Raw genomic sequence first — 57,000 nt, forward strand, 5'->3', positions numbered from 1 at the left:
TCTGGAAGACTGCTGGCTACTGGAGCAGTGCAGGGGTGTGTCCTCAGTCCCTTCCTCGTTAAGTTGCAGACGACACCACCATTGTAGGACTGTTTAAGAACAACAGTGAGTCAGCCTACAGGGAGGAGGTCAAACACCTGACTGACTGGTGCTCTTAGAACAACCTGGACCTCAACGCAACCAAAACCAAGGAACTAATAGTGGATTTTAGGAAATCTAAAAGGACTGTGCCTCCAACCCTCTCTATTGAAGGAGAGGAGGTGGAGAGGGTGGAGAGCTTCAAGTTCCTTGGGGTACACATTTCAGCCGACTTCACCTGGTCCATCCACACCTCGAATCAGGTGAAGAAGGCCCATCAGAGACTTTACTTCCTCAGGAAGTTGAAGCAGACCCATCTCCCCCGCCCCCTGCTGGTTAACTTCTACAGAGCATCCATCGAGTCCATCCTGACCTACTGCTGCACTGTGTGGTTCACCAGCTGCACTGCCAAGGACAGGAAAGACCTACAGCGGGTGGTGAGGACGGCAGAGAGGATCATTGGGACCACTCTGCCCCCCCCCCCCCTCAGAGATATCTACTCTGGCCAACTGCACAAGAAGGCTGGAAACATCAGTACTGATCTCACACACCCCGGACATGCCCTGTTCTCCCCACTCCCCTACCGCTCTCAAATCCAGAACCGCAAGATTGAGTAACAACTTTTTCCACCAGGCTGCCAGAACCATCACCCCACCCTGTTGGAATTATGTGTGAATAAATATATTATCAGTTTTTGATTAGCTAAATCTTATGCTATTCTGTCATGCTGAAATCTGTGGAGAGCTTGACCACAGGACATTTACATATCTGCCACTTTCACCTCTAGCAACAAGTTACTCAACAAGTTGTTCTCTGTGCTCTGTGTTACACCAATGATATACGATCACGCCCAGTTGTCTGTGAATAAAAGTTATGCATGGGGGAGAGCTCGTTGGAAGACTGCTGATCAGACTCACAGTGCTGACACCTGTACTTCCCCTTTGCAAAGAAAGACAAACTCTGAGTCCGTGTCTGTTTGTGTGTATTTTGTTAGTGTTAAACCTAACACACCCCTATCCAGCTCACGCAAGGACTGACATTGAATACATACATACACACACTGCCAAGTGCAATACATCCTCCTTCCTCCTCCATTGCACTATGAGCCCACTATTGTTTGCACTTTTGCACCACCTTGCACTTTAATGCACACGTCCATATTTATGGGGACTTGTTTTTATACTGTTTATCTGTGTATCTTTTATATATACTGTTTTTATTTTTCTACTGTCCTACTGCCATGTGGAGCTGCTAAACGTATTTTCACAGTAAATGTTAGTGACAATGTTGACAGTGACAATAAAGGATTCTATTCTATTCTATTTTCTCACCAGTCAAAGACATGCATAATTTGTCCAGCTGATGCCACAATAGATGTACAAATACAAAGCCAAATTTCAGGAAGAAAATTTCTCATTTGTAATGGTTAATGGTTATTAGGGGCCAGGCAGCATACACATTAGGGGTCCCGGCCTTATTGTTATCACCAGTCTTTTTCTTCTTCTTCTTCTTCTGCGGAAAATCCTACTTCCCATGCATGAAAAATCACCAAACTAATTGGGTTCTTGATCTTTGTTGTCATAGGAAATTGATTTTTATTCAGTGATTACGATTAGATGCAGATAGTAATTGTCTTTATTGAAGTTAAATTTAACATTTTGTTTTTACTCTTTTGAAATGACAGAATCATATCGTTGAAAGGATGTGGCCAGACGTTAATAACAGGGTAACCTACCCACTGAAAAGGGCTCTCATCCACCTTGTAGACCAGGAGGAACTCAACATGGAGGACAACTTGACACAGTATTGTGTGTCCACACTTACCTGTCAGGTGGCTCAGATTGGACTTGAGCGAATGGTGCAGTCCTGGAATGCACACAGGATCCAAGGTTAGCATACCACTTTTTAAATTTCCCTTTAACCCCGTTATGTACCTTTATAGGCATTGTATGTTTGTCATTGTGAATAGGCTATATTCTGAACAGCTGCAACACACTACCGGCCGATGAGAGTCTAATTGTAGTTATATATTATTAGATGTAGCCTAATTGGGAAAACACGGGCAGAAACTTAGTGACCTTGATACTGTTTTTCTTTTTGTTAGTTGTGCACGTTCCCATGACGGGCATGCAGTTCTTAGCAGGCAGGCACTTCTCGGCATAACAAGTCTGAAGCCTAATTTTGTATTTACTTCAATATCAGACATTTTTAAAGAAAATATTTGAGTGAATAAATTATGGTAAAGCTCACTAGGCAAGACACGTTTATTTGTATAGTACATTTCAACAACAAGGCATCATAAAAAAGATATTAATCACATTAATGTAAGTACAATTAAGTATATGGGATAGCAGACAGATATAAAAACTAAACAAGGCAGATAACACTAGAAGGGCCATAAGCGTCATTTTGACCGCTACATTTTAAACTCTACAATCTCTCATGTAAATACCCAATTGAGTGATGAATGCATTCATTGTGCCATGATGTTTTTTAAAAAAACAAAATAACACCGAAATGTACATTTTAACAAACTTAATTTCCCTGGTACAAAGTCAGAGTCACATCACCACACTTCAGCACCTTCGTGTTGAACAGCTCCGCTTGCTGTTTCACGGTGGGCGGCAACTCCCGTTTTTGTTTGCCCATGGTGCCAACCAGGCTGGTCTTCTTTGCCTGTAAGGCGGTGGCCAGTTTTAGGGACGTGAAGAAATTGTCTGTGGTAATGTTTCTTCCCTTCCCCAGGAATGGCTCCGCCAGTCTCAGCCCCACACTCTCTCCCACGAGCCGACCTGCGCTCCGTGTCTCCTCCTTCCCCAGACACGGAGACCCGTTCAACATGTATTTAGAGTTGACATCTACAGCCAACCAAAATTTGACCCCGAATTAATCGGGCTTATTCCTCATATATTGGGTGAACTTGCAGGGGGCCTTTGTGGGGAACAGCTGCTCATCAATCGTGATGTTAGCGTCGGATTTGTAGCAGGCTACACTAGTCTGGATGAACCGGTCCCAAGTGGCCCGCACCAGGGCAAACTTGTCGTCCTGCAGACGCACATGTCGGGTCTCCTTCCTGTCAAAGCGCAGGAACCTCATTATGTCCCTGAAGCGATTTATTGCCATCGTTTGTCTGAAAAATGGTAAGCCCCCATTCCTCCATATGAGCAGCAGAATAAGTGAATAGTCCAGGCTGTAACTTAGCGCAGGGCAGCGGAGCTCACCTTGAGTGTTGTATGCCGTAGCCGCCGGGGAAAGCCGTCTCATTTTCCTCGGTACAGACTCTGAGTCACTCTCTGAGGAGGTGTTTTCGTGTACCCAGGAAAGATCGCTTTCATTTCTGAGCCCCTCCATCAGAATCACGACTGTCCAAGTTATGAAACATCTTGCTTCGGCAGTATTCAAATTACTCTTCATCCTTTCCTTTTTAGACATGTTGTGAAGGCTCGACTCCATCGCAGACATAGCCCAGCAAACATTTTGACATCTATTTGACGTCTAATCAACGTCGGTCAGGCAGGTCAATTCGACGTCTAGCAGAGGTGCTGAAATGAAAGTTTTTCTGACGTCGGTCTTATGACCGACCACATTTCGACCGTTATTAGACCGCATCAATTCACGTCGTTTCAACGACATATCAACGGCTCACAGAGCAGGCTACTTCAATCAATGTCATTATTACGTCGTATAGACGACTTTTCAACGTCTCTACGTGGCGTCTTTTTGACGTCTAATCAACGTCGGTCAGGCAGGTCGATTCGACGTCTACCAGAGGTGCTGAAATGAAAGTTTTTCTGACGTCGTTTTCATGACCGACGTCATTTCGACGGCTCTTAGACGGCATCAATTCACGTCGTTTCAACGTCGTTTTGACGCCATATCAACCTTTGTCAAAATACACATGTAATGTATTGCATTTAAAAATATGTTTACCTAAATCGAGTTTCAACTAGTGCCTACATAACTGGCATTACCACATCCATACATTCTATTACAAGCACAGCTCTTGTGCTGTAGCCTATAGTCTACATGTGCAATTCTCAATGCTCTAATCTGCAACTATTTAAATTAACTTATCAATTTCAGCAAAAAAATCCTTAAAATGCAAAGAGGTCAAAAAGTCCAATAGACAACACCAGCAAATTTCACATTTGCCAACTTAAAATATCACAGGAATGGTGAACCTGGTTAAAACTTTCATAGTAAATAAACTCAGCTGTGATAAAGTTAAAAATACTCGAATAATGTTCACCCATACTGTAAAATACAAGTAGTACATGGACAAATCTCAGGTAAAAAAAAAAAGAAAGAAGAAAAAGACAGCATTCAGGACCAGATATATGAAATGAGTTATCTATATATTGAATAATTGAATAAAAAACGAACATGTTTATGGGAACAAATGTTTTATTGACTTTCTTTTTATTGCAGTCCTTTGGGGGTCTGCCCCTTGCCCCCGCTTCTTGGTGGGGCATGTTTAAGTTGGTTCTGAATCACACTCTCTATTTCTGCATCTGTGGCCTTTGGATTCCATCTCTTCACAGCAGCTGGAGAGAGGGCATAAGAAAAAAATAAACATTTTTACAAGAGCGCCTATTCAGATGTTAAATGCACTTTATAGATGGCAAGAACAAATTGTTTTGGGAGTTGAAAGAGTAATGAAAGAACCACTTCTTAGAGCCACTCAGTAGCCTGAATCTGATGGTTCCTAATAAAGCCAGTAGGCATTAACAGTCTGTGCTATGGTAGCCCAGCTTAGCCCAGGATAGCCACATGCACATGAAGCCCATTCAGTAATTTCAATTATATCAATCTTAGTTTCTTACACTTGATGACATGGAACATCTTTGTGGCTTTAAAAGGCACAACACAGAGATGCAACACTAAGCATAACTTCTCTTTCATGCAGGTGCCTGGCTGTACACACAGGGAGCACAATAGCACATTAGAGGTTTTCTTTTAAAGGACAATTCCATTTCATTTCAAACATGTGCTACAGTTTCGGAATACATTTACTCTAAAAGAATGAATTTGAAGATATTCCTCACTGTTGCTGCTGTTATGCATTAGCACCTCTGTCCAAGCATCATCACAACAGCATAAAACAGTGGCGGATGGCTCTGAGGCTGTATCCAAATATTCATATTCATTCAAGCCCCCCCATTCAAGTGTGTGTGTGTGTGTGTGTGTGTGTGTGTGTGTGTGTGTGTGTGTGTGTGTGTGTGTGTGTGTATCTCACCTGGTGTGCGTCTCACAATAAACCTGTGAAGTGAGGTAAATTGGACAAATAGTTATCAAAACAGGCCTATGCGAGGGACAGAGACACACAAATAGATTACTTTTATATGTAGAGAGATAGTGACATTGATTAACCTCTGAAGTCAATAAAAATGTAAAAATTTTAGTACGCCTAAAATAAAAAAAAACTGTAAGGATGAATAACTGCTTGTGGCTTCATCTGAGCATGTCAATGGCATTATGGGGCTGTAGCCACACTATCAGTGAACACTTGTTTCAAATTTGAAGAAGATGGCACAAAGTATGACCATTCTACACCTAAGCTGTGATTGACAGATAACCAGCCACACTGTCAGTCACGTCTCTACAATAAGCTGGCGCCCTCTGCCGTTGCGGTCGTGTAGCGACACCAGACAACTATCAGAGTGTGTCAACGGTTAGACCCCGGTTATAAGACGATTTCTGGCCACATATCAATGTCCGTGGACCAGATAGTTTTCGGGAGCTGGTATGGACCGTATGGTCCGTCCCGTTTTTGGTGTATGTCAAGCGACACCTATAGGCCTGGCATATGAACTACAACGTTTTCGGTTGATCCGTCTAGATGCAAATATTCTTGAAACAATGCCGAGGAAGACGGAGAAAAAATAACGTTTTCGCCCGTCTGGACGGCCCCTTAAAGTGTTTTGGTTCTGTAACGATGCTAAACCGATAGTTGCACAGATGTTCGGCTCACATTCGTGCGTTGATAGGTCGTTGAAACAACGTCTAAATGACGTTGGTCATTTCAGCCCCTCAGATAGACGTCAAATCAACCTGCCTGCCCGACGTTAATCAGACGTCCCGACATGATTGGATATCTGCATCTCGACACAGCAGTAGATAGAGGAAATCATTCTTGACAGTGTTTTTTCAGTTAAATATGTTTTCTTTGAGATCGTATTCCCCCTAATGTTCACATGTCGAAAAAAAGTCGAATTAAAGTCACGTCGTGACGCGACGTCGATTGGACGTCTTCATCTAGACGCAGGTCGAGAAAGCGTTTTCTGGCAATGTTTATTCAGTTAAACCGCTCTAAAATGCATATTTAATTAGGTCATATTTGCCATGATATTATTTTATGATGTTGAAAAACAGTCGAATTAAAGTCACGACGTGACGCGACGTTGACTGGACGTCTTCATCTAGACGCAGGTCGAGAAAATGTTTGCTGGGTAGCCCTGAGTTAGCTCACAGGCTACGTGAGGTGCTCGATGCTATACCGAGCCGAACATCTGTGCAACTATCGGTTTAGCATCGTTACAGAACCAAAACACTTTAAGGGGCCGTCCAGACGGGCGAAAACGTTATTTTTTCTCCTCGGCATTGTTTCAAGAATATTTGCATCTAGACGGATCAACCGAAAACGCTGTAGTTCATATGCCAGGCCTATAGGTGTCGCTTGACATATACCAAAAACGGGACGGACCATACGGTCCATACCAGCTCCCGAAAACTATCTGGTCCACGGACATTGATATGTGGCCAGAAATCGTCTTATAACCGGGGTCTAACCGTTGACACATGCTGATAGTTGTCTGGTGTCGCTACACGACCGCAACGGCAGAGGGCGCCAGCTTATTGTAGAGACGTGACTGACAGTGTGGCTGGTTATCTGTCAATCACAGCGTAGGTGTAGAATGGTCATACTTTGTGCCATCTTCTTCAAATTTGAAACAAGTGTTCACTGATAGTGTGGCTACAGCCCCATAATGCCATTGACATGCTCAGATGAAGCCACAAGCAGTTATTCATCCTTACAGTTTTTTTTTATTTTAGGCGTACTAAAATTTTTACATTTTTATTGACTTCAGAGGTTAATCAATGTCACTATCTCTCTACATATAAAAGTAATCTATTTGTGTGTCTCTGTCCCTCGCATAGGCCTGTTTTGATAACTATTTGTCCAATTTACCTCACTTCACAGGTTTATTGTGAGACGCACACCAGGTGAGATACACACACACACACACACACACACACACACACACACTTGAATGGGGGGGCTTGAATGAATATGAATCTTTGGATACAGCCTCAGAGCCGTCCGCCACTGTTTTATGCTGTTGTGATGATGCTTGGACAGAGGTGCTAATGCATAACAGCAGCAACAGTGAGGAATATCTTCAAATTCATTCTTTTAGAGTAAATGTATTCCGAAACTGTAGCACATGTTTGAAATGAAATGGAATTGTCCTTTAAAAGAAAACCTCTAATGCTCTATTGTGCTCCCTGTGTGAACAGCCAGGCACCTGCATGAAAGAGAAGTTATGCTTAGTGTTGCATCTCTGTATTGTGCCTTTTAAAGCCACAAAGATGTTCCATGTCATCAAGTGTAAGAAACTAAGATTGATATAATTGAAATTACTGAATGGGCTTCATGTGCATGTGGCTATCCTGGGCTAAGCTGGGCTACCATAGCACAGACTGTTAATGCCTACTGGCTTTATTAGGAACCATCAGATTCAGGCTACTGAGTGGCTCTAAGAAGTGGTTCTTTCATTACTCTTTCAACTCCCAAAACAATTTGTTCTTGCCATCTATAAAGTGCATTTAACTTCTGAATAGGCGCTCTGTAAAAATGTTTATTTTTTTCTTATGCCCTCTCTCCAGCTGCTGTGAAGAGATGGAGTCCAAAGGCCACAGATGCAGAAATAGAGAGTGTGATTCAGAACCAACTTAAACATGCCCCACCAAGAAGCGGGGACAAGGGGCAGACCCCCACAGGACTGCAATACAAAGAAAGTCAATAAAACATTTGTTCCAATAAACATGTTCGTTTTTTATTCAATTATTCAATATATAGATAACTCGTTACATATATCTGGTCCTGAATGCTGTCTTTTTTTTCTTTCTTTTTTTTTTTACCTGAGATTTGTCCATGTACTACTTGTATTTTACAGTATGGGTGAACATTATTCGAGTATTTTTAACTTTATCACAGCTGAGTTTATTTACTATGAAAGTTTTAACCAGGTTCACCATTCCTGTGATATTTTAAGTTGGCAAATGTGAAATTTGCTGGTGTTGTCTATTGGACTTTTTGACCTCTTTGCATTTTAAGGAATTTTTTTGCTGAAATTGATAAGTTAATTTAAATAGTTGCAGATTAGAGCATTGAGAATTGCACATGTAGACTATAGGCTACAGCACAAGAGCTGTGCTTGTAATAGAATGTATGGATGTGGTAATGCCAGTTATGTAGGCACTAGTTGAAACTCGATTTAGGTAAACATATTTTTAAATGCAATACATTACATGTGTATTTTGACAAAGGTTGATATGCCGTCGAAACGACGTTGAAACGACGTGAATTGATGCCGTCGAAATGACGTCGGTCATGAAAACGACGTCAGAAAAACTTTCATTTCAGCACCTCTGCTAGACGTCGAATCGACCTGCTTGACCGACGTTGATTAGACGTCAAATAGACGCCACGTAGAGACGTTGAAAAGTCGTCTATACGACGTAATAATTGAAGTAGCCTGCTCTGTGAGCCGTTTTTATGTCGTCGAAACGACGTGAATTGATTGATCGACCTGCCTGACCGACGTTGATTAGACGTCAAATAGACGTCAAAATGTTTGCTGGGTAGTGTCTATAATACAGCAATATTTTTGTGGACATTATCAAACGGAAGAACTTTTATTTTGAAAAGCACAGGGCAAGGAAGCACATTAGCCAGTCAGAGGACCCGCCCACCAACGGAAACAAAATATTGAGTGGTAAATTCGTTTTGTAAGTGAGAACCAAAAAACAAGAAAACGAGCTGAACTTTTGATTTTCGTTTTTTGCCCCAAAACGAAAAAACGGCTCGTTTAATGGGTTCTGCTTGTGTCAATTATTTCCAGAAAACAGACTGATAAAACGTACCTTGGTCGTAGAGACCTACATGCAGAACACGGCAGTCTACAGGGCCAAGTGCATTAGGGACAACAATTGGAGCATCGATCAGATCCTCGAAGAGTTCCCTCGCCTAATGACAAAAGGCATGGTAAGTTTAGGGAAATATGATCTTACATGTGATGAGGATGCATTGTTTATAACGTTTTATTAGTGTGCCACATTGAATTTGTTTTAATGTGTTTTCCATTTTATAGATTGCACAGGACTTTATTGTCCTGCATGGGGACGCTGCATCAAAGTTATTTGAAACTTGGCTACCCTTTTATGCTGAGAAGATCCTGCACCTGGCAAGAGTGGAGGGGAAGCTGACAGAGCATTACGCTCCCAGAACGCAGGATTACTTGTAGTTCCTAAAATCTCCAAAAGTAGAATGGGAGCCAGAGCCTTCAGCTATCAAGCTCCTCTTCTGTGGAACCATCTTCCTGTTTTGGTCCGGGAGGCGGACACCCTCTCTACCTTTAAGAGTAGACTTAAGACCTTCCTTTTCGATAGAGCTTATAGTTAGAGCTGGTCCTATGCTGCTATAGGCCTAGTCCGGGGACAATGACACACTGAGCTTCTCTCTCCTCCCCTCTCCTCTCCTCTCCATCTGTATACATTATGCCTGTATACATGCCCCATCTCTGCATGTCACTGACTTACTTCTTCCCCGGAGTCCTTGTGCTTTCTAGTCCTACAGGCTCCCATGGATCCTGGCCGCGCCCGGGTCGTGGATCGTGGATGCGCCCACTGCTATGGCCCTGCCTGATCGTGGATGCGCCTACTGCTATGGCCCTGCCTGATCGTGGATGCGACTACTGCTATGGCCCTGCCTGATCGTGGATGCGCCTACTGCCATGACCCTGCCTGACACCCACCACTACTGTCGCTAATATTAGTCACATCTGTTACATACGTTCCACTACTATTATTGTAATGCATTACTACATACTATCCTTACCATTAATCACTACTACTGTTATCACTAGTAATCACATTTCCATGTGCATTTCATTATTATTGCTGTAATACATCTTTATGTACTTTCACTCCTGTCAACCATCGCTTATAATTGAATACATTGTGATCTCGTTGATCTGCTCTGTACATGCGACATCTATTGCACGTCTGTCCGTCCTGGGAGAGGGATCCCTCCTCTGTGGCTCTCCCTGAGGTTTCTTCCGCATTTTTTTCCCTGTTAAAAGGGCCTTTTTTTTGGGGCAAGTTTTTCCTCACTCGAATCGAGGGTCGAAGGACAGAGGGTGTCGTCTCTGTACAGATTGTAAAGCCCTCTGAGGCAAACTGTGATTTGTGAATTTGGGCTATACAAATAAAATTTGATTTGATTTGATTTGATTTGACATTGCCCCTGGATGGATTAACACCAGGTAATATATTCTTGTTTGCAGACCTTGCAAATGTCAATGTTGGTTTGTGTCAATGTAAGGTTTCCCCAGCGAGGCCGGTCTCACTCCCTAGGCTACATTTGTCCAACCAGGGTAGAAAGCTTGCAACAGGACTGCTAGCCACACGGTGGAACATGTTACTTTGCCCTAAACTATTAACCGGAGCCAGCATAAACCTCAAACAACTGGGCTAGGAGAGATTGGGTTACCTCACCTGGTTTCCACCGTTTGTAGCAGCCTTCCCTGTCACTTCTCCTACTCTGTTCAGGTTTGAGGTTAAAATAGTTCTTTTTCAAAGGCTGTCAGCCGACAGTCCCACTCACGGCAAGAGCCCACACCACGGTGACAGTCTCACCGTGGGCAGGAATTGGCTGCATGTAACTGTTAGCATAGGTTCTATTTTAGTTGGATACTGAATGACAAAATCACAGGTATGCCATTCCACATCGTATTGATGCCTATAATGTCTTTCTACAGATGGCGTTGGGGAACTCGCCTTGAGGCAGCTGCCAGCCTTGCTTCCACCAACGGCTTACAAAGTTGGCCGTGGCCGTGGTGTAAAAGTGGTTCGCCACAGCATTGAGGAATGCAGCTTGGCCTTCATCAACCATAAGCCTGTAAGTCCTCCAGCACATCTAAAGGGAAACTTTATTCATTTCATTAACATATCTGGGCTCAAGAATGTGTGCACGCACACATGCATATCCAGGTTTGTTTTACTATACTTGTGGGGACAGGCAAATGGTAAATGGTCTGCATTTCTATAGCCAGGGTTCCCACGGTCATGGAAAACCTGGAAAAGTCATGGAATTTTAAAAAACTAATTTTCCAGGCCTGGAAAAGTCATGGAATTAGTAAAATTCCTTGAAGTTTTGGAAAAGTTATGGAATTTTGTTGTGTGAAATTAAATTAATTGTTACAGTGGATAACTTCCCATGTAATGTAACATTACGGCAGGAACGGTAGGATTTGCCATTAGCGGTTTGTAACAATAGTATATCTCTGCAGACCCAGAGGCTGCAGATTCCCACAAGAGAGTTAAATGTGGCATATATGTTGATCTAGCCAATTCTGTCTACGTAGCATGTAACATCGGTAGGCCAATCTATATCAGTGTAGCAACATATCGATGCAATACGTCTGCCATCAACGTTACATTAATTCTGTCAATAGGGCATAACTCCGTCCATGTAGCTTAGCGCCGTCAGTTCATAGAAAAACATTAAGCTTGTTGATTGGACAGTTGAAGCCTGAAGCCTAAAGCCTCTCTTCCTGTCTTTATCAAAAAATACACTTTTCCATGGATTAAAGTTCTCCGTCGCTATGACGGATTTCCATCATTCAGACTTCACAGAGGCGACTTGTGAGATCAATGTAGATCGGAGGAACTGTTGGCTGATGTTTATTGACAGGTTGTCACACTCTACAGCCAATTGTATCGTTAACGGCGTGTGCGCGCCTGACCAATGACAGTGCAGTGACCCACACAGGGCGGGATCTGAACACGGAGCGGCGCTAAAGTTTAGCTGCTTAGCTAGCAAGGACTCGTCGCGCTGCTACGTTATCAGCTGAGTTTAAGTCAGCACGTGAGAACTCGTCTGACACGGAGAGTCTCCTGTTGTGTGCTACATGTGTGAAATAACAACTATAGTCTGGACTTTGTCTGCAGTGTATCTGTGTAAATGGCTTCATTCAGCGTCTCTCCCTCCCCTCTGGCACCGTGAGTTACCATGGTTACAGGAACACCCTGAAACTTTATAATGATGATCAATAAGAAGTTTTTGGTTAGTTTGACTGTACAGAATCATGAATGTTGCCTGATTGTAGCTCAATGCTTAAATCTTGTATTATAACATATAGAACAAAGCCTCAGAGCTTCTTTGATTATTAACAGTATGTTAGTGATGACAGAAAGATAACTCACCATCAGACTGACAAGGCTGCAAAAGTTGCTGCTTGTATGATGTATTTAAACGATAAGAGGCTCACTTTAAACAATATTATTAATAATAATTAATGATGATGATGAGAAGAAGAAGTAGAAAAATAGCGTACTGAAAAGTTCTGTAGATGGTTGATTATTTGAAAGAGTAAAACTTGAGAGAAGCTTGGCAAAACAAAGGGCACAGATTGATTTCATAGATTGAAAATTACATTGAAAAGACAAAAAACATTTTAAGTGTGAATAGAACAGCTGTTCAGATCATCCTCCTGTAAAACACTGTTGGTCAAATATTTAAACTTGATGTCTGCATTAGAGAATATGGTGTGGGGTGAGGCTGTAAATCTTATCTTATTTTTTTAGCACGTGTCAAGTAACGTGCCCTGTTACATGTTTCACAAATTACAAATTGGGAATATGACTTGGCTGCAGCTCGAAAAAAAACATTTCAGTCAAAAGATTTTTTCTTTGCTTTAATCCATGCTTTTCATACTTAATTGACCTTTGAATAGTGTAACAGTAGTTCAGTACAAACATCTGAATTTAATATGGAAAATGTATTTCATGACACAAGAAGCTTATGTGTCTGATTTTACTGTAAACCTGAAGATCTTTTGAAGAGATGAGGCTATGTGTTTTAACTATACAAGCAATCTCAGCGCACATGTGGAGGGCAGGAGTAGTTACTTGAAACCATATCAACATAATTAGCCTCTGCTTTTTATATTTTATGTACAATATTTATCATGTTAAATGTCAAAAAGTATTTTAAGTGAATACGAACATAACCAACTATTAGAGATTGAAAAAGGTTTACTGTTTAGTTTTCATACAATAATTAACAGTTGGAGTAAAGTATACTATACAGTTCTGTTCGTGTACTTATATAGGTTGTGAATGGTCATGGAAATGTTATTATGGGTCCTTGAAAAGTCATGGAAAAGTTTTGAAATTTTGTCCATGAAAATGTGTGGGAACCCTGTATAGCGCTTTTCCAGTCCTCTTGGACAGCTCAAAGTGCTTTACAACACATGCCACATTCACACACACATTCATACAATGATGCCGGAGGCTGCTATGCAAGGCACCAGCTGCTCATCAGGAGCAATTTGGGGTTTAGTATCTTGCTCAAGGATACTTCGACATGTAACTCGGGGGAGCCGGGATTCGAACCAGTGACCTTCCGATCACTAGACGACTCGCTCTACCTCCTGAGTTACAGCCGCCCCTACAGGCATCAAAAATAGCTTGACAATAGTCGGAAAATAGCCGATCTACAAGTTTACAACGCGTTGGTCACTATCAAAGCATAATGGGCTTCTAGAACACCTCAGCAGTACCACAGGCTGATCAGTTCCGTACCACACCGCACTGATGCAGTAATTTTTTCTAAAACAGGCCTCAACAAAGTATTGAGTGCAAAAATGAACATATTTATTATTTATCATTTGGACCTGATTCTATGAGGTTGACTCTAAAGAAGTCTTCTAAATCTACAAAGCATTTGCGGCCCACCTATCTGACCACCTAACCTGGCCTGACCTAACCTGGCTGCCTATCGGCCAGATAGGATGGTCAGATAGGTGGGCCGCACGCATTTTCAGAGCATGTTTATTATAATGATAAATCATCAATCGATTTGTGGCTTCTTAGGTCAGTTCAGGTCTGAATCCTTTTTTAAATTGTTTTCTGTAATGTGAGCTATATGCCATAACCATCCAGACTTAAACAAAAAAGGTTTGGAATATTTCGTGATGTGCAATGAAAGGTAGACTATTAAAGTTCAACTTTTTGAATTAGAGATGCACTGAATCTTTTCCAAATTGTAAACCTAACTAGACTTTATCATAAAACAATCATTTCTCTAGTGAGGACCAGGAAAAAGGTCCTCACAATGCCTATTTTTTAATTCTACTATACAAGTTGGTAGACATTTGTTCCTTACTCACTCACACTCTCTCACTTGCTCTCTTGCATTCTTTCTTTGTTTCTTTTTTAGCCTGGAACAAACATGGTGGAGTACCTCCATGAGGCCAAGGCATCCAGACCATACCCCTACATCCTAACACTGGGAAATGACAATCATAATACATCTCAGGCCTTTGTCATTGTTGCTGGACAGGCTTTGGAATACGACGCACTGCTTCAGGCCATCGATGTCAGCTTCAAGGCATTCTTTATCTTCGATATTAAATACCCGAAGCAGTGTGAACATGTGTGGGAATTCATACAGAACGTAGTCTATGAAATGCCAGGAGGGGAGTCCAAACTAGTAAAGTTTCTTGAAACTAGAATACTTGCTTGCAAGTAGAGCTAATGGCGTCAAGGACAGCTTTTTTCTAGCTTTTATTTGAAGAATGTACTATAGGCCTGTTGACTGTTAGTCAATGTGAGAACAATTTAACTATTGTGGATATTTTCTATTAATACATTTTTTCAAAGATTCCAATATTGTTTTAAGTGTTTCAGGCCATCGATGTCAGCTTCAAGGCATTTTTTTTCTTCGATATTAAATACCCGAAGCAGTGTGAACATGTGTGGAATTCAAACAGAGCATAGTCTATGAAATTCCAGGAGGGGAGTCCAAACTAGTAAAGTTTCTTGAAACTAGAATACTTGCACGCAAGTAGAGCTAATGGCATCATGGGCAGCTTTTTTCTAGCTTTTACTTGAAAAATGTACTATAGGCATGTTGACTGTTGACTTTCAATGTGAGAACAATTTAACTATTGTGGATATTTTCTATTAATACATTTTTTCAAAGATTCCAATATTGTTTTAAGTGTTTATTGCATAATATAAGCTTTGCATGACCAAATCTAGCATGTATTTTGTTATAGGTTTGGAGTTTAACAGTTTTATAGCTATGGGTAGTCTATCGCAATTTATTTTCTTATAGATTGTACTGTAATGTGTTAGAATTAATCTGGCATATTGGTTAATTTGACCCAGCATTTGGATAGATTACTGAATAAATGTGTAGTTGAATGAACCCAGAATTGTAGTTAATTTGACCCAGCATTTGGGTAGAGTATATGACACATATATGTAGTTGAAACAACCCAGAATTGTAATTAATTTGACCCAGCATTTGGGTAGAGTATATACAAATATGTGTGGTTGAATTTACCCAGATTTGCAGTTAATTTGACCCAGCATTTGGGTAGAATATTTAACTCATCTGTTGGGTTAAAATGGACCAACCCATCTTGCAGGGTCAAATTAACTACTGCTGGGCTGGTGCAATATTGACCCAGCGGTTGGGTTATAAAACAACCCAAATTGGGTTATTTTTAACCCATCATTCTTCTGTTTTGTGCTAACAGCATGCAGACCGCAGGATGGAAATGACAGGACTTCATACATCCTGAAAGGGTTTATTTCTCCATAACAACAGACTAACTCTACATTACCCGCTCATTACACGGCATAGGAGTGAAATAATTAATTTGAAACATAATGTTCATCAAAATACAACTTTTATCGATTTATAAATTGCACCATTTAACGTTAGTGCACCTGCAAGTCCAGTCTCTTCTCTGCTGTTTTGCTGAGCCTCCTCTCGGTCGTGTGCATTTGCTTTTAACGAAGCCTTTGAATATCAATCAGTGGATCGATTGATTAACATGTTACGATGTGTGTATTTGTCTTTTGTCATAACCAAGAGATTACAGGTTTACGGGGGCGCGTTTGTGTCGCGGACTCTGTGCCACCGAGAGGAGAGCTGTGACACCGGGTCAGAGGCTCTGATTGCAGGTTTGGTTTTCAGCCACAGTGTGGAAGGAGCCTCCACTCTCCTTGCAACAAGGTTATAAGTCATTTATCAAACAACAATGCACGATGTGTTTGTTTCTGTTTTGACGAAGGTACTTCCTACAGATGCTCGTTCACATGACTGCGTTTCACCAATCAAATGTAGCCGCTAGCGACGTTGGACTCCGTTTCACCACTCAGACAGAGTACTACAACAGCATTCATTTTTTATACATAGCCTGTCACGTCTTTCAACAGTCAGCCTAAATAAAAACAGATACCGATAGCCTATGAAACTTAGGATAAATAAATGTTATTCATTCAACTTACCTCCTCCTGGACTTTGATGCCCATCCACCAAAACACCTTTGTGTTTGGTAGCGGGGTCCGTTAGCGGCTCCACTGCCACTAGGCCTACTTGAACCAGCCCGAAAGGCTCCACTGCTGCTACTAGATCCTGGCCGAAAAAGACGCTTTAATTCCTCGTCAACGGCTGGTGGTTGGGATGTTGCTGATGAAACTCTGTGTCTCCGACATTGTTGTTAGCAGTTGTCTGTCATTTAATATGTTATTTAGGAGGTCAACTGCTTGCTTGAGACCATGGTTGAGACCGTGGTTGAGACCCTCTCTGTCGGTCATTTGCTTTCACCTGAATCCTCATCATACCACTATACTCATACACACACACACTACTATACTGTCTTACACACACTATTATAGTCATACACACACACTATTATACTCATACGCACACTATTATAGTCATACGCACACACTATTATACTCTTACACACACTACTATACTCATATGCACACACTAGTATACTCATACACACTACTATACTCATGCACACACTAGTATACTCATACACAGTATAGTGGTGTGTGTGCTTGAGTATACTAGTGTGTGTAAGAGAGTATACTAGTGTGTGCGTATGAGTATACTGGTGTGTGTAAGAGAGTATAGTGGTGTGTGCGCGTGTGTATGAGTATAGTGGTGTGTGTGAGAGCAAATATGAATAATTTCCTAAACGGCCTGTCATATATTTCTACTGTGATCTATATCTCTACTGTGTATTTCTACTGTGATGTGTATTTCTAGTGTATTTCGACTGTGTGTTATGTATTTCTAGTGTATTTGTACTGTGTGCTGTGTATTTTGATCGTGTATTTCTATTGTGATGTGTATTTCTACTGTGATTTGTATTTCTACTGTGTATTTCTATTGTGATGTGTATTTCTATTGTGTATTTCTATTGTGATGTGTATTTGTGTATTTCTATTGTGATGTGTCTTTATGCGCATGCGCCGCAGTGTATGCAGCCTGTTCCAGTCGCTCCTGCTAACTTTAACTTTGTGTTCCACTTTCTCCTTTTTTCTTTATCTTACTTGTTCTGTTGAACAATGGGGGAATAAGATGGACGAACTTTCAGCGCTAACCCGGAATCATCAGGAGTACCGGGAATGTAGTCTGATGATTTTCTTGGAGTCATGGCTATACACTGATGTTCATGACCACAATGTTTCCATGGAGGGTTTCCACACTGTCTGGGCTGACAGGGACTGCACTATGAGCGGTAAGCGCAAAGGATGGGGGCTTGCTGTTTATGTGAACAACAGGTGGTGCAATCCTGGTCACATCACTATCAAAGACCCCATCTGCAGCCCGGATATTGAACTGTTAGCTGTGGGTCTCCGTCCCTACTATGTAGGCTACCCGGTGAATTCTCACATGCTATTGTCGTGGCTTCAGACCCCCCCCAACTTCTTGAGCACCTCACACCCATCCCCCACTCCTCACACCTCCTCTGGCTCCCATGCTACCTGGCCTCCTCTCATTATGGACTCCAACTCTCCCCCTCCTCGACCTGCACTGTTTACACCGCTTCATGTCAGGAGACAGCTGAGCAAACTCCCCACCGGTAAGGCTGCAGGCCCTGACCGTGTCAGCCCACGGGTTCTCAGAGCCTGCGCCAAACAGCTCTGTGGAGTGCTTTATCGTGTCTTCAACATGAGCCTTAGCCTCTAGAAGGTCCCTGTGATATGGAAGACGTCCTGCCTCGTTCCAGTGCCAAAGACGCCGCAGCCCAGTGGTTTCTCGGACTACCGACCGGTGGTACTGACGTCACATATCATGAAGACCCTTGAGAGACTCGTCCTGGAGCAGCTCAGGCCTATGGTCAGGCCGCACCTGGATCCCCTCCAGTTCGCCTACCAGCCCCGGATTGGAGTCGAGGATGCCATTATCTTCCTGCTGAACCGTGTCTACGCCCACCTGGACAAGCCGGGGAGCACTGTGAGGGTCACGTTCTTTGACTTCTCCAGTGCTTTCAATACCATCAGGCCTGCTCTACTGGGTGACAAGCTGACGGCGATGCTGGTGGATCCCCCCCGTGTCCTGGATTGTGGATTACCTCACTGGCCGACCACAGTACGTGCGCTTGCGGCACTGTGTGTCAGATGCTGTGGTCACCAACACCGGGGCCCCACAAGGGACTGTCCTCTCTCCTTTCCTCTTCACCCTTTACACCACGGACTTCAGCTACCAGACAGAGTCGTGCCATCTTCAGAAGTTTTCTGATGACTCTGCTGTTGTTGGATGTACCAGCAAGGCTGAATACAGGACTGTGGTGGACAACTTTGTCACATGGTGTGAGCTGAACCACCTGCAGCTCAACACAAGAAAGACTAAAGAGCTGGTGGTGGATCTGAGGAGAACCAGGAAACCAGTGACCCCAGTTTCCATCCTGGGGCTTATGCCACATTATTGTGGACATTGTTGAACACTACAAATATCTGGGGGTGTTCATAGACAATAAACTGGACTGGACTAAGAACACTGATGCCCTTTTCAAGAAGGGACAGAGCCGCCTATATTTTCTGAGGAGGCTCGCTCCTTTAACATCTGCCGGACTATGCTGAGGATGTTCTATGAGTCTGTGGTGGCCAGTGCTATTCTGTTTGCTGTTGTGTGCTGGGGCAGCAGGCTGAGAATAGCAGACGCCAACAGACTCAACAAGCTGATCAGGAAGGCCAGTGACGTTGTGGGAGCATCTTCAGCGAGAGACTAATTGCTCCAAAGTGCACCACTGAGCGCCACAGGAAGTCATTCCTACCTGTGGCCATTAAACTTTACAACTCCTCCCTCTGATCGGACTCAAATGGCTATGTATATGTATATATATATTTATATATGTATATATATATGTGTATCTATGTATATTTCACATATGCCATATTTTTTATTGCACTGTATATATGTACATACTTGGAGTGGTCATTGTACACTTGAGATTGAGATTGTCTACTATATTTTTCTATTTTATTTAATTTTATTTGTTGTCTACTTTACTATTGCATTTATATCTATCTCTTGTTCCATTCATGCTGTATTTTATCTCTGCTTTGCATGGAGCATCTGGAACTACAACAATTTCCCCCCAGGGATTAATAAAGTATTCTGATTCTGATTTCTACTGTGATTTGTATTTCTACTGTGTATTTCTATTGTAATGTGTATTTCTACTGAGATGTGTATTTCTACTGTGTATTTCTATCGTCTGCTCTTTATTTCTACTGTGTATTTTGACTGTGTGCTATGTGTTTCTTTTGTTTTTGCACTGTGTGCTGTGTATTTCTACTGTGATGTGTATTTGAACTGTGATGTGTATTTCTACTGTGTATTTCTATTGTGATGTGTATTGCTACTGTGTATTTATCTTGTCTGCTCTGTATTTCTACTGTGTATTTCTACTGTGTATATCTACTGTGATGTGTATTTCTATTGTGATGTGTATTTCTACTGTGTATTTCTATTGTCTGCTCTGTATTTCTAAAGTGTATTTTGACTTTGTGCTGTGTATTTCTACTGTGTATTTCTACTGTGATCTATATCTACTGTGTATTTCTACTGTGATGTGTATTTCTAGTGTATTTCTACTGTGTGCTCTGTATTTCATCTGTGTATTTCCACTGTGTGCTATGTATTTCTAGTGTATTTGCACTGTGTGCTGTGTATTTCTACTGTGTATTTCTACTGTGATGTGTATTTCCATTGTGATGTGTATTTCTACTGTGTATTTCGAATTTGTGCTATGTTTTTATAGTGTATTTGCGCTGTGTGTTGTGTATTTCTACTGTTTATTTCTATTGTCTGCTCTGTATTTATACTGTGAAGTGTATTTCCACTGTGTATTTCTATTGTCTGCTCTGCATTTCTAAAGTGTATTTTGACTCTGTGTATTTCTACTGTGTATTTCTATTGTGATGTGTATTTCTACTGTGTATTTATATTGTTGGCTCTGTATTTCTACTGTGTATTCCTATTGTTGGCTCTGTATTTCTACTGTGTATTTCTATTGTCATGTGTATTTCTACTGTGTATTTCTATTGTTGGCTCTGTATTTCTACTGTGTATTTCTCTTTCCTTCTCTGTATTTCTACTGTGTATTTCGACTGTGTGCTATGCATTTCTAGTGTATTCATACTGTGTGCTGTGTATTTCTACTGTGTATATCTACTGTGATGTGTATTTCTATTGTGATGTGTATTTCTACTGTGTATTTCTATTGTCTGCTCTGTATTTCTAAAGTGTATTTTGACTTTGTGCTGTGTATTTCTACTGTGTATTTCTACTGTGATCTATATCTACTGTGTATTTCTACTGTGTGCTCTGTATTTCATCTGTGTATTTCCACTGTGTGCTATGTATTTCTAGTGTATTTGCACTGTGTGCTGTGTATTTCTACTGTGTATTTCGAATTTGTGCTATGTATTTCTAGTGTATTTGCGCTGTGTGTTGTGTATTTCTACTGTTTATTTCTATTGTCTGCTCTGTATTTATACTGTGAAGTGTATTTCCACTGTGTATTTCTATTGTCTGCTCTGCATTTCTAAAGTGTATTTTGACTCTGTGTATTTCTACTGTGTATTTCTATTGTGATGTGTATTTCTACTGTGTATTTATATTGTTGGCTCTGTATTTCTACTGTGTATTCCTATTGTTGGCTCTGTATTTCTACTGTGTATTTCTATTGTCATGTGTATTTCTACTGTGTATTTCTATTGTTGGCTCTGTATTTCTACTGTGTATTTCTCTTTCTTTCTCTGTATTTCTACTGTGTATTTCGACTGTGTGCTATGCATTTCTAGTGTATTCATACTGTGTGCTGTGTATTTCTACTGTGTATTTCTACTGTGTATTTCTATTGTCTGCTCTTTATTTCTACTGTGCACAATAGACATACACAGTAGAAATACACATCACAGTAGAAATACACAGTAGAAATACACAGCACACAGTACAAATACACTAGAAATACATAGCACACAGTCGAAATACACAGTAGAAATACAGAGCCAACAATATAAATGCACAGTAGAAATTCACAGCACAGAGTCAAAATACACTTTAGAAATACAGAGCAGACAACAGATATACACAGTGGAAATACACATCACAGTATAAATACAGAGCAGACAATAGAAATACACAGTAGAAATACACAGCACACAGTACAAATACACTAGAAATACGTAGCACACAGTCGAAATACACAGTAGAAATACACATCACAGTAGAAATCCTTTGTAGAAATACACAGTAGAAATAAACATCACACAGTGGAAATATACAGTAGAAATACACATCACAATAGAAATACACAGTAGAAATACATAGCACACAGTCGAAATACACAGTAGAAATACACATCACAGTAGAAACACACATCACAATAGAAATACACAGTAGAAATATACAGTAGAAATACACATCACAGTAGAAATACACATCACAATAGAAACACACATTAGAAATACACGGCAAACAGTACAGATACACAATAAATACATAGCAAAGAGTAGAAATACACTGTAAAAAAACACATCACAATAGAAATACACAGTAGTAATACACATCACAATAGAAATACACAGTAGAAATACACATCACAATAGAAATACAGAGCCAACAATAGAAATACACAGTAGAAATACACATCACAATAGAAATACACAGTAGAAATAAACAGCACAATGGAAATACACATCACAGTAGAAATACATTGTAGAAATACACATTACACAGTAGAAATACACACTAGCTGTGCATAGCACACAGTGGAAATATACAGTAGAAATACACATCACAATAGAAATACACAGTCAAAATACACAGCACACAGTACAAATACACTAGAAATACATAGCACACATTAGAAATACACGGCAAACAGTACAGATACACAATAAATACATAGCAAAGAGTCGAAATACACTGTAAAAAAACATATCACAATAGAAATACACAGTAGTAATACACATCACAATAGAAATACACAGTAGAAATACAGAGCCAACAATAGAAATACACAGTAGAAATACACATCACAATAGAAATACACAGTAGAAATAAACAGCACAATGGAAATACACATCACAGTAGAAATACATTGTAGAAATACACATTACACAGTAGAAATACACACTAGCTGTGCATAGCACACAGTGGAAATATACAGTAGAAATACACATCACAATAGAAATACACAGTCAAAATACACAGCACACAGTACAAATACACTAGAAGTACATAGCACACAGTAGAAATACACATCACAGTAGAAATACACAGTATAAATATACAGTAGAAATACACATCACAGTAGAAATAGACATCACAATAGAAATAGACATCACAATAGAAACACACATTAGAAATACACGGCAAACAGTACAGGTACACAATAAATACATAGCAAACAGTCGAAATACACTGTAGAAAAACACATCACAATAGAAATACACAGTAGAAATACACTGCACACAGTACAAATACACTAGAAATACATAGCACACAGTCGAAATGCACAGTAGAAATACAGAGCAGACAAGAGAAATACACAGTAGAAATACACATCACAATAGAAATACAGAGCCAACAATAGAAATACGCAGTAGAAATACACATCACAATAGAAATACACAGTAGAAATAAATAGCACACAGTGCAAATACACTAGAAATACATAGCACACAGTTGAAATACACAGTAGAAATACACATCACAATGGAAATACACATCACAGTAGAAATACATTGTAGAAATACACAATAGCTGTGCATAGCACACAGCAGAAAAAAACAGTAGAAATACACAGTAGGAATAAACATCACACAGTGGAAATATACAGTAGAAATACATATCACAATAGAAATACACAGTAGAAATACACAGCACACAGTACAAATACACTAGAAACACATAGCACACAGTTGAAATACACAGTATAAATACACATCACAGTAGAAATACACAGTAGAAATATACAATAGAAACACACATTAGAAATACACGGCACACAATACAGATACACAAGAAATACATAGCAAACAGTCGAAATACACAGTAGAAAAACACATCACAATAGAAATACACAGCAGAAATACACCGCACACAGTACAAATACACTAGAAATACATAGCACACAGTCGAAATACACAGTAGAAATACAGAGCAGACAAGAGAAATACACAGTAGAAATACAGAGCCAACAATAGAAATACACAGTAGAAATACACATCACAATAGAAATACACAGTAGAAATAAACAGCACACAGTGCAAATACACTAGAAATACATAGCACACAATCGAAATACACAGTAGAAATACACATCAAAATGGAAATACACATCACAGTAGAAATACATTGTAGAAATACACATTACACAGTAGAAATACACAATAGCTGTGCATAGCACACAGCAGAAAAACACAGTAGAAATACACAGTGGAAATAAACATCACACAGTGGAAATATATCGTAGAAATACACAGCACACAGTCGAAATACACAGTAGCAATACAGAGCACAAAGTAGAAATACACAGAAATACAGAGCACAAAGTAGAAATACACATAAAACAGTAGAAATACACACAACACAGTGGAAATACACAGTAGAAAACCCAGCACACAGTAGAAAAAGATAGTAAATTCAAAGCATACAATAGAAATACACAGTAGAAATACACATCACAGTAGATATACACAAAAGAAATACTGCACAGTGCAAAAAGACGCTTCTCTCACTCTGAAACGCTCTAAATTGACATGAGTAAGTTTCCACCATAAATGAATTAAAGGACAGGTGAAACCATCCTTGCCTTAAAATAGATCCAAATTTAGCATGTCCAGGCTAGGAAACTTGTTTGAAAAACCTTTTTTCATTGAAATACAACATAGTCTACTTCACAGTTCAAAAACACACGTCTCTCGCTCTGAAATGCTCAAAGTTGACAGAAGTGAGTTTTCACCATAATTGCCATGATATTTATCCAAATTCAACTATTCCTGACAAAGAAAAATCCTTGAAAACGGTCCCTGTATGGTCCATGTCAGGCCCGTGCAGAGACCTTTGGAGGGGCAGATGCTCAAGAAAAAAAAAGGCATAAAAACTATATATATATATATATATACATATATAGCAGTAATCATCATGATGATGAGAAAAGAAAAGACATTAACTTACACTAAGGTACTACCTATGCTGAGGATGAATTTACTTGCTGAGGGAGCTACTCTATCAGGTGAGCTATAGGCCTACATCAGCCATAATGCTGCGCCGTGTCTACCGTTTAAAGAGTTGTCTGCGGTAAAAAAGCTGGCCCCAACCGACTTTTAGCTTTATCACATCAGCTATGGAGGACTAAACATGACTTAAGTATAAATAAATAAATAAATAAATGCATGAAGAAATGTATACATAAATGTTGAAATAAATAAATAAATACATAAATAAATAAATGCAGGAATAAATAAATACATGCATAAATAAATGAATAAATAAATAAATGCTGAAATAAATGAATAAATAAATAAATGCTGAAATAAATGTATCAATAAATAAATAAATAAATAATAGAATAAATAAATAAATGCTTTATATTTATTTCTACATTTCTGTACACCTACATTTATTTATTTCTGTATTTCTGTGTCCATATGTTAATGAGGTAGGAGGTCCTAACCTCAGTCAGCAGCATGATTGGTTACAGGAGTGTGCTCGATGCGGGTCGACTACTTCTGCCTTACTAGCGGCGCTGATGTTGTTGGCTACCAGCCCGCCCGCTCAGCTAACCCTTAGCTGCAGTTCTGATTTAGTTATGGCAGTTTTTGTACGAGCAATTGCGAATGAATTGCGATCATTAGCGAACCATGCGACCAACGACTATGTTCAGTTTCGTCTAGATAGATTGATGGATGACTTGGCTCAGCTCAACGCCGGTATGGATGTGCAAACTGAGCTAGCAGTGTTAGACGGTCTGGAAGAAGTCGCCCGCCAACTTTACATCCTGTCAGAGACAGAAGAAGGGACTCTTGGACGTCCGTCGTACAATATACCCCCCACTTTAATCGAAGCACACCTTCTCTGGGGGCACACCGCTAAGGAAATAGCACAGGTGTTCGGAGTGTGCGAGAGAACAATTCGTCGGAGGATGGCACAGTACGGAATAAGGTACTCCGGATTGTCTTTTTGTCTGGTTTCCCGTTTAGCTTCTTTTAAAGGTGGCAATATATGTGTGCAAATTCACAGAGATATTTAACTAGCTAGTGTTTATTGATGGTAAAGTTGCTCACCTTATCTCCAAATACCACTGGGAAATATACTGTGTTTATCTTATATAGTCTAACATTAGGTGCCAGTTGAGCATAAAATGTGTGTTAGTCTAAGCTTTTAGTATAAATTGTTCATGATATTGTAGCGTCCCTAAATGAGAAGCTACGACACGTTCAGATGGGTTTTCTTTTCCTTTATTTATCACTTGAACACAGGCTACTGTGGGCCGTAGCCAACGCCAAAACAATAAAACTCGCTGCCTCAAAAGTGCACACACACGCTAACATCGCTCCTTCCTGCATTCACCCGCAGACCTCTCAAACAACCCTGACCTCTCTCACTCTCAGCCAATCACAGACAAGCTATCTCACACACTCCCTGTCATAGGTAGCTGAAAATGACTGACAGGCTTCACAGTTTCTAAACGTGGAACACGTTCACTGACATTAAGGAAAACTCAGTAACTGCCTCAACAAACCTTGGTTTAACACACAGTATCACACAGTGACCTACACATCACTTTATCAACCCAGTCCGTTACAGTATTATAGAACATTTATCCCTACAATAATGTCTCCTTGCACTGCTCTGTAATCTGAGTTTAAGTTAACTAAAAATTAACTAACGTTACTGATATTAACTTACATTAATATGCACTGGGAGTAGGTCTAACAATACTTGATGATATAGGCCTATATGCTTTGGTTTTCAATGACAGATGGACTGGTGACTAACATGCTTATATTACTGACAAACTTAGTGTAGGAGCCAAAATGGGTTTGGCCTGTATTATTAATTGTTTATCCTGCACATGCTCTTTGGTTACTATTATTTCCGGCAATTAACACCTGGGTGTAGATTCACGGCATTTTACCTGTTTCAGTTGCACGGCGGTTCTGGTTAGACAAAGAGGGTGAGTGGGGCTCGATATTTTCTGTTGACCGTTTCGTTTTATTTCCATAACGTATCGTTTTGTTTCCATATACTTATATCATTTTTTGTGTCAATAAACACTTTAAAAAAGTCACTTTGAGTCAAGAATGGATTTATTCGAGCGTGTCGCAGACAAGACCCCACTGAGTCTCTTAGCGGCCTTTTAAATTGGACAATTAGTCGCTACACTTAGTTTATCATATGTACTCCTTACAGGTAGTGGATTTGTGCTGCTGCATTTGTTGATACTGTACATGGGTGCCATTAATTAACATCTTCAGTTTGTCGGATAATCTGTAACCCTATTTCTGGAGGAAAAGTGAACAGAGTCAGATGTGACATTTCAGCACAATTGCATTAGTTTGATACATGATAGTGTTGCATTTATAAACTCATACAATATGAAAGATTTTAACTTAAATTATAAATAAAATTAATAAACTGATAGGTATTTAGGTTATTTCTACAGGACACAGCAGCTGAGTTTAGACTAAACAGGAATGAGGTTTGTTTTAGGTGACATCGATTTAAAATAATCTAAACCTTTCACTGCAGCTAACGACAGAGCAACAGACTCCTTGTGATCATTGTTTTGTTTGTACTGTGAGATAGGTGACATTACTTTTTTGCCTCTTGTGACTTTTTTCTTTCATTTCATTTCATTTTTGATGATCAGAGTCCACAATCTATTAACTCCAATAGAGGACAACAGTCTGGATGAAACTGTTACCCAAATTCTGCAGCAGCATCCCATGTCTGGATACAAAATGATGGTTGGGCACCTGAATGCACAAGGCATACGCATACAAAGTAAGGAATTGTATTTATTACCCATTCATTTGTTCGGGGGTTGTTTTATGTTGGGATTTGGCATACTTGCTGATTCACTCACAATGTGAGGAAACTGCTTTATTTAGTGCTAGTCTGGATTTGTGAATTCACTGCCAGATTGGGGAATGCTTTTTTTTTTTTCAGTACACCATATCTGTGCATTGTTTTGCCTATTATAGGACAGCGTGTCCAGGAATCCATGCGGCGAGTGGATCCTGGTGGAGTTTTGATGCGCACCCTTCAGCTGAACCCAAGAAGGCATAGGAAGTATTCTGTTAGAGCACCGAACAGTTTATGGCACATCGATGGAAATCACAAACTGATAAGGTATCAAAAAAACATTCCATCTCAAAAAAAAACATCTCAAGCATCCACTTTATTGTAGATTGTACTAATGTAAGATACTTACTACCCAGTTTAGTGTATATCCAGAGCAGTTACAAAAGCCCATCTATCTATTTTAATTAACCTACCAGTGTCACTGAAAGCCAGACTAGGATTTATCAATGGTGGATGGATCAAATTATTTAATTCATCAATGTTCTTGTGCATGCAAATCAGTTTTACTGACTTCTGCCAGCACCAAAATTAAGAGTTACGCTGGTTGGTTCTTTTAACTTTTCACAGTACTCCATTGTAGATTGTACAATGTAGAAATTGTAATCTGACAGGGGCTAAAATGGCTACGACTCCCACACTGTGCACCCAGTATTGATGTCAATATTCCCAAATTAAAGTTGCACTCAACAGTTTAACCTCAGCCATTGTCTTCTTTGAAATCTAATATGATGGAGTACAGTGCTAAAAACAGAAAATGTCAGTGACCAAAGACTAAAAGCTCTACAACATGCAGCTGGCCTCAAAGGCTATTTTTAATCTAAATACTCACCAGAACCTTGTATAAATTCACTTTGCCATGTGTGGGTGTAAATTTTGTGAGCTGGAAATAAATACAAAGAAATGTTGACCTAGAAGTATATCAGGATTTTTATTTATGCTTGTGTGTTAAAGATTTCAGATAGAGAAGTTCTGTTCAAATAGGCTTATACAGTATGCTCTGTGTAAATCTGGCCTAAACTTGCACATAAAGAGATGCATGATACACGTAGTGGTATTGATCTTAGTCTGTTCTCATACGTATCTATTTCAGATGGCATATTGTTGTGCATGGTGGTATTGACGGCTTTAGTCGTTTGATTGTATACTTGAGTGCCGCCACCAACAATCGTGCAGCAACGGTCCAATAAAGCTTTCTGGAAGCTGTCGGTGTCTATAGTGTGCCATCACATGTGAGGTCAGATAAAGGCAGGGAAAATGTTGATGTTGCACGCTACATGGTGATTAATAGAGGACTGAACAGGAATTCACACATTGCTGGCAGGAGTGTCCATAACCAAAGGTAGCATAATCTTCCATTCAAACATTTATCAAAATAACACTTTGTAAAAGATGGCCATATAAACTGACTTAACCTGTCTCCTCAAGTCTATCTTAATACAATCAAGCTTTGTGGCAGCAGATTATGAGCTTTTCAACATTAACGTTAGTGTAAATATTGAAAGAGTTGTTCTCCTATTGTCTCTCTGTAATCTATACTGACCAGGAGAAGATTACTATTCTAGTGTGATTCCAATGTAAGTGATGACAAATCTACAGTCCTCATTCTGTAGTTCAGCTGAACTTCATTCTGAAGCTAATATGAGGCTTCAGCAGTCACAGAACAAGGCGACCCATCACTTACAATAGAATGGTTAGCATTAGATTTTCCACAGCCAGTATAGATGGACAGAGGAACAACTACAGCGACCAGAAACTCTTTCATCATACATGTGGGCATGTGAGCATTGTTTGAAGACAAACTTAAAAAAAAAATCAACTTATCCTTTTAAGAGATTAAAATTAAACTTTGTCATTAACTGTTATTTAGACTGAATATTGAATACATCACTTATTACCTATTTAATTCAGTTCTAATTTACTGTGCTTATCATTGATGGGACTGTTGTCATACACCAACAGTAGGTAAAAGTATTGGGTAAAGGTATTTTCCTGTATGTTGTGTCTTTGTTCATTGTAGGTAGAATTAACAGTTTTTCCTTTATACCCATCAGAATTGAAAGGCTCTGGAGAGACGTTTATGTGGGAGTTCTTGATCTCTTCTACACCATCTTTACCAACCTTGAGAGAGAAGGCCTTCTCAATCCTGACAATGAAATGCATCTCTATGCTCTGCACTGGTGCTTCGTGCCCCACATACAGAAGCACCTTCAGTTTTTCCAGCGTGGCTGGAAAGGCCACAGACTACGCACTGAGGGCAACCACTCACCGCTGCAACTGTGGACTCGCCATGAGCATGAGGCGCAGCAGGGCCCCATACAGGTTTGAATTTATTCAGTAATTCTGTTTTACTTTAACTTTTAACTTCCTACATGGGATATTGTCAACATTATCTCCACTTTATGTCCATTATAAAGTGCATGTATCAGTAGCAAAATGTAACTAATCGTGGCTTGTTGTTCAGGAACTAAATGTGATGGATTTATATTGCCTATCATTGGCACTTTCAACACAATAAGGTATTGCTACAATGTTGTGGTCAAACAAGGAGCAGTGATTTAGAGAGAAAATAATACATATTAGCTCTCAAAATTAATGTATTGGCTCTTGGAAATCGTAGTCAAGCTCTTTCTGATGCCATAGCTGTTTTTGGGGCATATACAGAATCCCAGATGATAAACAAGTGATATTTTAAACTAGGTTCTGTAAAATGAATGAATATGGCTTACAGTCCTGTAGACATATTTACCATAAAAATCTTTAAGACTTTGATTTTGATTGACCCTTAACCTCAGCTCTCGCAATTGCAGGTTGACATGGAGTTTGGAGTTGACTGGACTGGACCGAGTGGTCACCGTCAGCCTGGTGTTGTGGTCCCTGAAGTTCAGCTGCAGCGCTCACTGACTGACCAGGAAGTTGCAAGTCTACCAGACCCTGATGTCCCTCTGTCCAATGTGATGGATGCGTATGTACAAAGTGTGAGCTTATTGTCAGAAATGCTCCAGTAAATCCATATTGCTCAAGTTCTGATAAAGAAGCCGGTATTGTGGTTTAGCAGTTCTGATATTTGTGTTGAATCGCATTCTTATTTGCCAAAAACATCTTTGTTTCAAGTGTCTAAAATGATTTTTTTTTTTTTTAAGTAAAAAGAATGGTAATGACAGCATTTTTATTTTATACCAGATGTCAAAACTTACATTGTACAATATGACTGCAAACAAACACTTTTTGCAATAAGCAATTTTTTTTAACCATTAAGTTTAAAGCAATAGTTCACCCTTAAAACAAAATTCAGTCATTATCGACTCACCCACATGCTGATTACAAATCCGGTGTAGTTTTTTATTCCTCAAAGTCCAGTTGGAGCACGGCGCTGGTACCCTCCGGCAGTAAACATGGATGTAACGGCTGCAAAAGGCGCCCGAGAGAAAAGGTCCATAAAACTACACAACAACGTCGTACACGTTAGTACACTTTTATAGCCTAAGCCGTCGTTTCGAGTAAACTCTGGATGTCGCCACTTCAGGACACTTGGATTGCAGCGGACGAGCAGTATGGAGGAATATTACAACGTTTTTGTGTAGTTTTATGGACCTTTTCTCTCGGGCGCCTTTTGCAGCCGTTACATCCATGTTTACTGCTGGAGGGTACCAGCGCTGTGCTCCAACTGGACTTTGAGGAATAAAAAACTACACCGGATTTGTAATCAGCATGTGGATGAGTCGATAATGACTGAATTTCGTTTTAGAGTGAACTATTCCTTTAAACATTGAAAACCATTATGATTATGTAACAGAGCCTTGTACGACAAACTGTCCTGTAGTTATCAAAATAACTTGTTTTTAAGTATTCATTTCACATGTGATTGGAGACTAACAGTCTCTGAATCAGAAGGCTCAAGAAACTGCAACATGTATCCTGTTTCAGAACAATTCCACAAATAAAGAACAGCAACAACTCAATTTGTCTCTGTAACTGTCTCCTGAGCTTTAAAACAATTTTTAACAGTGAGATTAAACCTAAAAGACAATGGTATAGACATGAAACAAATAACAAATATGCTTCACCACATCACAAGCATGCAGACCTTTTTACTGCACCAGTGTCACACACACTGGCAGAACTAGGCACTAGTTGCTATCACTCTTTCAAATGCTTTTATGCTGCAATCCAAATTTTGTTGCTGGCCAAGCAAGACAACAAATGTACACTAAGGTATACAGTGATATATTGATGTGTCCTTAGATCATTCCAAACCCAGTGTCAGTGCTACAAATAGCAGCAAGAATGTCTCTTTCAAAGTTAGAGTACTCTTTGTAATGTCCTGGAAGTTTAAGCAGGTGGAAGCAGGTAGAAGAACTGGGAAAGTTGCTCTCCACCACGTTAACATCCAAGTGTCGGGGCAGCACATTCCACCCTATCCAGAACTGCAGGATGTTTCCCAAGGACGCTTGGGATGCTACCAAAATAGAAAAGAAAGTCAACATTTATTTTATTGCCTGAAATGATTTTGTATCATCAATCATAAATGAAGTTGAAAAAATAACGTAATTTTACTTAATTTGTGCTTTGGGTTATTCATGTAGCTGATAATCCACGGGTAATAAAAAAGTGGAGGAAGCAAAGACTTGTGTTTTTGACCAACATTCATTCATTTGCACCCAATACGGACTTTCAGTTAAATAACCTGAGGAACTGTTAAAAGTACATATTTACCGTTCTCAATAAATGTGCGAAGGAATCCTGTGATCCTACATGTATCCTCCAAAGAGACATCACTGTCTTCATCCTCATCCTGTGTTGGCCAGTTTATCTTTTCCAAGACTATCTGACAGATAATTTTTTCAAATCAGTTAACACTTCCCAACAGCCCAGAGAATATAAAGCGCAATAAACCAAAGAACAGAAGATATGAGAAATTGTCAATCCTAATAATCCAAATTGTAATGTGGTTAGGGCATGGTTGTAGTCAGTTTTAAGAACCATAGTAGAGTACTTTCCAGTCCTGTTGAGCATTTTCTAAATCATCCATCAGTTTTTTGATTGGTTTCCTTCTTTTAAGGCAGCAATTAGTATCAGTTCATGTCATTTGAAAATCAACTTGCAAGGACTTAAGGACAACCATGTTTTTGCAGTAGCTAATCACTCGTGCAGTGATATGATGTAGGATTAACTTTAAAAAAGAAAAAGTGATCAAATGCTGACTGGTTATTTGCAAAAGGTTTCCATCTCTCCAGGTTAATGTTTGTTTTGGAAAATAAACATAATTTCTGGGAAGGTAATTCTTATGAGTTAGGAGGAGTGTTTTTTACTTGGCAGCATGAGTCACTTACCCTTGGTGTGCACTGTAAATCAGATGCTCTTGGAAAGAGAAGGGGAATTGTGTCTTTCCTCTAAGTTAGCAAAGGCCAGATCAGTGTCTCTTTTAAACCCCTTCGTAACTGTTTGACTTGTCTGGAGGTTCTTCCAAGTACCTGCAAAATATTTGCATCAAAATAGAAAAGCCAAGCAGCATTACAAATCTTCTACAGATAGCCATATTAGTATTAATAACCTCATCAACATCCATCTGTGAAAAGCAGCCATCTCCAGTTCTCAGATGTGACTAGAGGCAAATCCCAGGACAGTGCCAACTCATTGATGATGGACTTTTCTTCTGATGATAATTCTGCTGTACCCTCAAGCTAAAAATGACAATTAGAATTAATTATAATTAAAAGTTTTGACTTCATTACTAGCATAAGTATTCATATATGATACAACAAACAGGGATAGGACAAGTTATTGATAATTAGCAATCATGCAGTTGACACCACCAACTGGTCTGGTACAGGGGGTTGCTGCATAGACTGTAAAAGTCAGGCCAAAACATTTGGATCGCCTCGTAGTGGTACAGTATAGTACATAAGCCCCACCCCCTCCATGTTAGCAGATGGGACATGGACCAAACCAAAAAATCAAAGTACATGTCAAAAAAAGATGCCAAAGATGGTTTCTGTCATTTTTAGGTATAATTTTATCACACTGATGTTTGTTCAAGTGTTCATTTTTCTGACAAGTTTGTTTTTTATTAGTTATTTTATGCTATAAAAACAGACTGAAATGTCATGATTGACAGCTGTGATTGACTCACTACTGCACAGACTCTGGCTCCAAATTGACAAGATGGCGGCGCTCATATCTGTAATATTTAGGCTTCACTTTTGTACAGTGGGAGTATCTATAAAGTTGATCAAGTTGAATTATCAGTATTTAAATTGAATGAATTAATTACAAAAATATATTTATTTTTTTCCCTGACATCATCTATTATTTTTGTAGCACACTTGAATGATCCACAGTGTGTTTGGAGTTGTATGTTTTTTTTATTTCCTCCTGCAAACATAAACGTGATGCAGCATTGTAAATCATGCACTGCTCTCTGAGCTTCATCTGAACAACACAATGCATGTATTGACCTGCCCTGACAAAGAGCGACCCTAAACCACAAACTCCCTCTTGTGGTGAAACTCTGGAATTACAATGCCTTACTCTTGTCCTTTGAGCCACAACTATTACCAAACAGTCCATGTCAAAACAAATAAACAAATATATAGGGGGTGTCCTTTTAAGCCACTGTCCCACATTTCTATCGTCCTAGCCCCAATTTGTATCAATAAAATCATACTTGAAAAATCGTACCAACTTGATTTTCTCACGAATATCAAGGTCAGCACAGTCCTTAATATCGATTGTGGCTTCTTCTGGGGATCCACCAAAGAGCACATGCAGGATAGCTGGGCTCAGTCCACCAAAGCATGGCCCATCATGTAGAAATGAATGACCGATCATTCGACCAGCAACAACAAAGAAGTCACTCTCCAAAAGCAGATGGGAAGTGGAGGGAATCCGATGATCTTGTTCCCCTCAAAAAGAAGAGTTCCCCCTGGCACTTGAATACAAAGAGAAAAGCAAAGCATATAGACAGTAATGTAAAGGACATAGATATTTAACTATCATACAGAATTAGTTAAGGAAATATCAATCAGCCACTGAAGATTCTGGTTGATCCTGTAGAAACCTAAAGGTTCACAGCAGTGACATTCACATTTACGAAAAAGGTTAGTATTCTCTGGGTATACGTAAAGGTCTGGGAAGACAGATCTGTTTTCAGTCTGGAACTGGTACCAACCAAACACCAAAGTGAATATTTACTTACCAAAATTTATCTCAAACCCATACTGAACATTTTTGACATGATGGTTGCAAAGAAATGGTGAGTCACACCATCACCAATTGCTGGATCTCCTGAAAAAGCAGAACACACGGTACAGACATCAGTTAAATGAAAACTGTAAAAAAAAAATATATTTTTTATCTTTAGTTTTGTATGTGTAAGCAATTTACCCATAAGTGTGCATGTCAAGGGGCAAGCCCACTCAACATAAGCCATCTTATAAAAAGAAAGGAGTGCCCTTTCCCTGTCCACTGCACTGTCTCGAAGATCCATGGTAAGACTTAAACATTTTCCAGTTGCGTGCTGACTTAAAATGGCTTCTTTGAATCTCTTTGCTGACTCTGTAGGATTTGGTGCAATTTGCCAATCTAAAAGTAGTTGTTCAAATGCTCAAATTAATACTGGATCAATTAATATACAGAGTGCAACAAGTTATTGAAATAAATTATGTAATATTTAATAACGTAACAAACCAGGGAAGCCTCTCTCTTCAGTGGGATCTAGATCAACCATCTCAGGAGCAGGCACACAACCCTGAGGTGGCACCGAGTAGTTTGAGTTGTTGGCCCTTGATGTCTCCCTCACCTGTGGTCTCGTCAACATGCTGACAAATCTACCTTCACTTCAGGAGGAGTTGGCACTTTCTGTGGAAACCTCAACCTCTACCTCACCACTGCTCTGTGATGGTCTTGAGTAAAAAGAGGTAATTTTTGTTAGTTTGGCTAGTATATTTTATATTGCATAACACACTCACAAAAACACTGCAATCTAGTAAAACTAAAGTTTAAAAGTAGAAAAGGATGGCCATATATATATAATCAATCAAACTCAAGACTTTCCCTCAAGACCAATATCCAGGATCTATATCCTCCACATTTGGATGCACAACAATGTATGAACAATATGGCTTTTCAGAGGGATTGTTGGCATCAAAATAACTAATATTTGGGCCCACAATAATGAAACATTAGATGTGCGGATCTGTCATGTCTGCCCTGCACTTAGACATGTATAGTTACAATTGTTTAACACACACACACACACACACACACACACACACACACACACACACACACACACATACACTCACTCAAAATGCTTTACACCTTATGGCTGACTACACATGCAGCATGATTTACAAATGTGATATTTTAGTTATGTAGAGCATACCTCATGCATTCATCACTATGAGCTTTTATGCGTGAAAAAGGGAACTCCTCTCCACACCCGACACATTTCTGAGGTGGTCCAATTAGCTCATTACTACAGTCTGGTCGACTGTCCTATAAACAAGATCATTTTAAAAATCATCAAAAGCAATAACTATGTGACTGTCATTCACAGTCTGCATTTTTAAAATGGGAACACCAGTCAAAAAGTGAGGAACTTACAGGGTCCAGATTCAGGTTCCTTTGGAGTGGTCGTATGAAAAGAGTGGCATGACCAATCTGGGTTTGGGGATCTTTCAGGTGTCTTACATGATAACCCTCATTGGGACAGGGGATGAGGATCAGGTGGCGACTGCGTGTTGTTCCAGAGATTTCGAGCAACTCAAATCCACCCCCTAGTTTTGGATAGGCTTTATACAGAAATTCTTTAAATTCGTTTGCATCTGTATGGCTACCTGAAAAGAGAAGATAATAATAAAATAACAGGTCTAGAAATTACTTATTTTTAAAAAAAAAACCTTTAGCATTTGGAGCATTATTAAGACAAGTTTTTGACAAGCATGTCATGGCTGATACCAACGGATTCCTTAGATTTTCTAATTTCATGACATAACAATATCCTCATGCTAGCTTTAAAATTGAGCCCTCTACAGCCTCTGAAAGACAAAATGCCGGACGAGGAAGAGGCAGGCAATCTCAATTCGAATTAATTCAGTTTGAATCCCAAATTCATATAGGCTACACTACCCAGCAAACATTTTCTCGACCTGCGTCTAGATGAAGACGTCCAGTCAACGTCGCGTCACGTCGTGACTTTAATTCGACTGTTTTTCAACATCAAAAAATAATATCATGGCAAATATGACCTAATTTAAATATGCATTTTAGAGCGGTTTAACTGAATAAACATTGCCAGAAAACGTTTTCTCGACCTGCGTCTAGATAAAGACGTCCAATTGAAGTCGCGTCACGACGTGACTTTAATTCGACTTTTTTTCGACATGATAACATTAGGGGGAATACGATCTCAAAGAAAACATATTTAACTGAAAAAACACTGTCAAGAATGATTTCCTCTATCTAGCCTACTGCTGTGTCTAGATGCAGATATCCAATCATGTCGGGACGTCTGATTAACGTCGGGCAGGCAGGTTGATTTGACGTCTATCTGAGGGGCTGAAATGACCAACGTCATTTAGACGTTGTTTCAACTACATATCAACGCACGAATGTTAAAAACTATTCGAAATAATGGAAATATGTTCGTGAATTTAAGAAAATATTGTAGTATCATATTGGCAAATGTGGGCTGAAATGTTTGTGATTCCAGCATCCATCTAGGAACTATTTTTCCTCGCGTAGTTAGCGCACCTAGCGGTTTCTTACGCATGCGCAAGAAGAACTTTGCAGTGTCAGTTGACGAGGAGGAGACACAGACACCTGTGAAAGGTGAGTTACTAAAAGTACTGTAATTTAAAATGAAACCGTGTTTGGTAAGACATTATACGTTTATCAGTTGCATGTTAGAGTTTTGATTTTGTTGCTGCATCGTGCATTGTTACTGTTTTTTTTTGCTTTTATTCGTAACCGAGCGGCGGCTAGCAGCCGAGTTAGCTGCCGTGTGAAACTAGCCCTGAGTTAGCTCACAGGCTACGTGAGGTGCTCGATGCTAAACCGAGCCGAACATCTGTGCAACTCTCGGTTTAGCATCGTTACAGAACCAAAACACTTTAAGGGGCCGTCTAGATGGGCGAAAACGTTATTTTTTCTCTGTCTTCCTCGGCATTGTTTCAAGAATATTTGCATCTAGACGGATCCACCGAAAACGCTGTAGTTCATATGCCAGGCCTATAGGTGTCGCTTGACATACACCAAAAACGGGACGGACCACCATCTGGTCCACGGACATTGATATGTGGCCAGAAATCGTCTTATAACCGGGGTCTAACCGTTGACACCATAGACATATATACATAGACGCCGCATTGACTGCTGCCGCCCACTAGAGCGACGTGCCTACAGGGCGGCCATCTTGGAACAGGACCACTCGCTCCTACAGTGCATTACGTCTATGGAGAAATGATGTGTCTACACAATAAAAATGATCATAAATCGCTCATTTGTCAAGCTATTTTCACGGGGTTTGTTTGTCAAACATCAGACCAGATAGACAGACAGACACACACACATAAATAGAACAAAAATAACCCAAAAAACGTTCAGGTGTGTTCAGGTCTTTATTGCTTGAAGGCTATTACATTTGAGTATCTTCTTCTTTGTCTTCTTCTTCTTCTTCTTCTTCTTATTATTTTATATTAATATTACTACTGTTATTTTTATTATTGTTATTCCAATCATTATATTATTATATTATTGCTATTATTATTATTATTGTTATTATTATAATTACATCACTATCATCATCATTATTATTATTATTGAAGACATAGGATCTGCTGTCTACCCTTTGTGAAAAGCAGACCGTCAGAACAGCTTGCAGGAGCTTACAGGACTCATCACGTTCTGTTCCATTTTTTTGAGTGGCTCCCCTGAGGATTCAGACTTTGTTGCATGCTGCGGGACACAGAGGAAAACTTTGTTCCTCGTGGCTGTCCAGCTCCTAAACTACCACCACCCCCTGATCAGTTTTATCATCTCTATGAATAAAGTGATTTGATTGATTCCAAATATTCAAACTAAACAGGCACTTTGAATTATCAGAGGGTTAAGTAGTAAAACTTAGAAAATATTCAAGGAAAGAACAAAAACATTAACACACCCCTCCAAACAAACTATTTATAAGAGTATTTACAACCTGTCATGAATTGGAGCTAAAACCCCTGAAAGAGAACTGTTTTGCACAGTTTCTTTCTTGTGCTGCCACTCTGGTATTTGAGTGATGTAAGTTTTGCAATGTGGTGCAGCCTAATTTTGAGGAACACAGACACCACTAGTTTCAGTAGGTCAGAATGGTGGTTGTCAATGCCAAATTGTGTGTCTTCAGTGTGTTCCCCGAGCAAAAATACATCATCCGTACCAATCTCCTCACGGACCACATGCATGACCACTGACACCTTGGGAGCTTGCTCTGAGTGGACCTGGCGAATCACCCGCTCTGCTGCTCTCACTACTTTGACTGTGCCCTCTTAGGGAATCATGAGCCCGCCATTATTTTTGAGCACAAGTAGGTGGTAGCTCTCATCATGTGAAGAGGGTACGGCATCTGCCACCAGGCTGGCACGGCACACATGGCAAGAGAGCCTTTTTAGAACCTGCCGAACAACAAACCCTGCAATGTAGACTAGAGCATTGTCTACAAGCCCACCAAAGCGCGTGGGCAGGTAGCTGTGGTCACACACAAGGGCTGCAAAGTTAACAAACGGGGGAGGGAGTTCTTCTGCAGTGACACTGTGTCATCCTGTGCTGCCACGTTGCCTAGCCCACTTGGTGAGACACCACACCAGACCATCAGACGCCGGAAGATGCCCTGGAACTGGCCGGCAGAGGGATTGTTGTTCCAGCCCCCTAAAGGAAAAAAGCAACAACACACACACACTACAATTACACCAAAGATATTTTCTGTTTGTTTTTTAAAGGCTTTAAAATGTGAACTTTACCTGATGCTCTGATCGAATTAAAGAGAAGCTCCAAGTGATCTTGGCTGAACCGGTAGGTGCAGACATACCGCTGGACTTGGAGCAGCTCAGGAATCATGAGCATGAGGGTGTCAATGTTGATCACAAACCCGATGACAGACAAGTATCTTCAAAAGAAAATGTTTTATTTCCCTAATTGTATTGAGACAAAGACACCTTGAGGAAGCACCTAGGAATTTTGTAAAGAGGTAAATTGATTTTGCCAGCAAATCCATCAGATGTGAAACAGCAAAGGGTGACAGGGATAGACAGACAGACAGACAGACAGACAGACAGATAGATAGATAGATAGATAGATAGATAGATATCTTATCTTCTTTTAGGAAGCTGAACCAACAATAGGAACATTATTAAACCAGAACAGGGACAGCTTGAAACAAGAACTTGCCATACCTGACACCTGCATGACGTTAAACATGTATCATACATACCATTGTCACTATTTTTAAAAGACCTCTTAGATTTGTGAAGCGATGTGCCATCTTTAATTGACAATTTGATCAGAAACTCCCTTGCTCTCATCAAGAACACCACTCTCTCCTCCCAATTCAAAGCCCCAAGGGGAGCTTTAAATCCTTTCGCGCGGGGATTGTGGCTGTTCATGACATCAAAGAGCCTGTCAATCATCTAAAAACAAATATCTGCATTAACTTTAAGCATCTAAAACCATCTCCATAACAGTGTTTCAACACGTATCATATCAAATGAATACTTATATATTAAAAAAAACAATTCATTTCAGTATGTAAACATGCAAGTATTTGGAACTTGACTCTACTCCATCTATGGCCCTATGCACATCCCTAATCATTTTACCTCAATGAATTCCGCTGTCGCTTCACAGTCTCTGAACTGCGAGTAGCCCAGGTCCCTCAGCGTGCGGAGAGCCACTGCAACAGACAGACTCAATGTCTGGGCAGCCAGGGACACCTTCATTTTTTTGGTTTTCAAAGTGGACATGCTTTTGAGTGACTTTATTTGCAGCATGCAGTCCGTCTTTGGTTTGAACATCGTTGAGATGGATGATGTATCTCCAGCTGATCAGGCCTGTGGTGTTCTTAAAGGATAAGTACCGTTTTTTACAACCTGGACCTTATTTCTGGCAAAACATATGGTCATTTACTCACCCAGATAACTTTGGTGTCATTCGGCGTCGTTCGGACGAAATTAGATCCAGTGTAGCGGCGATATATCCATATAATGGGAGAGACGGGGCAGCGACACACAGCCTCTATATAACGCATTATCTGCCACGAAACTAGTTAATTTCATCAATATTTTGTTATGAAATGCTAGTGCTATTCCCCTCTGAGTCCGGGCTCGTCCGTTATCAACATCCGGGGTCAAACTAGCAGTAGCAGCTACAGGTAAACAAACCGCGCTGTCGCGGGTGCGCGCGCAGCTCAGAGACGACATCTTCCAGGTCAGAGGTAGTAGATCAGCCTACAGACCCCGGATGTTGACAATAGACGAGCCCGGACCATGGCCCGGACTCAGAGGCTAATAGCGCTAGCATTTCATAACAAAATATTGATGAAATGAACTAGTTTCGTGGCAGATAATGCGTTATATAGAGGCTGTGTGTCGCTGCCCCGTCTCTCCCATTATATGGATATATCGCCGCTACACTGGATCTAATTTCGTCCGAACGACGCCGAATGACACCAAAGTTATCTGGGTGAGTAAATGACCATATGTTTTGCCAGAAATAAGGTCCAGGTTGTAAAAAACGGTACTTATCCTTTAACTGGGCTGTAAGCCTTCAAAATCAAAATCAGAATTAGAATCTTTATTAGTCACAGCTGAGCTCACCAAAGTACAGACAGGAAAATGTAATGCATCATCACATGCAGTCATAACTATGTAAATAAAACACGCAACAATAAAATAGAATAAAAAAGCAAATAAGCCTAGAACAACAATCAGCACTTACCTGTAGCATGTTAGAGATAGATAGACAGATAGACAGATAGATAGATAGATAGATAGATAGATAGATAGATAGATAGCACTTACCTGTAGCATGTTACGTGCCAGTTTCAGCATGTGACAGGCATCCATTGTAACAAACACTCTCTCACCAGTCACTGGATGGGGGAAAAAGGTCTTCAGGGGCTCAAGAGGGTTTGCTTTAAGGTCACAACCAAGTTGGTTGCACATGCTGAGGTTGGTTGCATGCCCGTCCATCGTCACGCAGATCACTCTCAAACCATGAGCATGAAGTTCCTCTATGGCATGGACAACCAAGACCTTCTGTGTTTCTGGTGAGAGAGTCTTGGTAAAATAGTAGCCAACTGGAGCTTTCCAGTGCCCTAGAATGCCTACCACCATAAGAACGAGAGCCTCAGAGGCAACATCGGTCTCGTTTAATCCATCCCCCAAATCCACAAACCCTGACATTTTTTGAGTTTGTGGATTGTAGTGCACATGCTTTTTAATAGCCATGGCATCCAAAATCAGTGTCACCAATCCATATTTAGCTTGGTCTTCTGTGCACCTTCCTCCTAGCATCTCCAACATCATTTTGTTGAGGCCAGGCTTTGCATCCACTGAAGTCAGCCACCTTTGAAAAATAAAATGTAGTAATTTGACCACCCTAACCCATTCAGAAAAAAACAAAATAAACAGAAACTAGCATTCTCCCCACACATTCCCCTCATAGACATCATGCATATGCACTCACAGACACGCACGGACACACACACTCACACACTAAAGGGACCACAATGGAAATAAGCTGTCAGCTTTTTTGTGTTTTTATCCCTTTGGCAGCATTTGTGTCGATGTATGTTTCTCAATCTCAATCAATCAATCAATCAATATCTGAAAGCTCAAAATGTATCAGAACACAGTGTGTGATGTGATGTGAGCTTTTTAAATCAGTAATTTTTACTGTCTTGTTTAGATTACATTTACATTTTTTGAGCACATTATGAATAAATACCACACACTAGTCTTGTTTTATACAATGTACACACTTTATTTAACATTTTGGCAGTAACTAAGTTCTATTTGTAGCGCTCACATTTAGTTACTTTTGTACAGTCAATTCTTAATTTCTTTGTATGGGTTGTTTGTATTGGTTGTTATATGTTTTTTGAAATAAAATATTTTCAAATGTACTTATTTTGGGTATAGAACACCCATTTTTCAGAATTTTCCTGCCAGCTCGGTCCCTCACAATATATTTAACAATCAGGCAACATGGAGAAAACCTTTGCAATGTATGGGGATGTGGGAGAGGAAGATGTTGAGACTCTCTCAGGAAACTATATGCCTTTGGACCATGAAGTTGTAGCGTCAGGGCAAACTCCCTCTGCTCTCTGGTGTACTCATGGCCCTTCTTTGCCAAGAGGTCTACCCGAAGATCTGAAATTCAGTAAGCATAAACTTATTAGTAAGACCCCTTTAAATAAAAAGGAAGAGAGTTTAACACAGACTATAAACAAAAAATACCTATATAAAATATTCAAATTAGTATTTCCATTTTACCTGAGTAGCATTCAAGCTTGTCTTTCAGCTCTTCATTTATGAGGTTTTTCTCCCTCAGATCCTCGAGAAGAGTGTGTACATTTTTCTTCGCCCTTAGCTCCCGGAGCTTGCTATTTCTCTTCTCGCGCTCATGGAAATGCTGAGGCAACTCCACTGGCAGGATTTCTTCTGCTTTCCTTGAAGCTTTTGTTGTCCTTGATGGTACTTGCTAAAATTTAAGAAACATAATACAACATTTTTAAAAAAGTTTTTAGCATCGGAAAGTGGACTGTACTTTATTCCTAAACATGCAGACAGAAAAAAAGTTTAGAAAAGTGTGGTATTAAGTAGCTATGGAATGCTTACATGGACATATGAATCATAGAAATTAATGAATTCATTAGCCAAATGGCACATATACCTTTTGTAAATGAGATGGGAAGTTAAACACAGATGGTTTGACTCCATGTCTCAGCCGAACAATTTGTCCTGTTCTGTCAAAGTCATCTGGCTGGAAGCGCTCACTGCAGAGCAAGGACCTCTCAGTTGCCACAAAACCTTCCCGTTTCACTGCCAGTTCCCATTGTCTCTTTAAACTACTGTCTTTGGGAAACCTTAAAAATATGAGAAAAGTAGCGAGAGATGAAGAATTGTCTACAACAAAAAATTATTCCATGTAATCCCTTCCCATGAACCAGTCTGCCACCCAGTCCTCCCATTAAGCTGGCCAGCTCTCCCTGCCTTTCCTCCCACCAGAAGCTGCCTTCATCAGTTCTTGTTAACATTTCCATGTATCCAACATTCTGTGTTATAAACTGTTTTCTTGTCTGTAACAACATCTATTGCACGTCTGCCCGTCCTCGGTGAGGGATCCCTCCTCTGTTGCTTGATTTTTCCCTGTTAAAAGGGTTTTCCATGGAGTTTTTCCTCAGTGGATGTGAGGGTCTAAGGGCAGAGGATGTTGTTATGATGCCATGTAAAGCCCTTTGAGACAAACTGTATGTAAAGACGGGCTATACAAATAAAATTGCCTTGCACATAGAGCTAATGATGATCAATATACTGTATTAGCTATATTAGACCGATCACTGCAGTCTGTTTTTTCTGTGTAAAGGGGAGTTGCTAGGGACGCTGCTTCTTTAACGGTTTCTGGTAGTTTTTTGTTTTTTTTACAGAGATAGTTTATAGATTCATAACACCGCATTTAGACCAAAATTTTGTCTCAGATTAGTTATTTCACTGGGGGCGGCTGTAGCTCAGTGGGTAGAGCAGGTGACCAGCCACCAGAAGGTTGCTGGTTCGAACCCCGGCTCCCCTGGGCGGAACTGAGCTACATGCCGAAGCATCCTTGAGCAAGATGCTGAACCGCTCCTGATGTGCAGTTGGCACCTTGCAAGATGCAAGGCAGCCTCTGCCATCAGAGGGCCCTCGATGAACTGGCGTCTCATTCAGGGGTGTGCCCTGGCCTTCGACCTGGGCACACCCCTGGGCCAAGATGGCCACCCTGTAGGCACGTCGCTCCACAGTCGATGCGGCGTCTATTTATATATGTCTATGGTAGACACATGCTGATAGTTGTCTGGTGTCGCTACACGACCGCAACGGCAGAGGGCGCCAGCTTATTGTAGAGACGTGACAGATACTGTGGCTGGTTATCTGTCAATCACAGCGTAGGTGTAGAATGGTCATACTTTGTGCCATCTTCTTCAAATTTGAAACAAGTGTTCACTGATAGTGTGGCTACAGCCCCATAATGCCATTGACATGCTCAGATGAATCACTATCTCTCTACATATAAAAGTAATCTATTTGTGTGTCTCTGTCCCTCGCATAGGCCTGTTTTGATAACTATTTGTCCAATTTACCTCACTTCACAGGTTTATTGTGAGACGCACACCAGGTGAGATACACACACACACACACACACACACACACTTGAATGGGGGGGCTTGAATGAATATGAATATTTGGATACAGCCTCAGAGCCATCCGCCACTGTTTTACGCTGTTGTGATGATGCTTGGACAGAGGAGCTAATGCATAACAGCAGCAACAGTGAGGAATATCTTCAAATTCATTCTTTTAGAGTAAATGTATTCCGAAATGGAATTGTCCTTTAAAAGAAAACCTCTAATGTGCTATTGTGCTCCCTGTGTGAACAGCCAGGCACCTGCATGAAAGAGAAATTATGCTTAGTGTTGCCTCTCTGTGTTGTGCCTTTTAAAGCCACAAAGATGTTCCATGTCATCAAGTGTAAGAAACTAAGATTGACATAATTGAAATTACTGAATGGGCTTCATGTGCATGTGGCTATCCTGGGCTAAGCTGGGCTACCATAGCACAGATTGTTAATGCCTACTGGCTTTATTAGGAACCATCAGATTCAGGCTACTGAGTGGCTCTAAGAAGTGGTTCTTTCATTACTCTTTCAACTCCCAAAACAATTTGTTCTTGCCATCTATAAAGTGCATTTAACATCTGAATAGGCGCTCTGTAAATTTTTTTATTTTTTTCTTATGCCCTCTCTCCAGCTGCTGTGAAGAGATGGAGTCCAAAGGCCACAGATGCATAAATAGAGTGTGATTCAGAACCAACTTAAACATGCCCCAGCAAGAAGCGGGGGCAAGGGGCAGACCCCCACAGGACTGCAATAAAAAGGAAGTCAATAAAACATTTGTTCCAATAAACATGTTCGTTTTTTTTTTTTTTTTACCTGAGATTTGTCCATGTACTACTTGTATTTTACAGTATGGGTGAACATTATTCGAGTATTTTTAACTTTATCACAGGTGAGTTTATTTACTATGAAAGTTTTAACCAGGTTCACCATTCCTGTGATATTTTAAGTTGGCAAATGTGAAATTTGCTGGTGTTGTCTATTGGACTTTTTGACCTCTTTGCATTTTAAGGATTTTTTTTGCTGAAATGGATAAGTTAATTTAAATAGTTGCAGATTAGAGCATTGAGAATTGCACATGTATACAGCACAAGAGCTGTGCTTGTCATAGAATGTATGGATGTGGTAATGCCAGTTATGTAGGCACTAGTTGAAACTCGATTTAGGTAAACATATTTTTAAATGCAATACATTACATGTGTATTTTGACAAAGGTTGATATGCTGTCGAAACGACGTTGAAACGACGTGAATTGATGCCGTCTAAGAGCCATCGAAATGATGTCGGTCATGAGACCGACGTCAGAAAAACTGCCTGCCTGACCGACGTTGATTAGACGTCAAATAGACGTCAAAATGTTTGCTGGGTATTAGAAATACACTGACAGGACAAATGTGTGTCAATCATAGACTTTAGATGTATGACATACCTTGAAATGTAAGACGTTTTTCCCCTAAACCTGCTGCAGCAAGTCTGTCTTTGGCGTTTCGGTTGGGGACCAAGTCCGCGTTTTTGTCCACAAGACAGCAGAATGAATGTGTGTAGGAATAAAGTTGGGTGGGCCCAGCAACGGATCGCCGTCTTGCTGTCCTTGTCCCTCCCATGTATGGCCCAAACAGTCTTGAAACCTCGGCTAGGATCAAGTGAAGAGGACATGCTCAATGTTAGAAAATAATATAAAAAGATTGCAGGGGAAATATGTTGGTAGGGATGGGCGATATGGCCTATCACCTTAGAAGAAAAGCTTGTATTTGACTCTCTTTTTAGATTTTTGTGCTGGCATCAACACTGAGTGTTTTATTTGAAAATTAACCGGATGTCATGTTGTTCTTTCGTGTCTGACTTCCTGTCTGCTCTGTGCTGAATTCGGCTGAATTGCTCCACACACTCTACAGAGTATAGTTTGCTGCTGCTTGTCGGACAGCTTAAATCCGAACCACGTCCAAATAATGGATGTCGCAACGGTCTTTTTCACCAGCTCCTCCGTTTCCCTTTCAGCCATGTTTACTCAAGATGACGATGATGCGTTGCAGCCGCGGCTCTACATTTCGCAGGTGGATTGCGTCATCAACATGCATTATTGCGATAGTGCAATAGAATTAAAATCTCTATTGTAGGCCAATTTTGTATCGTTTATATTGCATATCGTTTGTATCGCCCATTACTGTTGGCTAATGTTGATGTTAGCATCGCACACTATAGCAATGTGATCTGTTAAAGCTAATGCACAGCGCCACTGAAAAAAAATCACACATCACTGGCGATAGTAGTTTTGTCCACAGATGGGAGTTAGAATCAAAAACTGTTCCTTGTAGACACCTACCGTCCACTGGGTGTCTGGGTGTCATGCTATGTGACGGCGGAGGTGGTGAACTTGGCTCGTTGGGGTCCTCGGTGCTGTACAGAAAATAACAAAGCAGTGAAAATCATATGGGTACCATGCTCAATTATTATTAAACTCAACAACTGCTGTTTACCTATACTTGTTACAGGCCTAAACAGAAGAAACTCACAATTTTCAAGCTGGTCAGCCACATCCCAAAGCAGGTCTGCCAGTGGCCTCCTGGTCGAGGCCATTTTCGAGCTGGTTTACAACTTCACAGGGAGGAAGGCTTGGGATCGGGAATCGTTTGCTTTTGTCTGGCTCTCCAATTTGACCAATCATGCTGTTGACTGAGGTTAGGACCTCCTACCTCGTTAACATATGGACACAGAAATACAGAAATAAATAAATGTAGGTGAACAGAAATGTATAAATAAATATAAAGCATTTATTTATTCTTTGATTTATTCTTTTATTTCAGCATTTATTTATTTATTCATTTAGTTCAGCATTTATTTATTAATTAATTTATTTACACATTTATTTATTTATGCATTCATTTATTTATACTTAAGTCATGTTTAGTCCTCCATAATCAGCAGGACTGCATCTTCACGCAGCAGTCGCAGTCACCTCGGTCGTTTTGGCATTTGCCCTCATCCCTCTATGGCCAGACCGTCACTACTCCTGTTTCATAGCGCAAATGCAATATTGTTGCTGTAACGTGCGATCTGTCGGATTTTGGGCCGAGCCCGTCTCTCGCTGCAGCGGGGGGCACGTCGGGGCACGTCTTGGTGGATGATGTTACCCAGGGGAGCCAGGTCATTTCATTTAGGCTGCATAAATTATTATTATTATTTGCTATTTATTATTCTTTAAGGGCTACTGACAGGCCTTCACAAAAACACACACACGCAAAAAAAAAAAAAAAAAAAAAAAATAGTACCGAGACAAAAGGGCACTTTGGGCATCAAGGAGCAAAGGGGCAGGTGCCTTAGTAATTAAAGTTGTACTTTATTTTACTTATTTGAAGTGTACTTTATTGTAAGTCTATTGTAAATTGTTCTAAGGTGTACTTTTAAAAAGTATACTTTGTTTCAAAGCACTTATAGTAGAAGATTAATATTCTTATTAAAAGTGGACTTATTTTTGAGTCATTTGTAATATACGGTTAATATACTTTATTAAAGTGCACTTAATTTGCACTTCTTTGGAAGTGAATTTAGGTACACTTATGAAAAGACTGTAAGTCTGTTTTAAATTGTTCTAAAATATACTTTTACAAAGTATACTTTATTTCAAAGTACTTACATTAGTCGAATAGTATTCATAAGATAAGTATGCTTATTTGAGTCATTTGTAATATACTGTTAGGATACTTCATTAAAGTGCACTTAGTTTCACTCTGTACAGAGACGACACCCTCTGTCCTTCAACTCTCGATTCGAGTGAGGAAAAACTTGCCCCCAAAAAATACCCTTTTAACAGGGAAAAAATATGCGGAAGAAACCTCAGGAAGAGCCACAGGGGAGGGATCCCTCTCCCAGGACGGACAGACGTGCAATAGATGTCGCATGTACAGAGCAGATCAACGAGACCACAATGTATACAATTATAATAGATGGTTGACAGGAATGAAAGTACATAAAGAAGTATTACAGCAATAATAATGAAATGCACATAATGGAAATGTGACTACTAGTAATAACAGTAGTAGTGGTTAACGGTAAGGATAAAATGTAGTAATGCATTACAATAATAGTAGTGAAGCGTATGTAACAGAGATATGGCTAATATTAGCAACAGTAGTGGTGGGTGTCAGGCAGGGCCATGGCAGTAGGCGCATCCACGATCCACGACCCGGGCACGGCCAGGATCCATGAGAGCCTGTAGGACTAGAAAGCACAACTCTGGAGAAGAAGTGAAGTCAGTGACATGCAGAGATGGGGCATGTATACAGGCATAATGTATACAGATGGAGAGGAGAGGAGGAGAGAGAAGCTCAGTGTATCATTTGTCCCCTGGACTGGGCCTATAGCAGCATAACTAAGAGCTGGTCCAAGACAGGCCTGGGCAAGCCCTAACTATAAGCTATATCAAAAAGGAAGGTCTTAAGTCTACTCTAGAGAGGGTGTCCGCCTCCCGGACCAAAACAGGAAGATGGTTCCACAGAAGAGGAGCTTGATAACTGAAGGCTCTGGCTCCCATTCTGCTTTTGGAGACTTTAGGAACTACAAGTAATCCTGCGTTCTGGGAGCGTAATGCTCTAGTTGGGTAATAGGGTAGTATGAGCTCCTGGAGATATGATGGTGCCTGACCATTAACAGCTTTGTAAGTGAGGAGAAGGATTTTAAACTCTATTCTTGATTTTACAGGGAGCCAGTGCAGAGAGGCCAATACAGGAGTAATATGATCTCTTTTCTTAGTTCCTGTCAGTACATGTGCTGCAGCATTCTGGACCAGCTGGAGACTCTTTAGAGACTTGTGAGGGCAGCCTGATAATAGAGAATTACAATAGTCCAGCCTGGAAGTAACAAATGCATGGACTAGCTTTTCTGCGTCATTTTGAGACAGGATGGGCCTGATTTTTGCAATTTTACGTAGATGAAAAAATGCAGACCTTGAAATTTGTTTTATGTGGGAAGTTGAAGGACATCTCTTGATCAAAGATAACTCCCAGATTCCTGACGGTGGTGCTGGAGGCCAAGTTAATGCCATCCAAACTAGCTATATCATTAGACAATAACTTAATTGGAAGTGAATTTAGGTACACTTAAAAAAGTGCAAATGAAGTTGAGTTGGTTTTAAGCCGTTTTTCTTCATTATTCAGTATATTAAATAGTTCTAGCAGTAGTTATTTAGTGTACTTATGAAAGGAGTTATTACTTAGCAATACACTTTCTACATATTACATGTATGTGCTAGTACATTTGTTTTCATTTCATTCCCAGTTATGATACAGCAATTTGTAGGAAGTCGCAAAATGAAACGGGTTGTAATTTATATATATATATATGCATTTATTTCACATTTGATATACAGTCTATAGTACAGGCCCTGGAAAGAAAGGCGCCTAATTCAAATAGCAACGTTTGCATCTTTGCCATCCAATCAGCGCATTGCGCTCAGCTCAGCCTCTTTGAGCTCCACGATTCACGGCGCTTCATTCTGGTCAACGTTGCTGTTGAATGACATTGACCAGCTAAAGTCTCCGTCGCGAGGCGAAGCAAGCCCAAGCCTACTTCTGATTCACAGTAAGTACATTCAATGTTTTTAATTTCTGATTGAATGGTCATACATTCTATATTTCCATTCATCACACCGGCTAATTTTATGATTTCGTTGGCGGGTCATGATGTGTTTCAGCAACTTCAGTCATCGTAGCCAGATAACCAACGTTAATGTTAGCTAACGTCAGTCTTACAGCTACTGTAACTGTAAGTTAACCTATTATTACTGCTCTTGGTAGCGGCAGCGTTACGCCTGTGTGTATGTGCTTCAGTAACACAGTGTAATATTACATGATGAAGCGTGGTGTGGTTTCTTTAAGGGGTAGAGCAGTGCGTGTGCGCGTAGGGTCTGTGTGTGTGTAGTGAAGCGAGCGGCAGGTGAGGTTGGAGCAGACATTAGCAGAGCAGAGGAAGAGGTTAGCCGTGCATGTACAGTTCATTATGTGGCCAAATAAACGCACAAGCTTCTCCAGATCACGTAATGTCTCTCCTATTGTTTTACCAACTACTGTCTGACAGCAAAGTGAAGTGAAGCGTGTTAGCCCTGAAGCTAACCGGCTTCAGCCCAGGAGGAAAACGTACTCCCCTGCGCTCTGCCACTACGGTCTTAGCCTACTGTACATGTTAACCGGTCGTCTAGCTGCTTAGTTTATGACTTTAATTTAAACTACTTCCAAGAAATAACGGACCTTATCAGCCAACCTGAAGCTTATGTATGACAGCTATTCATGTCTGCAGTCAGATACAGTATAGTCATGTCAGTACAGTATCTGAATGCAAAAACGTCAAAATAACGTGACCTCTATTGTTCCTACACCAGTAACTTGTAATAGCAGCTCAAGAATCGTAAAAGTAGAGGAAAAGATTGATTAATTGATTGATAAATAAAATCAAAATAAATAAATGTATACGTGATATACACCTCTTACTGCTAGATATGACCATGGTTGGAAAATTGCACAGTACACGTGAGCACATCTTTGTAATATAAAGATAAAATGCTGTGTAGCATTAATAAAACAAATTGCCTGTAAATGTGGTAATTGGACAGAGGCTGTAATTTCAAGGACTTACACACTTGTTCAGCACACTATGTTTATGCTGTGATTCATAGTTATAACCACTGTTATTATTTCTATGTTGTCCTCAGATGAGCACTAAACCAAAGAGCCACAAGGCAATGTGAGAGGGGGAGTGGATGGTGAGACTGAGGACATTTACCAGCTCTGGGGTTTGGCCTGCTGGAGAACGCAACAGACCAGCCCCGAGGCAGCGCTAATGGCATGATCTCTACCAGAAGGTAAAGTACATCAAAATATCCACCTATTACTCATGACCATTGTTTTGAGTTACATGTAGTCTATTTAAAAGCTTCTGTGATTTCTATAGCAGCTAGATCACACGGAAACTGACCACCAGTAATTACTAAATACATGTTGGACTATTTACTGGTAGCAGTATTGGTATACCATACTGATAAAATTTCTCAGTTTCCAGAAAGCAGGTTAAAACGTAAGTGAACCCTGAGATGAGGGAAACTCTGGGGTTTTGTTTTTTTTCCGTAAATGAGAGGTATCTTAAACTCTGTGTCAGTCACCATGGTAACTGACTCTGGGAACCTAATGTGCTCTCTAGCAGGTTTACTTAAAGAAACCCTGAGTCTTACGGAGCTGTCTGACAGGGCCCTTTTCTTTTCTTCTCAACAGCATCATGTTGAAGCAGAAATAATTCACATAGTTTTACAACAGGGGGATTATTTAGATTCGTTTAGATTAGCTCCCATTCCCTGAGCCGAACGGTACCACTCCTCATCAGTCCGTCATTTATCTGAACAATATTCTCAGTCTGGCTGCACATGGAATATCAGACTACACGTCTGATATTCTAGCTGACGTGCTCTCAGACGTCTAGCTGACGTGCTCTCAGATCTTGACCTCTTCATTTTTATCACTTTGCAGGTTAATCAATCACCTTCCAGCAGTCAGAAAAAGAGGAATCATTCACATTTCATTTGGCTTCTTTTTTTCCCACAGATAGCTACAAAACCCATCAGCCTGCATTGCCTCCAACAACGCAATTTCAAAGTACATGTTTCTAATTTTCTGCCGCATTTAGGATAATATTAAATAACTTCAAGTGCTATCTGTAGATAAAAGTGAGTGTCTGCCTCTTGGGTCCTGGGGGTGAGTGACGCCCTTAGCCTCTGGCCACCCAGCGACCTGACTCAGGACCAGCTCCTCTGCCTCTGTCAGACGTGGTGGAGGTGGAGGTGACCACCACCTCTGCCTTCTTCCACATGTTCATTTACTCAGCAGGATGTTAGGAGACAGGATGTGTGTTAATCAGTAGGTATCTGTTGGTGGTAAAAGCTGCTACTAGCTGAAATATCCACTGAATTAACTCACAAGACTGTTTTTATAGTCTATACTCAGAGTTTCACTTCACAGATTAAGTCAACTCAGAGTTCAGGGTTAGGCTTCGAGTTTGTTGAACCTCCTTTCTGGAATACCCCTTTGATGTACTGTTCAAAATAATATGATTATGCTGCGTGACTTACATTATCTCTTGTCTATTTGGTCAACAGACGCTGTTCTTCTGGAGTTTCCACAGACAAGTGTCTCTGATGTGTGCGCGGCCATCAGACAAAAGTGTAACAATGAGCAGTTCAGCCGAAAAAAAAAGGAACATAATGTGTGGTGTGTGTTTCTGTATGGTGGGAGGGGTTAGGCGTGCAATAATAAGGAATATTGTTTTTCATTGTTCACTATTTCTCAGTGTTCTGTAAAGTTTATGTGTAATGTTTAGGTCTTGCTGACTGAAATGGACCTATTTCTACAAGGTGTACTAAAGTACCAATAGTTAAAAATGTTTAAAAGCCATAATGTAAATGTTCATACATTTGTTGTATAAATGTTAAGAGACAGTACAAGTTTTTTGTATTTACAATGTATTATTCTAATTTGGATATGGTACGAATAGATTAAAGACTATTTTTTCAACTGGAAGTAGTCCCACAAGTTTCACTTTCACAGCCTTTAGTATGCTGGTAATACATTTGCAAACATGTGCAAGGTAGATAGTAATATAGCAAAGTAAAGAGAAAGTATATTGACTATTATGCAAAGTATGCTTTTTTAGCAATTGGAATAAGCCAAACATATAATTAAGCATATTAGCACAGTAAGAATATATTAAAGTATAAAGCTTATATATTTTTGAGACACTAACAAATCATTTTTAATGTACTTATGATACAAACAAAGTACTAGTATAGAACAAGTGTAACTGTAATTTGACTAATTAAGCATATATAAAGCCATATGCTTAAAGTATACAAAATATACTTTAAGTTGTTCCACTTTAGCACATAAAAGTACACTAAATACACTTCAAGTTGAGCTTTTCTACAATGACTTACAATTAAAATATATTTAGTACAAAATTAGTTGTTCCAAAATAGCATGCTTCAAGTTAACTAATCATGAACACACTTGAAGTATAATGATGATTAGTGTGGCTTCAAGTACACAAAAGTATGCTAAATTTTAGTACATTTAGCACATTTATTTTTCAGCTGGGCAGTTCAGGCCAGAAAACTTTTTTGAAAGACCTCTTTTTCACTGAAATGCAGCTTAGGCTACTGTACAGTGCAATAACACGCTCCTATCGCTCTGAAAGGCTAATTTTTGACATAAACCAGTTTTCACCCTTAATGAATTAAATTCCAGGTAAACACTCGTTTGCCATGAAGAAGATCCAAATTCAACCAGTTCAGGCCAGAAAACTTTTTTGAAAGACCTTTTTTTCACTGAAATGCCGCTTAGGCTACTGTACAGTGCAAAAACACGCTCCTATCGCTCTGAAAGGCTAATTTTTGACATAAACCAGTTTTCACCCTTAATGAATTAAATTCCAGGTAAAAACTTGTTTGCCAGGAAGAAGATCCAAATTCAACCAGTTCAGGCTAGAAAACCTGTTTGAAAGACCTTTTTTCAGTGAAATGCAGCTTAGGCTACTGTACAGCGCAGAAACAGGCTCCTCTCGCTCTGAAAGGCTAATTTTTGACATAAAGCAGTTTTCACCCTTAATGAATTAAATTCCAGGTAAACACTCGTTTGCCATGAAGAAGATCCAAATTCAACCAGTTCAGGCCAGAAAACTTGTTTGAAAGACCATTTTTCAGTGAAATGCCGCTTATGCTAGCCTACTGTACAGTGCAAAAACAGGCTCCACTCGCTCTGAAAGGCTCATTTTTGACATAAGCCAGTTTTCACCCTTAAAGAATTAAATTCCAGGTAAAAACTCCTTTGCCATGAAGAAGATGCAAATTCAACCAGTTCAGGCTAGAAAACCTGTTTGAAAGACCTTTTTTCAGTGAAATGCAGCTTAGGCTAGCCTACTGTACAGTGCAAAAACAGGCTCCACTCGCTCTGAAAGGCTCATTTTTGACATAAGCCAGTTTTCACCCTTAAAGAATTAAATTCCAGGTAAAAACTCATTTGCCAAGAAGAAGATGCAAATTCAACCAGTTCAGGCTAGAAAACCTGTTTGAAAGACCTTTTTTCAGTGAAATGCAGCTTAGGCTACTGTACAGTGCAAAAACAGGCTCCTCTGGCTCTGAAACGCTCATTTTTGACATACGCCAGTTTTCACCCTTAATGAATTAAATTCCAGGTAAAAACTCCTTTGCCATGAAGAAGATCAAAATTCAACCAGTTCAGGCTAGAAAACCTGTTTGAAAGACCTTTTTTCAGTGAAATGCAGCTTAGGCGACTGTACAGTGCAGAAACAGGCTCCTCTCGCTCTGAAAGGCTCATTTTTGACATAAGCCACTTTTCACCCTTAATGAATGAAATTCCAGGTAAAAACTCCTTTGCCATGAAGAAAATCCAAATTCAAACAGTTCAGGTTAGAAAGACCTTTTTTCAGTGAAATGCAGCTTAGTGCAAAAACAGGCTGCTCTCGCTCTGAAACGCTCATTTTTCACATAAGCCACTTTTCAGCCTCAGGCGACTGTACAGTGCTAAAACAGCCTCCTATCGCTCTGAAACGCTCATTTTTGACATCAGCCACTTTTCACCCTTAATGAATGAAATTCCAGGTAAAAACTCCTTTGCCATGAAGAAGATACAAATTCAACCAGTTCAGGCTAGTAAACCTGTTTGAAAGACCTTTTTTCAGTGAAATGCAGCTTAGTGCAAAAACAGGCTGCTCTCGCTCTGAAACGCTCATTTTTCACATAAGCCACTTTTGAGCCTCAGGCGACTGTACAGTGCTAAAACAGCCTCCTATCGCTGTGAAACGCTCATTTTTGACATCAGCCACTTTTCACCCTTAATGAATGAAATTCCAGGTAAAAACTCCTTTGCCATGAAGAAGATACAAATTCAACCAGTTCAGGCTAGTAAACCTGTTTGAAAGACCTTTTTTCAGTGAAATGCAGCTTAGTGCAAAAACAGACTGCTCTCGCTCTGAAACGCTCATTTTTCACATAAGCCACTTTTCAGCGCTAAAACAGCCTCCTATCGCTCTGAAACGCTCATTTTTGACATAAGCCACTTTTCACCCTTAATGAATGAAATTCCAGGTAAAAACTCCTTTGCCATGAAGAAGATACAAATTCAACCAGTTCAGGCTAGTAAACCTGTTTGAAAGACCTTTTTTCAGTGAAATGCAGCTTATAGGCGACTGTACAGTGCTAAAACAGCCTTCTATCGCTCTGAAACGCTCATTTTTGACATAAGCCACTTTTCACCCTTAATGAATGAAATTCCAGGTAAAAACTCCTTTGCCATGAAGAAGATACAAATTCAACCAGTTCAGGCTAGTAAACCTGTTTGAAAGACCTTTTTTCAGTGAAATGCAGCTTAGTGCAAAAACAGGCTGCTCTCGCTCTGAAACGCTCATTTTTCACATAAGCCACTTTTCAGCCTTAGGCGACTGTACAGTGCTAAAACAGCCTCCTATCGCTCTGAAACGCTCATTTTTGACATCAGCCACTTTTCACCCTTAATGAATGAAATTCCAGGTAAAAACTCCTTTGCCATGAAGAAGATACAAATTCAACCAGTTCAGGCTAGTAAACCTGTTTGAAAGACCTTTTTTCAGTGAAATGCAGCTTAGTGCAAAAACAGGCTGCTCTCGCTCTGAAACGCTCATTTTTCACATAAGCCACTTTTCAGCGCTAAAACAGCCTCCTATCGCTCTGAAACGCTAATTTTTGACATAAGCCACTTTTCACCCTTAATGAATGAAAT

General features: G+C 40.0%; 2 protein-coding genes and 2 long non-coding RNA genes across 5 annotated transcripts; 3 read left to right on the forward strand and 1 right to left on the reverse strand.

Annotated features, from left to right (window-relative positions):
• Positions 1-1,736: 1,736 nt before the first annotated feature.
• Positions 1,737-19,808, forward strand: LOC311254110 (uncharacterized protein). Of its 2 annotated transcripts, XR_014622201.1 has the most exons (4): positions 1,737-1,967; positions 11,121-11,260; positions 14,585-16,393; positions 17,756-19,808. XR_014622201.1 is itself a non-coding variant. In XM_084384515.1 (3 exons), exons 1-3 carry the CDS (start codon positions 1,781-1,783, stop codon positions 14,894-14,896), a joined length of 639 nt encoding a protein of 212 aa, XP_084240641.1. In that variant the 5' UTR covers positions 1,737-1,780; the 3' UTR covers positions 14,897-19,808. The 2 variants fall into 2 exon arrangements, 1 of the variants encoding a protein (XP_084240641.1); XM_084384515.1 differs by having other exon boundaries at positions 14,585-19,808.
• A 5,638-nt stretch (positions 19,809-25,446) lies between these two features.
• On the forward strand, positions 25,447-30,830 carry LOC311254108 (uncharacterized protein). Its single transcript, XM_084384514.1, has 5 exons — positions 25,447-25,858; positions 27,570-27,703; positions 27,904-28,051; positions 29,836-30,103; positions 30,592-30,830. Exons 1-5 carry the CDS (start codon positions 25,506-25,508, stop codon positions 30,787-30,789), a joined length of 1,101 nt encoding a protein of 366 aa, XP_084240640.1. The 5' UTR covers positions 25,447-25,505; the 3' UTR covers positions 30,790-30,830.
• An 11,839-nt stretch (positions 30,831-42,669) lies between these two features.
• Positions 42,670-47,797, reverse strand: LOC311254109. Its single transcript, XR_014622200.1, has 5 exons — positions 47,704-47,797; positions 47,514-47,587; positions 46,620-46,823; positions 43,715-43,907; positions 42,670-43,522 (listed from the first exon to the last, which is right to left on the reverse strand). It is a non-coding gene; the product is annotated as an uncharacterized lncRNA (long non-coding RNA).
• A 2,846-nt stretch (positions 47,798-50,643) lies between these two features.
• LOC311254107 lies at positions 50,644-53,746 on the forward strand. Its single transcript, XR_014622199.1, has 3 exons — positions 50,644-50,767; positions 51,894-52,043; positions 53,328-53,746. It is a non-coding gene; the product is annotated as an uncharacterized lncRNA (long non-coding RNA).
• The last annotated feature ends 3,254 nt before the right edge of the window (positions 53,747-57,000 follow it).

This window comes from Pagrus pagrus, assembly GCF_965226575.1.
Source record: "Pagrus pagrus genome assembly, contig: HAP1_SCAFFOLD_342, whole genome shotgun sequence".
Classification (NCBI taxonomy): domain Eukaryota; kingdom Metazoa; phylum Chordata; class Actinopteri; order Spariformes; family Sparidae; genus Pagrus; species Pagrus pagrus.

Coding starts and splice junctions, on each gene's coding strand:
- LOC311254110 (XM_084384515.1), top strand. CDS start 1,781: ATGTGGCCAGACGTTAATAACAGGGTAACCTACCCACTGAAAAGGGCT. Junction 1,968..11,120: donor GAATGCACACAGGATCCAAG/GTTAGCATACCA, acceptor GTCTTTCTACAG/ATGGCGTTGGGGAACTCGCC. Junction 11,261..14,584: donor CCTTCATCAACCATAAGCCT/GTAAGTCCTCCA, acceptor TTTCTTTTTTAG/CCTGGAACAAACATGGTGGA.
- LOC311254108 (XM_084384514.1), top strand. CDS start 25,506: ATGGCAGTTTTTGTACGAGCAATTGCGAATGAATTGCGATCATTAGCG. Junction 27,704..27,903: donor ACAAGGCATACGCATACAAA/GTAAGGAATTGT, acceptor TGCCTATTATAG/GACAGCGTGTCCAGGAATCC. Junction 28,052..29,835: donor GGAAATCACAAACTGATAAG/GTATCAAAAAAA, acceptor TATACCCATCAG/AATTGAAAGGCTCTGGAGAG.